This window comes from Schistocerca gregaria, chromosome 2 (genome assembly GCF_023897955.1).
Source record: "Schistocerca gregaria isolate iqSchGreg1 chromosome 2, iqSchGreg1.2, whole genome shotgun sequence".
NCBI classification, from domain to species: Eukaryota; Metazoa; Arthropoda; class Insecta; order Orthoptera; family Acrididae; genus Schistocerca; species Schistocerca gregaria.
Window position 1 is genome coordinate 693,494,979 of NC_064921.1, and position 72,089 is coordinate 693,567,067.

The 72,089-nt window shown below is 42.4% G+C and overlaps 1 protein-coding gene across 1 annotated transcript; it reads left to right on the plus strand.

The window, feature by feature from the left end:
• The first annotated feature begins 35,935 nt into the window (after window positions 1-35,935).
• Window positions 35,936-51,462, plus strand: LOC126336325 (defensin-like). Its single transcript, XM_049999887.1, has 2 exons — window positions 35,936-36,094; window positions 51,192-51,462. Exons 1-2 carry the CDS (start codon window positions 36,025-36,027, stop codon window positions 51,353-51,355), a joined length of 234 nt encoding a protein of 77 aa, XP_049855844.1. The 5' UTR covers window positions 35,936-36,024; the 3' UTR covers window positions 51,356-51,462.
• Window positions 51,463-72,089: the final 20,627 nt, after the last annotated feature.

The window sequence follows — 72,089 nt, forward strand, 5'->3', positions numbered from 1 at the left end:
TAGTAACATCTTTTCCGTATTCCATAATTATTCACAGATGCTACCTTTATTCTTAGGAGTTTTTGTTGTAATTTCTGTGTGACACTTGAAGACGTTCACTCCCTTCGTCTGATAAGTAGTGTGGCTCTTTTACTACCTTAGCTCATCCTTTGTCAGTATGTTATGCTTTTTTTGCCTCTTCCTGTCTCCCCTTTAATGACATTCCTTACTACCTTACTAGTATTCTCTGTATTGTATATCATTTTATCATTAAATGCATTTTTTGCAGCAATCAGTACCCCCATACAAATCTTTTCGTAGCTATGACTGAAACAAGAACTCTGGCTCATTATGATTCTTCTGTTATGGAAACGATGTATTTAAGGGGGCGGTAGAGTGTCCTGATACCTGCTACTATCTATTTGCTTTTGTGATGCACTGATATTGCTGCGGGTACTTTTGGGAATGTCTTTTCGAAGTTCAATTTAAATAATCTTGATAATAAAGAGTATTTATCATTTGCATTGATTTCACTATATATTTCATCCTAACAATGGATTCCCTGAGCAAGGTTGTATTTTAATTTTTGATATATGTTTTTTGAAGTCTGGCAGTTTAGGTATTTCTTCTATACCTGATTTTACTGTTACGAAAGGACTACAAAAACGTTTAATTGAATGCTCCACTTAGTTTCAAAGCGACATGGATACATGACGCTATCACAGTTGCCAAGTCTCTGATCACAACATTCTACAAATCGTTGAGTTCTTCGACGATAGAAATCTGCTCCTTGGATACGGAGTCAATCGAAAACCGCTGTGAAAAATCTCTTCCTCCTCAGATGTTCTTTCAGTTTGTCGAAAAGATGGAAGTCAAATGGTGTTAGATCTGGACTGTTTGGCGTAAGTTTCCATCGAAAACGGCGAAGCTTGTTTAGGGCGCATCGTCTGGGGTGTTTCATAGTCTTACAGGAAAAGAGCCCCTTTACCTAATTGTCCACGCCTCTTGTTCTTTACGATGTTGCGCAGCAATTTTATTGCATTAATGGCTCTGCCCTTTGCGATAAAGTCTGTGCACCTGTCCACGCAACTCCTTCACAAACGAAGACAATGGCAGCCACGACTTCACCTGCTGATTGAGCAACTGTACCTTTCTTCCGTGGAGGCGGGCGAGGTGATTATTCTCCATTCCATAGAGTCTGTGTTTGTTGCAGGCGGGAAATGATGGACCCAGGTCTCATCGCCCGTAATTACGTGGCTTAGGAAATCATTGCCTTCCACGGAGTAATGCTGAAGGAAAACCAGAGACGACATAAACCTCGAGCCTCTGTGTACATGTGATTGCTATGGTGGAACCCACCAGGAGTACAGTTCCTGATGACGCAGACGGTCTCGGACGACGATGTGAGCCCTGCCTACTGAAATGAACATCTGCTTATTAATGTCCGGAATAGTCACTCTACAGCTCCACCCATATCTGGGCGACCTTGCTCAAATTCTTGGGAGCATTTTACTACGGCTAGTTACGACATTGCATTGGTCCACATACCACCAGAATTTCACGGTGATTCTGTTTTCAATGTAAACTTTTGCCCACAAAAGTAGTAAGTAAGCGTATTACGTACTTTGGAGTACGTTTCCAGTCACCGCACTATTTACCTCCCACACTGCGAAGCAACTGTTACGCGTAATGCAGCAGAATTATGCTGTAGGAAACCCGGAGTATGTACTCTCATCTTGCAAGGCGCCACAATTCTTATGCTATGGTCTTTTTGGGGTGGCGTGTGTAACTTAATGTTTGAAGTCATTATGGATAGATTCGCAGAAATTATCTGAGAGACCAAGACCTATTACAGCCACATTCCATATTTCCCTGTCCATATTTTTGGCTGCATGATAGATTACTGATGAAGTCATTGCAGTAACTCTTGTTGCACTATTGACCAACAAGGACATGCCAGAACTCTGAAGGACATGAGGTTGCTACTAGTTACATTTATGACAGCTGTGTTTATGTTTATGACTGCATAGTAAATTACATTGTCCTTTGTGGATGAGACGTTATCTGGAACTTCTATTAATTTACTGGAAAAAACGTGCACATTACCACTGGGGTATCGCCTTTTTTTTGGATGTATTCCAATTTCTATCTTCCTCTGCAGTTTTTACCCTCTACAGCTCCCAGTAGTACAATGGAAGTTATCCTCTCTCTTAACAGTGTATGGTGGGCATGTCATTTTAATTTTTGTAGGTCATCGTTGTGCACGTCAGAGATAGAGCAAGTATGTTACTGTTAAACAATATTTGGTCTTGTAGCACAGTCTTTGCCTTTGCGCAGTCTGATACTTTCTTAGTTGAAGTGTGGTAGGTGATGGACGTATCCATTAGTGCTGTGTTGAGTTGTGACTGTATGTGTTAGATGAAGAGAGATTTCCTGTAAAGGACAGTAGGAATGAATACAGTGTATACTCGTATACTGGAGGGCGAAAAGTATATACATTTTGAATAACGTTATTATTTTTTAAGATATGGAGCTTAAGGTAAGACTGCAGCACTAGTCTAGTGAAGCAGAAGATAAAACCCATCGGCTTTGTCCAGTGACGTCATACATTAGTCATAGACAGTAATGTCTTCACTTCGAGCCATAGATAATAAAACAGTTCTGTGTTGTGGATAAGCGCCATCTTTGTACATGAATATAATTTAATGTGATTTTTAAAGAGATCGCAACGTATTGCTGAAAATATTCTTCGTGCGCATCTTTTAAATTAATTGGTTGTTTCTAATTCATTCGGTACTTAATTTCATTTTTAGTTATATTGGGGTAGTTTGGACTATTAGTTTCTTATTTTAGAACAATTTTTAATTATATCATTTTCATTTGTAGGTATGGAATTATCTGTTTCGATGAACATTGATGATTTACGAGAGGCTATGAGTGAAGACATGTTGGCCACGATTTTTTTTTTGCAAATGTGTGGTCTCATTGCTGAGCATGTTCGATGTCGCCTCGCAAGTGTATCTCGTCGCCGTACTCACGGACTTATTCGTATGGCGCTGCAGCAAAGATCGGTTTTGGCGGTCCATTAGACAAGCGACGTGGTTCGAAAAATCTAAGCTCACTTTGAGAGACATTACGAAATTCATTTACTGTTGGTGTTTGAGATATCCTGTGTGGTTGTGTGTCCATGAATGTCATCTGATTAAGAGTGCAGTTGTGGGTTGGTGCTCTTTTTGTAGGGAAGTTCGTGGGGAATACATGAAATATTGGGGGCCGTCGGTGGGGAGGGGGGTTGTTATGGTCGAAATTGACGAGTCTCATTTTGGCAAAAGGAAGTACTAAAGGGGGGAACTTACGGTGGGATTATGGGTTTGGGGGCCTGTAGTTTCAGGTCATGAATGTGACGATGTAATGTTTAAAGTAGTACCCAATCGAAGGAAGGAAGGTTTGATCAGCTTAATTGAACATCACGTTGCAGAGGGTTCCATTATACTAAAAGACGGGTTTTCTTCATATAGGGATTTATGGAAAGGGGTTATCAGCATCTCGTAGTAAATCACAATATTGAGTTCAGATCATTATCCACAGGGGCTTGCACAAACAGCATAGAGCGTTATTGGTCAGCTGTGGAATCTCTTGTATAGAGGGGAACACGCCATATTTCCACCCTTCAAAGTCACCTAGACGAATATTAATAGAGACATAGTATTTCCCATACATATTGCCCGTTCAAATGTTTTATTAAACATGTTGGGAAATCGTCCAAAATATGTTACGTAATTTCACATTAGGATGGGGGTGAACGTGTGTGTCTGGGCATGTCTGTGTGTCTGCGCGTGTATGTGTGTGTGCGTGCGTGTCTGCGCGCGTTCCTGCCTGCTCGCGTGTCTGCTTGGGCGCGCTCGTTTCTGTGTGTGTGTGTGTGTGTGTGTGTGTGTGTGTGTGTGTGTGTGTTTCGTAATGTTGTGTTTGTTGTTATGTGGGTATGTGATTTTTGTTGATGTCTTTCTAGGCGAGCTTCGGTTCTGTTAGGAAGTTCCCATAGGGTAAGTTCACGTTTCTCTTTTACTGCATTTGACTATTTTGACGTATTTCAGTGTTGCACTGCGCTACAATTCGCTTCCGCCGTTTTTTCTCAAAGTTCGATGCTTTACTGTGAGCATCTTACAAAAAATTTGCGTTTCAAAGTATTGGTCATCGGTGACCACTACTTTCTCCCATCTTTTGGACAGCATGCGAATCCTGCGGAGGAAGGACTGGGCGTCTTTCGAGAAGATCCATGCATCGATCCAATTTTGCAATTGTTGATATGACAGGAAGCACCGGGCAGCCAAGTCGTGTGCCATTGAACTAAAAAGTTGTTAGTCGAAGGGTACAATGTCTGGAGCAGACGGCGGATGGGGTAGGACGTCCCATTTCAACGTTTCCAGGTATGTTTTGGCTGGTTTTGTGGCGTGGAGTCGAGCACTGTCATGCTGCAGTATCACCTTTTCGTGTACATCGTTGTACTGTGGCCGTTTGTCTTTCAGTGCTCGGCTCAAACACATCAACTACTTTCGATAATGATCTCCTGTGATTGTTCTCGTCGGTTGCAGTAGCGTCGAAAGCTTTCACAACAATCCCGGTCTTCAACATCAAAGTCACCGTTCTTGAAGTATGGAAACCGTTTTCTGCAAAATTCTGTCACTATCAGTCGTCTCATCATAGGTCTTACGCAGCTTTTAATGAGTCTCAGCCGCAGATTTCTTCATACAAAGCAGAAAATTACAACGTTCCGCAGATTGGGCTACGACAAATTCAGCCGAGAATAACTTTAAGATGCAATCAAAAAACGACTAATATCCTGATGGCGTTATGTTCTCAAATGCCTAAGCTTACTGTATGACACTTACGACCTACGACTTGCACCACTACTTTCCGATAGTGCCGTCTACTGCAAAACGGGGAAGCAATGTTGTTGACCTAATATTACACCAATACGTATGCTTTCGTGTACTCACTCTGCAGCGGAGTGTGCGCTGATATGAAACTCCGCTGCAGAGTGAAAATCTCATTCTGGAAACTTCCCCCAGGCTGTGGCTAAGCCATGTCTCCGCAATATCCTTTCTTTCAGGAGTGCTAGTTCTGCAAGGTTCGCAGAAGAGCTTCTGTAAAGTTTGGAAGGTAGGAGACGGATACTGGCAGAAGTAAAGCTGTGAGTACCGGGCGTGAGTCGTGCTTCGGTAGCTCAGTTGGTAGAGCACTTGCCCGCGAAAGGCAAAGGTCCCGAGTTCGAGTCTCGGTCGGGCACACAGTTTTAATCTGCCAGGAAGTTTCATATCAGCGCACACTCCGCTGCAGAGTGAAAATCTCATTCTGGAAACATCCCCCAGGCTGTGGCTAAGCCATGTCTCCGCAATATCCTTTCTTTCAGGAGTGCTAGTTCTGCAAGGTTCGCAGAAGAGCTTCTGTAAAGTTTGGAAGGTAGGAGACGGATACTGGCAGAAGTAAAGCTGTGAGTACCGGGCGTGAGTCGTGCTTCGGTAGCTCAGTTGGTAGAGTACTTGCCCGCGAAAGGCAAAGGTCCCGAGTTCGAGTCTCGGTCGGGCACACAGTTTTAATCTGCCAGGAAGTTTCATATCAGCGCACACTCCGCTGCAGAGTGAAAATCTCATTCTGGAAACTTCCCCCAGGCTGTGGCTAAGCCATGTCTCCGCAATATCCTTTCTTTCAGGAGTGCTAGTTCTGCAAGGTTCGCAGAAGAGCTTCTGTAAAGTTTGGAAGGTAGGAGACGGATACTGGCAGAAGTAAAGCTGTGAGTACCGGGCGTGAGTCGTGCTTCGGTAGCTCAGTTGGTAGAGCACTTGCCCGCGAAAGGCAAAGGTCCCGAGTTCGAGTTTCGGTCGGGCACACAGTTTTAATCTGCCAGGAAGTTTCATATCAGCGCACACTCCGCTGCAGAGTGAAAATCTCATTCTGTAAAATGCATTTGCTAATGTGAACACTTTCTGTCAACAGATCTATTAAATAATAATTTTGTGATCCACATTCTTCAAAAAAGGAGCACTTGGAAAGGAAAGAACAAAAAGAAGGGACTAGTAACAGTAACAGCATACATAATTTTCTTTTCAAGTACATGGTAATATTTTTTTTTTTACAATAAGTTGTTGTGGTGCACCACTTTAATTACATAGACACTAAGATGTGACACAGGTATTAGACATGGCCATCTTTAGTGTACTATTTTTTCTCCTTGAGCTTTATCATGTTTAGGTATATGTTATTGCATTTGCTGCTGCTGTGTGCCAGGCATAGAGCTACTGAATTTCACTTTGTGTTACTCTGTTAAGCCAGTTTTACTACGGATTTATTTTTCTTGTTTGTTGCACACTGCCTTATATTAGTTATAATATTGCAATTGCTTTGCCAATTTCCATTTTTTTGGTCATTGTTGTTTGTGTTAATTGTTTTGTGCTGCTGCATTGCGTCGTCCCTTAGTTTAGCATCTGAGCTCAGTAGGCTTAAGTTAGCTAAAGAGTGGGTAGACTATATATGAAACTAACTATGATGAATTGGAAGAAAAGCATTGAGAAGCTATAAGAAAATGGTTTGGCAAAAAAGGAGTGTACAGTGGAGAAAAACTATTTTTGAAAGAGGATGTGAACAGAATACAGAAAGCATGCTTGGATAGGATTTTTTTTGGCTGGAACAAATGTTGAAATAAGAGGGACTATCTATGGAATGAAGTTTTGGGTTGGACTGCAGTACCAAATGTTACCCTGAAAACAAACCCTGTCCTCTCCTTTTGTGATATCCCACTATGTGTTTGTGTACCCATGTGTATTTATTTTCTTCCTGTCTCTGTGTACTGTTTCATAGAATTTTTTCTCTTCTAATACTAAGCTACATTCACTATGATGAGGAATACTGTTATCCTCAAATATAATTTGCATTAATAACATGTTATTTACGAGAATTTCATAAAGATGTTTACACATTATTTATTCTGTTTTGTTGTAATGCTCATGTGTGAAGTTGATGTTTCAAAAGTTATTCTGATCTTTTATATATGTACTTATATCGTAATTTTTGTAACACTGGTGTATTTGTTATTTCGATTCTTTTGTAAAGCCTGTATTACTGCAAATGTTATCTGTACTATTATGTTCTTCAATGATGTATGTTGTACCTTTCTTATTGTATACTCATGTTATAAAATTGTAATTGACACCAGTTCATCAAATTAAGTAACTTGTAAATTACATTTCACTGCACACGTTTCTGTTGGTCATAGTATATGGACAATATGTGAGAAGTAGGGACTGATAGTGTTTGAACATGTGTTAATAATTCAGCAAGGGACTGGATAACAGCATTGCTGGTTCTAAGGACATTTCAAACGAATTCTTTGTGAGTGGACAAGTGGTGGTTTATGGACTTGCTATATTGTCCACCAGACTCTTCAATGGTGATTGTGCACCTGCACAGTCGCAACAGTTGGGTACTAGCCGTCTCTACAAGGACTACAGTGGGTCTATACCTTTGATGACTCACCAATACCATTATTTCTACAAGGACTGCAGTGAGCCTGCACCTCTGGTGTCCCACCAATACTATAATCTCTACTAGGACTACAGTGCGTCTGCTTTGTGATGACCAACCTACCAATATTCTTCAAAACTTCGACTGACTCTGCTGTGGGTTTCCTCTGTTGTGGCTCATTACCTGTCAGCATGTCAAGAGTCAGCACTGTCTTTCCGTTGGAAGGACAACATCACTTCTTCAAGACTGCATGGAAATCCACAACTTCCGTGTGCATTTTCTTTTACTGCTCAGACATTGAGCAAAAACACTGCTATTTTACTGTGATGAACGATCAGGATTGTCTTCGTGGACTGTGAGAAAATTTTAGCTATTGACCAACATTGTATCAATAAGTGTGTTTATTTGATTTCTTTGTTATTGTAATTATGAAAATTTTTTTCATATCTGTATTGGCCAGTGCCCAAAACCATTTGTAAAATTTTTTGTGGGGAGCATGGGGGCTATGTAAGTAGGCTGTTTAGGATTTTTTTATTGGTAACGCCACATAGCGCTCTGTATGAAAATCACTGACTGTGCTGTGTGCAGTCTGTGGCTAGTTTGCATTGTTGTCTGCCATTGTAGTGTTGGCCAGATGGATGTGAACAGCGCGTAGCGTTGCGCAGTTGGAGGTGAGCCGCCAGCAGTGGTGGATGTGGGGAGAAAGATGGCGGAGTTTTGAAATTTGTAAGACTGGATGTCATGAACTGCTATATATATTATGACTATTAAGTTAAATACATTGTTTGTTCTCTATTAAAATCTTTCATTTGCTAACTGTGCCTATCAGTAGTAAGTGCCTTCCGTAGTTTTAATCTTTTATTTAGCTGGTAGTAGTGGCGCTCGCTGTATTGCAGTTGTTGGAGTAACCAAGATTTTTGTGAGGTAAGTGATATGTGAAACGTATAGGTTAATGTTAGTCAGGGCCATTCTTTTGTAGGGATTTTTGAAAGTCAGATTGCGTTGCGCTAAAAATATTGTGTGTCAGCTGAAGCACAGTCTTGTATAATTTTTCTAAGGGGACGTTTCAGTACGACTTTTTCGAATCGTTACTAGCAAAGCAAAATTTGTATCCCGTCCTTCAGTTGACCTTTATACTGACACTAAGTATTCGAAAAGAACGACATACGTAACATTGATGAGATTTACCGATATATGCCAACTGGAGAGCAGAAAACAAATGTTGTGTATAGCTATATAGCTCAAGTAAAGAATTGGATACTATTAGCATCGAAGGCGAAAAAAAAACTGTACCCCATAGTGAAGTACAGGACACAAATTGTATATGTGTCGTCTTATTGCCTCTTCGCGTTGTTCATCTGAGGTACAGGTTGCAAATGGACGTCCATTTCCACGTTTTCGTTAGCATTGCACATATATAGAGGTCAATGGAAGGATGGTGTACAAATATTATGTATTTAGCTCGTTCTGCCATCGGTAGTACTAATGTCTACGTAAGAACAGACTGTTAGTGATAGCGGAGGCGAAATAAGCAACACATGTAAAATTTGTATCTCGTGCTTCATTTAGGGTTTAGTGAAGCAAGGGATACATTGTCCAACTAAACAACAGGACACTAATGCTTGTGAAAATGAAGAAATCGACGTACGCCAAACTTACATCCCGTACTGCACTTAAGCAACACAGTTCGAACGAGGTTCGAGATACAGCTCGTAAATATTGGACGCGATGTCCATTCTTGCCTTTCATTTTCCAGAGAAATAATACGATACAAACACGCGATATTCTTAAGGTGAAAATACTACTGGCCTTCATATATGTCACCCACTATTTTCGTCTCTCGTATTCCTTTGTTTCTGAACAGTCTTGTCAGCTCTTTCATGTGTGTAATAAATGCTCTCCGGCCAATTCCGACGTTATTGGTCAAAGCCGATGGGTTATATCCCCTGCTTCACTAGACCCTACATTTTGAATAATGTTATTATTTTTGAAGATATGGAGCTTGCGATAAGACTGCAGCACTGCGCAGCTAAAAATGATTATTACCAGCTGGTTAACTTGCTCAGAACAGAGAAGACTATAGCACTTCTCCGAATAATCCATTAAGATATCAGCTGAATAAGCTGTTTGGTTTTCATAGAAATTGTCTGTTAACACTGTACTATTTTTAAATCATTTTTCACTTTCTTAAGCATAGTATTGTTCAGACCAGTGTTACGTGTGAAGATCACGCGAAGTTTTTCTGAAAACATATCTCATTCTAAAATCGTTGACTTCGAATATAATTTCATAAGGACAGTTACTCTCCTCATCCCGCTGTTTAAAGGTTTATGATTACGCATTATCGCATTGCACCACATGGTATGCAACAGTTTGAATATTGTTTGGAAATTTTATTTAAAACCAGAAAACAAGCTGAGCCGCTGCCTGCTTGCTGTTTGTTGTTGTGCTTTCGAGAAATCTACAACAATGTTGTCAAGACGTGATGTAAGTGGAAAATTTTATTAGATAATTGTTTTACTTCAATTGCGCATTTAATATAAAGACGAGTTGTATTTAGACCATATACAGCTCAGTTCAAACTAGGTTCTGTGTAATCAATGATTAGCATAGGACTTGAAGCTGGATAACAGTTTGCGGATACATAATTTTGGTTTTACGTAGACTTTTTATGAAGTGGGACGTAAAGTTGGGCTAAATTTAATACCGAAACATATGGTGGTAAGGTTACAACACATGTCATACCATCCTCTCTTTTCTTCTTGTCAGTGTTTTCCATGTATTCCTTTACTCACCGATTATCCTCAGAACCTCCTCATTCCCTAACTTAGCAGTCCACCTCATTTTCAAATGCTTCGATTCTCTTCTTTTCCGATTTTCTCACGGTCCCCGTTTCACTATCATACAATACTACGCTCTAAAGGTACATTCTCAGAAATTTCTTCCTCAAATTAAGGTATATGCTTGGTACTAGTAGACTTCTCTTGGCTAGGATTGCCCTTCTTGCTAGTGCTTGCCTGTTTTTTATATCCTCCTTGCTACTTCCGCCATGAGTTATTTTTCACCCTAGTAATAGAATTCTTTAACTTCACCTCAAATAGTTCAAATGGTTCTAATCACTATGGGGCTTAACATCTGAGGTCATCAGTCCCCTAGACTTAGAACTACTTAAACTTAACTAACCTAAGGACATCACACACATCCATACCCCAGGGAGGATTCGAACCTGCGACCGTAACAACACCGCGGTTCCGGACTGAAGCGCCTAGAACCGATCGGCTACAGCGGCCGGCTAACTTCATCTACTTTTTGACCACCAATCGTAATAAGTTCGTCGGAGTTCTCATTTCTGCTAATTCTCATTACTTTCGTATTCCTTCGATTTATTCTCAGTACATATTCTGTACACATTAGACAGTTCATTCAATTCAGCAGATCCTGTAATTCTTCTTTACTTTCGCTGAGTATAGCAAAATCACTTGTGAATCCTATCATTGATATACGTTCACCTTGGATTTCTTAGATGAGCAATGACGGATTGAGCAGAAGGGACGAAAGATTACATCCCTGTCTTACACCCTTTTTAATCCGAGCTCTTTGTTCTTGGTCTTTTACTATTCACTCATGAACATATTATACGTTCCTCGTCTCCTTCCTGTAGCTTGTCCCTATTTTTATATGAATTTCGAACATCTTACACCATTTGATACTGTCAAATGATTTTTTCGGGTTGACAGATGCTATGTTTCATGTGTCTTCAGTCGTTCTTCCAATACCAACCGCAGCGTTAAAATTGCCTCTGGTGTCTTTTGCTGTCCTAAAGCGAAACTGATAGGCATCTTAAACATTCTCAGTTTTCTGTTCCATTCTTCTGTATCTCATTCTTGTCAGCAACTTGTATGCATGAGCTGTTGAGCTGATTGTGCAATAATTCTCCTACTTGTCAGCTCTTGAAATCTTCGGAATTGTGTGGATGATGTTTCTCCAGAAATCAGATGGAATATCGCCAGATACATACATTCTACACACCAACGTGAATAGTCGTTTTGTTGCCAATTTCCCAAATGATTTTAGAAATTCTGGTGGAATGTTATCCATACCTCTGTCTTATCCGATCTTAACTCTTCCAGAACTCTTTTAAATTCTGATTCTAACGCTCGAGCCATTCAATATACTGTTTCCACCTGTCCGCCCTCTAGTCTGCATTTGACAGTGGATTTCCCATTGCACTCGTCATGTGACCACCTTTGCATTTCATTTCATTGACGGTTGTTTTGACATTACTGTATGTCGAGTCGATCGTTCTGACAGTCAGTTCTTTTTCGATTTCTTCACATTTCTCATGCAGTTACTTCTCCTTAACTTCCCTACACTTCCTATGTGTTCATTCCTGAGTATTTCTATATTTACTGAATATCCCTGAACATTTTTGTACTTCCTTCTTTCGTCGATCAACTGAAGTATTTCTTCTGTTACTCACTGTTTCTTCGCACTTACCTACTTTGTACCTATGTTTTTCTTTCCAGCTTCTGTGATCACCCTTTCTAGAGACGTCCACTCCTCTTCAACTGTACTGCTTACCGAGCTATTCCTTAACGCTTTATCTATAGTCTCAGGGAACTTCAAGCATATCTCTTCATTCCTTAGTACTTCCGTATACCACTTCTTTGCGCATTGATTCTTCCTGACTAGTCACTTAATCTTCAGCGAACTCTTCATCACTACTGCATTGTGATCTGAGTCTATTTTGGCTCCTGGGTACCCGTTATAATTGAGTATCTGATTTCGGAATATCTGCGTGACCTTGATGTATTGTTTGTTGTTGTGGTCTTTAGTCCTGAGACTGGTTTGATGCAGCTCTCCATGCTACTCTATCCTGTGCACCTTGATGCAATCGAGTTGAAATCTTTCCGTATCTCCCGGACTTTTTCAAGTATACCTCCTCGTCTCGTGATTCTTGAGGTGAAATTTGTTGCAGAAGTCAATTAGACTTTCTCCTCTCCCATTCCTAGTACCAAACCCATATTCTCCCGCAACCCTTTCTTCCACTCCTTCTCTTACAACCGCATTCCAGTCCCCCACGGCTATCAAATTTTCATCTCCGTTTACGTACTGCACCACTCGTTCAATATCCTGATATGCTTTCTCTTATCTCTTCATATTCGGCTTGCGACGTCGGCATGTATACCTGAACTAATCATTGTAGGCGATAGTTTGCTGTTGACTCTGATGAGAACAACCCTATCACTGAATTGTTCACAGTAACACATCCTCTGCTGTAGTTTTCTACTTATAATGATTCCTATTCCATTATACCAATTTATGCTGTTGCTGATATTACCCTACACCCATCTGACCATAAACCCTTGTCTTCTTTCCATGAGACTTCGCTGACCTACTTGTATCTAAATTAACCCAGATAACCCTGACGTCCTTCTGGAAGGACGACATCACTCATTGTTGAAATTATTTATTTTTGCGAATAACGCATTGTTATATGAAGTAGGCAGAGTCAGTTGCGCGCTGCGACAGTCAGTTTGACGGTGTCGTTCATAGTGAGTGAGAAACTGTGTCTTGAAGGTAGGGCCGATTTTACCATGGACGAACTGACTGACCTTGTCATCGATGGGTACGTGTATTTTGCCCTTATCTCGTGGTCGTGCGGTAGCGTTTTCGCTTCCCACGCCCAGGTTCCCGGGTTCGATTCCCGGCGGGGTCAGCCGTGATGGTTGGGTGTTGTGTGATGTCCTTAGGTTAGTTAGGTTTAAGTAGTTCTAAGTTCTAGGGGACTGATGGCCTTAGGTGTTAAGTCACATAGTGCTCAGAGCCATTTAGTTTAGCCATTTTTAGTATATTTTCTTTCATATTGCGTCAATAATTCTGAAACTTGTCATTTAATATCTTAAAGAATTACCCTATATTATTTATGGATTTATATTACGATTGAAAGTTTTCGTCAGTTGTAATTCAATACTGTTTTCAACCGTCCTTCCAGAAGTACGGCAGGGTAATATGTTGTCATTTTGTATTCACAGAAAACGATGTACTCTGATGGAACTTTTGGACATGTTAGAATCAAAAGATGAGGAAATACCTAATACTGGTGTGAATGTAACATTACACCCTGCTCTAAATTCAACTGATGACGTAACAGATTAAGATTCTGGTGCTGAAGGAAATCCAAGTGTATATAAATTACCAGCAAGTCAGCTCAGTGCTACTGCGCTTTGTGATTTGGCCATTTTTACCAATGGTAATGCTGTGAATGCAACAAGGAAACAATCATTCACCTCTGATGTTGTCCCAGGACCCTCCAGTAGTACAAAAACAGGAACAATAACAACAACAACCACAAACAAACCAGCAAGGCTATCGAAGAATAAAGTTCTAAACCTCAAGAAATATAACTGGAAAAGTGGTGAAATTGTTAATCCAACACCTGTGTGGCCTCTAATGTTCACAGTTGGAATGAAGAAAGGGCGAACACCGCTGAATATTTCCAAAAGTTTTTTGATAACGAAGTGCTTCTAATGATGGTCACATACACAAATCAGCACGCAGACAAGAGAAATAGACTAGGTGATTGTTCAGAAGATGAGATGTTGGTGTTTATTGCAATACTTCTGCTAAGTGGATATGTAACAGTGTCACGCAGAAAGATGTACTGGTAATCAGATAAAGACAGTCACAACGAGCTCGTAACAAATGCCATGTCCAGAGATCGATTTGTGTTAATCTTCTCTAATTTGCATGTATGCAACAATGACAATTTAGATAAATCAGACCGTTTTGGGAAAATCCGCCCATTACTGTGTATGCTGAATGATATATTCAAACAATTTGCGCCTCACGTGCTGCATCATTCTGTCGATGAATCGATGGTCCCATACTTCGGAAGTCGCGGGTGCAAACAATTCATAAAAGGGAAACCAATCCGATACGGATTCAAATTTTCGTGTGGAGGCACAAGTGGTGGATATATTATTTGGCTCGAACCCTACCAAGGAGCTGGCACGTGTAGTAAGGATTATGAAACGAAAGGTATGGGGTACGGTGTGGTAATGAGTTATGTCGACCAGTTACTTCCACATGTTCCATATAGAATATACTTTGATAACCTCTTAAACAGCGTTGAATTACTACATGACCTAAAAGAGAGGGGCGTGGAAGCAACAGGAACAATAAGAGGAAACAGAGTTAAGAATTGTACTCTATCACCTGTAGAAAAAAAGGATAAAAGAAAATACAGGATCATATGAAGTTTGTTCTGACTCAGCATCCGGGATTTCCATAGAACTTTGTAATGATAACAATGTTGTTACTGTAGCCACCAACTTTGACAGAGTGCAACCACTACGCTCTGTAGCAAGATTTTCCAGGGAACAAAAGAAAAGGATTAGCGTGCCTCAACCTAACTATCACACTCGTTCAATACTCATATGGGAGGCATAGATCGAGCTGACGAAAATGTATCCCTATATAGATGCTCTATAAGAGGCAAAAGTGGTATTTCCCGATAATTGCACATTTTATAGACATTGCAGAGCAAAATGCCTGCGATCTTTACAAGCACAACGAAGAACCCATAGATCATCTGACATATCGTCGTCGAATTGCCACTGCAATTCTTGAAAGTTACAAAAGAGTCACTAGTAGCAGAGGACGTCCTAGTAAGAGGGCAAAACTAGATTCTAGATTTGATGGAAGAGAACATTATGTTGCTGAATTACCAACGGATGAGGTAACAAAAAAGAAGAAGCAACTGAAATGTCGAAGTTGCCACAAAAAACTACTACTATGTGCATAAAATCTGATGAACCACTTCATGTTTGTTGCTTTATGTCTTATCATACTAGTGCATAAAATATGTGTATAGGTTATTTTCTTTGTTTTTTGTATTTATTAGCTGTTTTAGCCTGTAATTCAAATTTATTTATGTTTATTTGAAAGTATAAAAACGGAAACAAGTTAATTGTGCAATGTTATATACTTTAAAAATATGTTCCCTCATTGTCTTGACGTCCTTCTGGAAGGACGCCCATTCTTGGAAATATACAAAAAAAAATTATTCAAAATTGTTTTTACTTTCTTCCTTACGACCTTGTGAATTAATGTAGATAAGGTATAAATCAATGTTGAAAAAAAATTCAGGGCTATCTGGGTTAAGACTTAGGGTTTTCCTTTTCACATTTTCTAGTTTTCCAGTGACGTTCAAACTTCTGACATTCCACGCCCCGAATCGTAGAACCTTATCCTTTCGATTGACACACAAAATGATTAATTTATTATTTATGCCAAGCCCCGTTAATTCAATAGCTGAGCCCGCATCTCGTGGTCGTGCGGTATCGTTCTCGCTTCCTGCGCCCGGGTTCGATTCCCGGCGGGGTCAGGGATTTTCTCTGCCTCGTGATGGCTGGGTGTTGTGTGTTGTCCTTGGGTTAGTCCTCTGTTTAATTAGAGGACTTTTTATCAACCGTGTAACAGTACTAAAATTTTGTCAATGGGGTCTGTGCTCTGTTTCCTATATGCCTGCAGTTCTAATAAGTTGTAAATGTTACGATGATTGACGGTCACATTCAACACTTCCGCTTTATTTCCCTTTTCAGTGCGGAGAATGGTAATACCATCGTCTTCATTCAGGCCTTTTATGGCATTTTACAGTTAAATACTTCTGAGAGGCTTTGCTCTTACAGCTACTACGCAGACTTCTTCAGCTGTAACCATGTCCACGCTACGAATGCCTACTTCTACACGGGTTTTAATTTCCTCCGTGGGCACAACTTGAGGACTAATGACAAAATTTCCACCCTTGGCAAGCACAGACCTGTCACTGTCAGATAACGAACAACAGTACGGAAAGCACCTAAGCGGCAGGTCGTCAAATTAGGTTACAAATTATCAAATAACTTCCTTTGTCTACCAGAAGTTATCAACATACGCTTCCTAATAGTATCGTGCAATAGTATATGAAGTCTACCCCAGTCACCACTACACAGTTTATTACTGATAGTAATATGGAGGTCATCACCTATGTCATAGGCCCCTTACCTGTTTCCGTTGCATCCACTACCAACACGTGTTCTTCTTTTGAAAAATAGTTACATTAAGACTCTGAGTCCTCTAATGCAGTTGGCCGCTGTTTCACAAGCCAAAGATTAACTAACAGACTCCGGTAATAACTTAGGAGGTAGTAGATTCCTAACTGTGTTTCCCAGACAATCAGACAATGGCCTCCTATTAAAACTTATAAATAAGAGATGTGTTTCCCTTCCTCACAGTAACATTTATCGGAAGACAAGAGGATACGAAGTTTTACTTACATAATAATCTTTGGAATGGACTGAGTAATTACACTGATCCATCATACCAGACATACCGTGCACCTGCATAGTTCAGATTCAATTATCTTGATTACATGACATTCCATAGTAACTGTACTGATGTAGACAATGCGTGGTGCCATATTACCTCGGTAATGGCAATTTACTGCAGGAAAAAATTACAGTTAAAGTTAATACTGAATTACTTAATATATGCACATTTATTACCTCACTAGCATCAATCACAGAACTACATAAATGTCAGGAGCAATAAGTAAATGACATGTGCCAGGAAATCATCGTTAACGTCATCCATAGACTCTTGTTCTTGCCACTCCAAATGAACCTAATAACTATAAATATTGATTATATATTACAGGAAGTGGTACTCCAGGAGCGACACCAACGAAAATTGAAATCGATTTATAGATGTTTGAATCTGATTGTTAGGCAACAATAATGTTAGTCTAAACGCATTTTGGCTCATGAATTTCGACGTAGCCGGTGCTATTTTAAAATAAAGCCACTTCGGACATACGAGACAGTTCTTTCTGAGCTGTGTTTTGAACCGTAACCGTCTCTGTCATCAGCGACTCATAGGCGATTTTTTTCTTACTTACTTTATGTGTAAAAGTTCTTAGCTATGCAGTAGTTAGACATTTCTTTACAAAGTGAACACGTAAAATGCCACTGTATTTCTCTAGATTAATGAACTGACGTCTAACAAATCAGTATTTTATAACCAGTAAACCAGCAGACTTACAACTTCGGGGTACACAATTGCGAGTATCGCTAAAATTCAGCTGAACTATGCACTGGTGACAGCTAAAATTTGTCCAGGGCAGGTACTCGAATCCATATCTTCCGCCTGACGAGAGCGGCCGCCTTGGCCGCCTCTGCCACCCGAGCACGCTCCCTTGATCGACCCAAATTTCCGTATGTCATCATTTTCTTCTAAATCCTGCACTCCTCGTACAGATACTGTGAGTCCCGTACAGGATCAGACGTATGACTGGAGTCGAAACCCAGTAATTACCCATGAAATAGTAAATTGCAGTGTTGTGTTGTTCTAATGTACTGCACAATGTCCTTCGGGCATGCACGGAGGTGGTTTCTTCAGGGAACAAATGATCTGAGAATTTAAGTCCACTCACAAATACGTACCGTTCGAACACTACTCACTGGTTCTGCGGGATGTCCGAGACTTCTCCACTGGAAAGTGTTGGTCCTCTTTTGTTTCGATAGCCCAACAACAGGCAATTTGTTAGTCCCCAGGAAAAACAGAACGCTCATTGGAAGTTACCTCCGTAAATTTCTCGGAAATTCATTGTCCCTTGGGAGGTGCCAAGCACTTGCATTGAAAGTTTAGAAACATGCGACCCGTGTTTTTCTCTTGTAACCAAAATACAGAACAGGAACAAAAAAAATGTGCAAAAGAAATGTTTCAAACAAAGAAGCTCACGTCGTCACCGCTTAGCCAGCTATCTCGCAACAGAGATATTGCCACCAAACATCCTCATCACATGACTAGGATCATAATAAAATATACTCAGATTCATAAAAAAACGGAACACCTTGAGCGTCTAAAGATAAGACGTCCATATTGACAATACATATACGTTAGTATGTTCTACAGAAATTATTAGAATTTCAGTCACCTCGGTTCAGCATTTGTACTATTCTCTAGTAGGCACAGGATCCGCCATGGGCCGGCCGGGGTGGCCCAGCGGTTCTAGGCGCTACAGTCTGGAACCGCGCGATCACTACAGTCTCAGGTTCGAATCCTGCTTCGAGCATATATGTGTGTGATGTAATTAGGTTAGTTAGGTTTAAGCGGTTCTACGTTCTAGGGGACTGATGACCTCAGAAGTTAAGTCCCATAGTGCTCAGAGCCATTTGATCCGCCATGGACCCTAACAACTTGTTTGATGCGTGATGTAGTCGACGCGTACAAGGCGCCAATGGCGTCCTGTGGTATAGCCATCCATGCTGCACTGACCTGGTTCCATGGTTCGATTGTGGTGGTTGGCACTGGGTCAGAGAGCTGCACCTGTCTTTTCACTATATTCCATACATTTTCGACTGGCGACAGATCTAGCGATCTGACAGGCCCGGGCAAATGGTTGACATCCTGTGGCAACAAGAAGGCACTTCTTCGTGCAGCAACATGTAGTCGTTCATTGTCTTGTGGAAAAATCGCGTCTGAGGTGCTGTGCATAAATGGCACGGCTACAGACCGCAGGATGTCATTCGTGAAGGTCATACTGGTCACGGTGCCCTGGACACGCACAACTGTGATCTGTGGCTACATCCAGCAGCATAAGGCCTTGAGATGGCGCTGTATGTTTTGTGCGAATTCAGTCACGGCGATGCCGCTCCCTCTGTCTGCGGCGAACTAAATTGCGCCATCATTTTCAAACAAACAGAACCTGGATTCATCCGGAAACTCTATCTGATGCCATTCCTGTCCCCTGTGATGGCTATCCTTACATCATTGTCGTCTAGCATGTTTCTGCACATTCGTAAAAGGTTGGCACAGAAGTGATGACGCGATCATAAACCATGCAGAAATAAACGGCGACGGACTATCACCGCTGAAAGTCTACGATGTGTTTCACTGTTCCCCTATTGCGCCAGAGCCGAGGAGGACGCAGGTATGTCCTGCAACACCATCCGGATGAGCATCGGTTTCTCGCGAGGTGGTCTGCGGGACGCGTCCTGACACATTTTGTCGTGTTCTACGACCTTCCGTTCACCATTCTGCACACACCCGTTGCACTGCCGAAATACTTCGTCCCACATGAGCAGCAATTTCTCGGATGGTGGCATCAAGTTCTCTCTTGTCAATAATGAACCCTGTTTCAAACTCACTGATTTTACGGTATAGTTCGCGAATACGTCTACGAGGCATCGTGCACGTCTGCTCATGTCACACTGATCAATTACCTCCGGTTTATAGCTACAACGACGGCTGCAGACACATTTTACCAATGCGTGGCGTTGCGCCGCCTTATCGATGTTGACTTGAACTCACGTGCCGACGTGATTCAAATGCTAATCATTTCTGCAGGACGAACTAATGTACATGCTCTGTAAATATGAACGTCCTATCTTTAGTCCTTCAAGGTGTTCCATTTTTTCTCGACATGATTGTAATACGAGGGCTACTCGGAAAGTAAGGAACGATAGGTCATGAAATGGAAATCACAGTGAAAATCAAAACTGTTTTGTTTGCAACAGTTAGCTACAACTTCCAGCTACTTTTCTCCACAGTCGCCGATCCGACTAAGACTTTTGTCGTAGCTTTGTACCAACTTCCCAATACCCTCGTTATAGAAGGCAACTGTCAGTGCTTTCCGCCAATTCTCTACGCTGGCCTACAGCTAGTTGCCTGAGCTAAAATGTTGTCTTCATAGCCAGCGGTTCATGTGAGCCGAGATGAAACTCAGAGGGAGGCAATTACGGGTTGTATTGTGGGTAAATGAACACTGCCAATTGAAAACGATGCAGAAGCATGATTTTTTATTGGCCGCAACTAATGCTTTCATTTGTATTTCATAAGTCTTGCGCTTTGCTTATTAGACCTAAATATTAGTACATTACAAGTTAGATCAAAGGCAAAATCTCCATTTTTAGCACGTTATAGATCAGTGATCGTACTCTTTTGAAAGGAATCGTCGTTGCCCCTATACAGGGTGTTAGGACTATAAGTGTAGATATTGTGATCATTAGTACCTCAACATGTACCGGTTTCAGTCGGTTAGTCTTCCTGCAGACACGTCATATTATTTACTGTCAGATGTTTCTTGCACGGTCGTAACTGCATCACCAACTAAAGACCAACTGTTTTGCGTCCACACGTCCACACTTCGCACCTGACGTTTCCATCTTCGGAAATAGAAAAAGTCCGCAGGGACAGGTCTGCAGAGCATGGAGGATGAGACAGCGCAGTGATTTCGTGTTTTGTGCAATAATCACGCACCAACAGGGATGAATATGAGGGTACGTTACCGCGCTGCAAGATTCACATTTCAGGCCACTTTTTCTCACATTTTCTCGCAGACGTCGCAGCTCACTCCCGATAGGACCCTCGATTAACTGTTTGTCCCTGTAGCACGAATTCGTGATGAACTAATCCTTTGAAGTAAAAGAAAACTATCATCATGGCTTTGGCATTTGACCTGACCTGACGAACTTTCCTTGGTCTTGGAGAATCTTTGTGAAGATTGAACCTTGGTCTCAGCATCATGACCGCAGACCCACTACTCACTGTCAGTTATGATTGTCTTAGGGAACATCTCGTTTTCATTAGCGCAATCCAAAAGCTTTTCACAGATTGCGAGGCGGTCTTTCTGATCTTGACTCATGAGCCGTGGGACGAATCTGGCAGTAACACGATGCAGTCCAAGATGCTGTTTCAGCATTTCATGACATGATCCAACCGAAATGTTACATCCTTCTACAATCTCTCGGACAGTCGGTCTTCGAATGGCACGTACACGTCGTTGACGTTCCTGACATGAGCGTCGGAGACGACGAAGGGCGTCCTGAACGATAGCCATCTTTAACTTCCGTCTGGCCATATTTAAACAATTTTAACCGTTAGCAACAGCGAGTACGGCTTAAACACTCATCACCGTAGCCTTCCTGCATCACTCTGTGTGTCTCTGTAAAGGTTTTCTTGAGTTTCAAGCAAAATTTAATGCGGATGCGTTGGTTCTCTAACTCGGCCACTCGAAATTCGCAAACTGTGCGACACAAGGTTCTACTCAATACAGCACTGTACAATACGTAACGCACATACAACAATGAAATTTCCGGAAGTTATATATGAAAAACAGGCGTGTGCAGGGATGTCAACCGCATTTCTCTCCAGCACACCATTGGCCCGAAATTACGAATGCTCTGTAACTTTTTCAACAGAGCTTATACCGAAAACTAACTAAAGTTGGAGATAAGTTCCGCAGATAAATATTAAATTGACGTCTTCCTAAGGGACATCCTCCATTCCTTCTGAACTAACTATAAAAGTGTAGACAGATGTGTCTTACATTCAAAGAAGTAGTATCGACAGCAGTTGAGAGATTTATATCAAGTAAACTAATAAGAGATGTAAGTGATTCCTGATGGTACACGAAACAGGTCAGAACACTATCGCAGAAGCAATGAAAAAAAAACAGTGCCATGTTCAAAAGAACGTAAAGTGGCCAAAATTGGCTGTTTTACAGAAGCTCGAAATTTAGCTCGAACGTCAACGCGAGCTGCTTTTAATAGTTTCCACAACGAAATTTTGTACTTAAACCTGGCAGAAAATCCAGATAGATTTTGGTCGTTCGTGACGTACACCAATTGCAATACGCAATCAATACCTTCACTGCGCGATAACAATGGTTATATTAATGAAGACAGTGTCACTAATGCGGAGTTACTAAATACGGTGTTCCGATTTTTCACCAAAAGCACAAAGAAATTTTTCCATAATTCGAATCAAGAATCTCTGTGAACAGAAGTAACTTAGAAGAAGATGTCCTCGGTGTAGCCTAAATCGCTTAATAAACCCCAAGTCGGCCGGTTGAGATGTGACTATCCGCGCACGATTCAAGGCCACACTCAGACATCCATATGTCATCGTTCCTGCATCACAGACCCTATTCGTATACACTTTCTGTAATTCTCGTACAGGGGAGTACATTTTAATTGAAAGTCGCTGCCTGTTACCGGCAGATAATTACGATATTGCATGTGCGTGTCCAAAGGAACATTACATCATTCTTCTTAACAACACAGGTGATGAAATATCTGATTATGAATTACCTCGAGGAAAACCACCTGCTCACTGACAGTCAGCACGGATTCAGGAAATATCGTTCTCTTGAAACACGACTAACTGTTTATTCTCACGGTAATGAGTGTTATTGACAGTGGATCTCAAAAAGGCTTTTGATACCGTTCCTCACAAGCGGGTGGTAATTAAATTGTGTGCACGTGCATTATTGCCTCAGTAGTGAGAATGGATTTGTGATTTAATGTTTGGAAGGTCACAGTTGGTGTTAACTAACGGAAAATCATCGAGTTAAACGTAAGCGATATCTGGTGTTCCCCAAGGAGTTGTTATAGACCCTCTGCTATTCCTGATCTATATTAACGAATTAGGAGACAATCCAAATAGATTATTAGCGGGTGATGCTGTCATTTAGCGCCTAGTAAAGTCTTCGGAAGACTGAAAACAATTGCAAAATCATTTAGACAAGGTATCCGTATGCTGCGAAATGTGACTGTTGATCCTAAAAAATGAAAAATGTGAGGTCTTACTGTAACACGTCCGGGAGTACAAATGGGTGGGGGACCCCTATAATGTAACTGTTTGTCGTTTCGGACTGTTGTTGCTTGACCGTGCGCCCTGTCCACACCACGTACCTGATAATCCCGCGGCGGTCCTACTGTTCTGCTCCACACTGCTGCTGGCTTGCCTGGAATAATCTATCGAAATATGCAAGCGAGTTAGGGGAGCCACTCAACGTCAAAACACAACACTGTTCTACGTCGTATGAACAACGATATCCTGAGACGATTAAAGGAAAATCACAGGTTGTACTGCTTACACTATAAGTCGTAAATGTTTATCCCAACTGACAGTCTTGATGCTTATCTGTCTAGTTGGACGAGCGTACGTGTACCGAACACGGCGCGGGTGATTGATGGTGATGCGGAAGCCGAATGGCCGCACGAAATTTCTTACGCTCGTCACGCATACACAGATATTTGGTACCAGTCCTCCTTGACACTAGTAATAAATTTTACCACTGTTTGCAAAGTTAAATTTACAGTTCACAGTTCTCAGCTGTACGAGCGAGATCGTAACCGTCGCGGCGCGGTTGATTGTTGATAATGTGGAAGCGCGATGATCGAACGCGCGATCTCACGCTCGCTACAAAATACTGACACTTGAGTGCGCTCTTTTATGGTGAATAATTTCTACTGATTCACATCAGTTCATTCTGGGAAATTGATGATTGATACTGTACGGTACGACACGCAACCAGAGGATACACAAATCCGTTATCAGCAGGACGGCTCATTTTTAAATTACTTATTGACCCACTTTCCTCTGAATCATTTACTTATTTATCACTTTACTGTAATAACACTTGTAGCAACACTTCAACTTGCAAGCTAACAATGCCTCTAACGTGCAGAGCTGCACACTACACAACATAACAGTTCCGTGTCCCGCGCTCGACTCGACACACGCGGCTGCCCGCAAAGATACTCCACAACTAAACCAGCGATATGACAGCACGCTTACAGTACACATGAGTACTTCAAGGAATCCGTTAAATTTTGATTACACTATGAATCAGACTAATCTAAAGGCTGTCAGTTTAAATAAATATCTGGGAATTACAGCTACGAACAATTTTAACTGGAGCGATCACATAGATGAATCGGATGAAATAGCAGATGGGACCTTTTATGAAAATGTTTTACTATGAAACCATTTTTAAAACTAAATCTATGAAAATTTAAATTTGGCTTCCGGGTTAGAAATAAAAAAAATACGTGAATTACTGTTTCTGGAAATTCAACTCCTGTGAGGGTGAAACGGGGAATCAAAGTTTTTATGGAAATATTTCATTGTACAAGCATTTTTGAAACTAAACTTATGAAAATTTGCGTTTGGCTTTTCTGTTATAAATAAAACAAACGCATCTCACTGCTTTTGGAAATTCAACCCATAAGGGGGTTAAATAGGGGATGAAACGTTTTATGAAAATATTTCACAGCGAAACCATTTTTAAAGTTAGACCTTTGAAAATTGCTGTTTGGCTTCTCGGTTAGAGTTGAAAATATACAAGTGTCGCTGTTTATGGATGTTCAGCCCCTAAGGATATGAAATGGGGATAGACAGATTCACTAAATCACCATTGACCAGCCAAAACCGCTAAGGACAGAAACTTGAAGTTTGAAGAGGGTGTGGATCTTATTCTGTGTGCATAGCTTAAGGAAGGATTGTCCGAAATTCCGCTGTAAGGGGATGAAATAGTGGATGAGAGGCTTTTTGAAAGTAAGTCGCTATTAAGGAAATTTTGAAGCTATAACTACGAAAACTGGTATTTGGTTTCTCAGTCAGAAAAAAAATACATGTTTCAGCATATTTGAAAACTCAGCCACTAAGAGAGTAAAATAGTGGGTAAAGGTGTTTTGAAAATAAATGATTACTGTAAAGCTACTGAAGGATTTTTAAGGCTACAAGTATGACAAATAGTGTTACTATTCTCTGCTGGGAAAACAAAGAAAAAGAAACCAAGTGTTTTAGTGTTTCTGGGAACTCAGCCCCTAAGAGAGAGCAATAGAGAATGAAAATTTTTAATAAAATATTTCGTTACATTGAAAAAATATAAAGCTAAATTTATGAAAATTGTTATTACACTTCTCCGTTAGATATAAAGAAATATTTGTTAGGAGGTGAAAGTTGCTATGGAAATATCTCCAAAAGAAAGCAAAATGTATGATTAAGAAAGACTTCAGTAACCAGAATCGCTTTTTGCTCAGAAGTTCATTCGGAAAAGACCACCCTTATAAGTCCTTAATAGCGTGAAAAGCTTAGAAGGTGTTCCAATTTGTGAACAACGTGAAAATCCGATTAAATAAAAACAAACAAAAATATCTGTGCGGCCTATATAGTCTACACGAGCGAAGCAGCTGGCGCTAAACTAGTTGTAATATAATGAGAGAAATCAGAGCTCCCACGAAAGGATTTAAATGTTCGTTTCTTCCGCGCGCCGTTCGAGAGGTGGAGAAATAGTGTGGAAGTGGTTAGGTGAACCCTGTCCAATGCATTTAGGTGTGAATAGCAGAGTACTCATGTAGATGAAACATGGTGTTACTGAAACATGTGACTGTAAAGGGGTGTTTACGGTTTGTATATCGCTATGCCGCTGATCTTGTGATATAATTTGGCTAATAGATAAGTGTATGGCCGTCTTCAGGTAGGTAGCGGGTTGGAATCGGATCGTGATATCAAGGGGAAAAGAGTGAAACAGTGAAGTATGGGTGGGGGAGTCTGATGCTAGAGGTAGAGAGATGATGAAAAGAACTGTCAGATACCAATTTATAAGGATTGGGGCAGCAGAACAGATGTGACTATATCTGCGATGGAGATTGGGTGCAGTGGTTTTGAATGATGGTGTTCCTGACAAGGACGGATTGGGATTGAACGGGGAGGAGACGGAACGGGACGGTGAGTGGGGAGGGGGCGAAGAGAAAGAAATGATATATGAGCATTGGACAGCGAAATTGTTTGTTGAAAGCTATGAGGTCGCTAAAATGGATAGATGTCTGGAGAACAGCGGTGTGAGTGGGACGTAAGAATTTGAGCAGATAAGGTGGTGTGTCGATTTGCAGAATGTGAACTACATTTCGGTTTTTATGGGAAGGCAAGGATGGGTGGATGAGGTGTTACAGCCGTTACATAGTAATTTAGAATGCAAGATGGGATATTGTGTGTCAGTTTGGAGGAAGGGGATAACATTCCAGGTTTTGCTGGATGATGATAAAAGCAGGTGGATGTAATAAGTGAAGGCCATTATACAGAGTGAGTCGCGTAAGACGTAACACCCCCTTTACTCTGGGTGCGATTGCACGTATCGACAAGCGTTGTTCGGCTACTCAAAGCCGACTATGGGGCACGTACTTTGGTACATGCACAATAATCACAACATTCGTATTCACCGAGATAATGAGGCAAGTTCATGTTTTTTTTTAATGGCACGCTATACTGTTTTTACCATCATTCAGACGCTCTTTAAATGACGCGTATATTGATGTAACGCATGTTGCTATTGTGATTCAAACTTTGCTTAAAAGACGCTGGGAAATGAGGATTTACCTACGTAGCGTAGGCCGTGCATGCTGCATAGAGCACGGCAACTCGGCCTGCGCGTCGCGTGTTTACAGTCTACAGCCTTTTTCGACCGCCTCGACTTTCAATCGTACAATATTTCCCAGCGTCTTTTAAGCAAAGTTTGAATCATAATAGCAACATGCGTTACATCACGTACGCGTCTTTTCCAGAGCGTTCAAATGATGGTAAAAAAGTATAGCGTGCCATTAAAAAAACATGTACTTGCTTCATTATCTCGGTCAATATAAACGTGGTGATTATAGTGCATGTACCAACGTATGTGCCCCATAGTCCGCTATGATTCGTCGGAAACCGCTTGCCGATACGTGCAGTCGCCTCTGGAATAAAGGGGTGTTACGTCTTGCGCGACTCACCCTGTATAGGGGTGTGGATTGCAGTTAAGAATATTGTTTTAAAACGGATTGGATTTGTCAGGTTTTCTCGTTCGTGGGTTAGTTTGTCGTTGTATTGAGGTATTTTTGTCGCAGCGGAGTACTTTGCCTTGAGATCAGAAAGGTATTACATTCTTTCTGTGCTGGTAAATGTGAGCCAGTAGTCAAGAGGTTACTGGGACTCTGAAAATACTGCAAACTACTTTTCCTAGAAAACTATAGCGTGCAAGGTTTTCCTAGAAAACTAGTGCGGACCGCATCTGGAGCTGTGTATGAAAGATCTGCAGTGAAGGCAAGAAGTTGACGTTCGGTAAACAGGTTAACAGTCGCCGGTAACAAACGCCGTCTCTTGCTTCACCTGGATGGAGTATTTCGCGGCGGTACTTCTGGAATTCGACGCTGTGACCTCGTCCCGCGGGGCAGCCCCTGGCGGCAGGAGCTCGGAGCCTGACGTGTCTTGCCAAGCGTTGCCCGTAACTCCACTGCTTACGTCACAGCGCTGACACCTGGTGCCGTGGCCTTCAAACTAACGGGCAACAACACCGCAGCCTGTGCGCGTCTCTGCTGTTACGCTAACGCGCACGAGCAGTACTTACACGTAACAAGTTTGTCATCCCCTAGAAATAATGCAATATGCTGCTGATTATGATCATTAGCAGATAATCACGCATTTCTGTATGGATGCTTCTCGCAGACTTACTCACGTAATATGCTTTTAAGCCATGGATTCGCGTTTTACTCCTGGACGTTTTCTAATTTTGTCTTCTGAGCATCTTCCTTTTGGTTATTGCCTCATGCTTTTCTTAACTCTTAGAATCTATGAAAAACCTCTGAGGCCTCTCTATTTTTCGTTCATCTGACATCTGACTAGAAGTCCCGGCCACCTACAAATAATTTTCATTTCAGTCATAATAACATCATTAACCCCTGTCTCCTTACTGCTCTACCGGCTGAGCCATTCTAAGCACGACTCCGAATTCGAGTCCTAGTCCGACACACACTTTTAATCTGCAAAGAAGTTTCAGTATCTTCATTGTTAGCAGAAAAACCGTTAATTTTGAGCGACTTTGGCGTTAGAAATCCACATCTCTTCGGCTTTGGTCGAAACTAGTTCCAAGTAAATTCGAAAATAAGCTTTGAAAACATTATTTATTTCACCCAAAAGTACTTCAGGTAATTTTTGATGTTATATTTCTTTCTGTTACTGTCGAGCCAGTCGTTCTCCTCTGCTGCCCTAAATACACTCCTGGAAATGGAAAAAAGAACACATTGACACCGGTGTGTCAGACCCACCATACTTGCTCCGGACACTGCGAGAGGGCTGTACAAGCAATGATCACACGCGCGGCACAGGGGACACACCAGGAACCTCGGTGTTGGCCGTCGAATGGCGATAGCTGCGCAGCATTTGTGCACCGCCGCCGTCAGTGTCAGCCAGTTTGCCGTGGCATACGGAGCTCCATCGCAGTCTTTAACACTGGTAGCATGCCGCAACAGCGTGGACGTGCACCGTATGTGCAGTTGACGGACTTTGAGCGAGGGCGTATAGTGGGCATGCGGGAGGCTGGGTGGACGTACCGCCGAATTGCTCAACACGTGGGGCGTGAGGTCTCCACAGTACATCGATGTTGTCGCCAGTGGTCGGCGGAAGGTGCACGTGCCCGTCGACCTGGGACCGGACCGCAGCGACGCACGGATGCACGCCAAGACCGTAGGATCCTACGCAGTGCCGTAGGGGACCGCACCGCCACTTCCCAGCAAATTAGGGACACTGTTGCTCCTGGGATATCGGCGAGGACCATTCACAACCATCTCCATGAAGCTGGGCTACGGTCCCGCACACCGTTAGGCCGTCTTCCGCTCACGCCCCAACATCGTGCAGCCCGCCTCCAGTGGTGTCGCGACAGGTGTGAATGGAGGGACGAATGGAGACGTGTCGTCTTCAGCGATGAGAGTCGCTTCTGCCTTGGTGCCAATGATGGTCGTATGCGTGTTTGGTGCCGTGCAGGTGAGCGCCACAATCAGGACTGCATACGACCGAGGCACACAGGGCCAACACCCGGCATCATGATGTGGGGAGCGATCTCCTACACTGGCCGTACACCTGTGGTGATCGTCGACGGGACACTGAATAGTGCACGGTACATCCAAACCGTCATCGAACCCATCGTTCTACCATTCCTAGACCGGCAAGGGAACTTGCTGTTCCAACACCACAATGCACGTTCGCATGTATGCCGTGCCACCCAACGTGCTCTAGAAGGTGTAAGTCAACTACCCTGGCCAGCAAGATCTCCGGATCTGTCCCCCATTGAGCATGTTTGGGACTGGATGAAGCGTCGTCTCGCGCGGTCTGCACGTCCAGCACGAACGCTGGTCCAACTGAGGCGCCAGGTGGAAATGGCATGGCAAGCCGTTCCACAGGAGTACATCCAGCATCTCTACGATCGTCTCCATGGGAGAATAGCAGCCTGCATTGCTGAGAAAGGTGGATATACAGTGTACTAGTGCCGACATTGTGCATGCTCTGTTGCCTGTGTCTATGTGCCTGTGGTTCTGTCAGTGTGATCATGTGATGTATCTGACCCCAGGAATGTGTCAATAAAGTTTCCCCTTCCTGGGACAATGAATTCACGGTGTTCTTATTTCAATTTCCAGGAGTGTATAAGGACTCTACCAGCGTGTTGCAATTAGTGAACCATACGGATTTATAGTCCCCTGTTAATCCGCGTAGATTGTACAGTATCGAGTAAGGTAAATTGTGGTTTAGTGAACTGCCGAATTAGTGTGGTAACGACTACGTGAACTGTGAATATTTTATTCTAGGCAGTATTATTTTAATGCATTGATCTTTCCTGTATGTTCCTCTTCGTCTGTTATCAAGAAAGCTGAAAATATTCACAAACTGTTATTGGAATTTGTCGCCTTGTATAAAGAGAGTAACAATGTGGATTTTATAATAGAAAGTTTTATACATCGGATGTTTACCGTGGTCAGTCGATAGGGAGAGGTTCAAATGGTTCAAATGGCTCTGAGCACTATGGGACTCAACTGCTGTGGTTATCAGTCCCCTAAAACTTAGAACTACTTAAACCTAACTTACCTAAGGACATCACACACATCCGTGCCGGGGGCAGGATTCGAACCTGTGACCGTAGCAGTCGCACTGTTCCGGACTGCGCGCCTAGAACCGCGACACCACCGCGGCCGGCGACAGGGAGAGGAAAACCAGTTTCATAGCGTAGACGACCACGGCCTCATCAATCGGATTATAATCTGTGAGACACCTAAGGTGATGCAGTAAAATCTCCTTTATTTTCAAGCTGTATCATCTATATAAATGTAAATGTAAATGTTCGTTTGTTGAAAATCGCTGCGACTTCTTCACCGGTTCCTTTGACGTAATATATACCTTTAGTAGGACCTAATCCCGTCCAATAGGAAAAACATCTCCGAGAAAAATGAGTTAGATCGGCGCTGATAGGCGGTTTCGGACTACACTAGATGAGGCCTAATGTTGAGAGAGAGAGTACATAAATATGTATACATATATAATATATAAAGGAGATACATTGTTAGCAAACATCTATGTTGCACTCAGATTTGAACAAATTAACATGAGATGTTTGCTAACAATGTATCTCCCTTATATATTATATACGTATACATATTCATGTACTACATGACACTCCAGTAGGTATATAAAAGCACGCGCATATTCAAATGCAAGGTTGTGTCCAAATTTGAGAGCAATCGGAGAGGAACTTTCGGAGCTTTAAGATTAGAATTTGCCGGCCAGAGTGGCCAAGCGGCTCTAGGCGCTACAGTCTGGAACCGCGCGGCCGCTACGGTCGCAGGTTCGAGTCCTGCCTCGGGCATGGATGTGATGTGATGTCCTTAGGTTAGTTAAGTTTAAGTAGTTCTAAGTTCTAGGGGACTCATGACCTCAGAAGTTAAGTCCCATAGTGATCAGAGCCATCTGAACCATTTTTTGATTAGAATCAAAGGGATGAGCATATAATATCACGAAATGTGTTGCCAGATATTTTTGGGTGGTAAACGATTGCAACATGTATACCAATGGCTTAGAGACTGAAGCACTTGCTGAAATAAGGGCAGCGTACCAAGAGCATATGTTGTAGTCTTCCGAAAATTAAATGTAAGAACTTGTGGCCGTGGTGGCCATCCTACTGGTAGATAGTGCTACATATTTGCAGCAAAATGAACTAGACTTTTGTCGCTTTTAGGCACATCACCCGGCGGACCTTCAGTAGGACCTCATCCCGTTCAACAGGAAAAACATCTCCGAGAAAAATGAGGTAGATCTGCGCAGATAGTCGGTTTTGGACTAGATAAGTCCCATTGTTCCGGTCACAAATTATCCCAGAAGATATGTGTTTTGGTTACTTCTAGTCTGTTCTGCACGTTAAATTTTACAGAGAGAAATACGAATGTTGTTAGAAGTCACAACACATTCTCGAATGAACTTGGTGAACTGCGCCGACATCGGAATTTATATCTGGAGTGTGCAGTGCTTTAAATAGTATTGTACAGACTATGTAAGCCCACACGTTAAACGCTAATCTTCCCTTCCTATGTAAGATCCCCTACTATTTTATTGCTGTGACTAGCAAATATAGTGAATTAATACAAGCTGCAGACGGCATAGTTAGGAAAATTAGGCATCGTACATTAATAAGCAGCTTGTTTCTTCCAACGTACATGCTCCGATGAACTTCAGTTAGACCTACGACGCATTCCCTACCTGTTCTCCCCTGCTATCCTATGATTCTGATTCAAATTATTCCACTAATAAAAAAAGGTCTTAATATGTGAACACTTTTGTAGAGTAGTGTTAATTTTACTCCATTTTAAATTCATATGACACGTCCCTACTACTTCTGATTGCACTCGGGCCACACACGCTCTCACTCATTTATCACGAGCCTGTATGAGTTCACCATTCCCGGTTCATTACTGTACTGTCGCCTTTTCATTGCGTGACAGTTCCCTCGATACGAAATTCAGAGCTTCAAAATCTGACATTGTTCAACGACACAAGAGTTCCACTCCCGTTTTAACTCTGAGGCGACCTCCTCTCCACAAAATACTTCAATTTTCCTTGTGTTGTACGGAACAAGAGCTCCGGGGACAAACCCCGCAGGCTTGCTCACGCTCGACTCACTCTTTCGCGTCGTAAGATCTCCAGGCGCCAATCTCTCCATTGCCGAACGAGGGGGCATCCCCGTTAGCGATTCCGCTGCGTTGTAGCAAAGAAGCGTATGGGTAGATTCGATCATCGCAGTAAAGGAAGTGATCGTGTTGTATAGTCCTCCACTTTCATTCCCTGGATATGTAAAGGTTAAACCTGAATTTCACCGACCAAAAGATAATTCGGGAGTATTTTGTGAATGTTTTCTTATAAGGGACCGTTGTTTTTGGTGACCCATTACAGAATAAATGCGTGTCCATTGATTACTCATTCTGATTGATTTTTTAATCTGTATTGCACCGAACATATCTTTGCAAACAGCGCCAATGTTGACAGTAAGCACTTGTTTCATCTCCGAAAAAAAACCATTGTTCATTTAGGTCGCTTTGTTTGCTGTTGACAAAAGTAATGCCCAGTTCACTCTTCGCCCTCAAGTATACACTCAGCGTTGCTGACTTCTGTCTCGAGTTTGCTTTCCTGGCAATGTTAGTTGTACGGTAACAATGATACCCAGTTGTATGGACACGTTTACTAATGAAAAGTTATTGATATGTATCTAGTGTATGTTTTAGGAGATAGCTAAGCAGCCCTTTGATTAGATTGACAGCAGCTGATGCTGTCGTTAACCCTCCAGTAAAGTCATAAGAAGACCAAACGAACTGCAAAGTGATTTATACAAGGTGTCTGCTCTGTGTGAAAAGTGGCAGTTTACCCTAAACAATAAAGAGTGTTAGGTCTTTTATGTGAATTCTAAATGAATTCCATTAAATTTCGGTTATTCGATTTCTCAGATTTAAAGGTTGTAGATGTAATTTAACTCGTAATGGTTACAGTTATAAACAATTTAATTTGAAGCCATCGTACAGAAAATGTTGTGGCGGAGGTGAGCCAAGGTTTCTTTTTTTTTTTTTTTTTTATTCTGTCAGAACAAGCAGGAAAAAATCTACTAAAGAGACTGCTAAGACTCCACTTGTCTCCACTTGTCTGTTCTCTTATAGAGCATTGCTGCCCGGCATGGTATTCTTACCAGATAGGATTGAAGGAGAACATTCAAAAAGTTGAAAGATGGACAGCTCTGTTAGCGTTATCAGGAAATAGTGGAGAAAATTTCACGGATACTGATAGTCTAATTTGAGTGGCAATCATCAAAACATCCCCCGACTGTCATAATCTTTTGTTGACTGCCTGATATACAGGAAGAGATGACTTTCGTAATAAAACAAGAGAAATCACAGTTCTCATGGAAATATTTAGGTGTTAATTTTTCTGTGTGCTATTCCAGAGCGGGAAGGCCGAGAAACAGTATGAAAAAGATTGTATGAATCCTGTTCCGAACACTTAAGTGTAAATTGCAGAGTAATCATGCAAAAAAATGGTTTCACGAATTAAATTCAGTATCTCATCTGTTGCCCAAGGACTTATACTAGTCCTCGCCTTTTTACCAACTTGATCCTCGACTGGCTCCACTATTTCATCTCTCAAAGCTACTACTCATTCTTCTTCTACTGTATTTCTTTCCTCCATTATTGTCAATCGTTCCCTTATGCTCTCTCTGAAACTCTCAATGATCTCCAGTTCTTTCAGCTAATCCAGGTCCCATCTCCTTAAATTGCCATCTTTTTGCAGTTTCTTCAGTTTTAATTTACAGTTTATAACCAATAGAGTGTGGTGAGACTTCACATCTGCCCCTGGAAATGTCTTAAAATTTAAAACATCTGCCTTACCATTACATAATTTATCTGAACCTTTCCCATGCCTCCAGGCCTCTTGCATGTATACAACCTTCTTTCATGATTCTTAAACCAAGTGTTACCTATGAGTAAGTTACCAGGCGGCTTCCTCTTTTATTCCTTACCCCTATTCCAAATTCATCTACTACCTTTCCTTCTCTTCCTTTTCCTGCTATCGAATTCCAGTCCCCCCTTCACTATCAGAATAGTTTCTTTTATCGGATTGTACATTTCTTCTCTCTTGATCATCTGCGGAGCTAGTTGGCATATAAACTTGTTCTATTGTGGTAGGCGTGGGCTTCGCGACTATCTTGGCTACAATAATGCGCTCACCATGCTGTTCGTAGTAGCTTACCCGCAGTCATATTTTTTGATGCATTATTAAACCTACTTTTGCATTACCCCTGATTGATTTTGTATTTATAACCCTCTTTCACCTGACCAGATGTCTTGTTCCTCGTGCCACCGAATTTCAGTAATTCCCACTATATCTAACTTTAACCTATCCATTTCCATTTTTAAATTTTCTAACCTACCTACCCGATGAAGGGATCTGACACTCCACCTTCGATCCGTAGAACGACATCCTCCTGAGTAGTCCCCGCCATGAGATGCGAATGGGGGACTATTTTACCTAAAAATATTTTATCCAAGTGGACGCAATCGTCAATTAACCACACAGTAAATCTGCTTGCCCTCAGGAAAAATTACGGCCGTAGTTTCCCCTTGCTTTCAGCTGTTCGCAGTACCAGCACAGGAAGGCCGTTTTGGTTAGTGTTGCAAGTCCAGATCAGTCAGTCATCCAGATTGTTGACCCTTCAACTACAGAAAAGGCTGCTGCCCCTCTTCAGGAACCACACGTTTGTGTGGGCTTTCAACAGATACCCCTCCGTTGTGGTTGCACCTACAGTACTGCTATCTGTAAGCTGAGGCATGCTAGCCTTCCCATCAACGGCAAGGTCCATGGTTCATGGGGTGAGGGTTATGTAGGTTACGATATAATAATAAAATTGTTGTGTATGCAGCCCAAGATGCCGCCCCACAATATTGGCTCTTGAGCAAAAAAGTTTGACGATCACTATACTAAGGGGACTAGACTAGAAGAGATGCGGACACCTAATACAAACAGATGCAACTGTTAGGAAACTGAGAATGGTCTAAGGGTCGAAACTGGTTTAGCCGTTAAACAACATTTGTGAACAATGACTAATCTGTACTTAATTTCACTGTGCTCACTGAAGTTTTACGACAACAACATGGCGAATATGAATTCCGTTATGGGCCGACACCAGTGTAGCTTTACGTTCTGACGGTAGATACCACTCATAACTTTCTTCACTAAAGTAACTGAAGTTCTGCACAGCATATGAGAATACTAACCTGAAATCGTTTTGTGCAGAGTGACTACTATATGCAAAACAAATACTTTCTTAAACGTCCAGCACTGTTTCGGAATAACACAATTGTAAACGTCTTCCTGGAACGCATAAACCTCTTCAGATTTGCCTGGGCCCACAGTAAGAGCCCTGGCCACAGAACATTCTGTCAATTCTTTTATATCAATACATATTTGCATTGATCTATATTTCTATTTGTGATGGCCAGTAATATTGTACGTCATAACTATTACAGCTTCTGAGAACAAGCGTAACGCAACCAATGTCTGCTAGCATCCACACGCGCACCTACTTAGAATTGCACTAGCGTGCCACACCGATGCGCGCTGAGTGTTTGATGCACTCCAAGGTCACTCTGGCGACACGGGAGATCCCCTTCTGTGTTTTACGGCACATCTAATGATGAAACCAGTTTGGTGAAGCAGGACTGCTGGAAGTGCCGGAGCAATCCTCTCAGTCTCCGTATATAAAGACGCTGCCGTCGGAGGGATACTGCAGACACCACTATTGTTGGGAACATCACCTGCAGTTTACTTGCTTTGACTCGTCTTAAACTTCTCTCTGCTGCAATGAGAACCTGCGTCGCCGCTGTTCTTCTCGCTCTTGTCACCTTCGCAATCCTCACTTCCGCTGCTCCAGGTAAGTGCTGTTTCAGTAGCACGTGTGTGGTAGCCCAGTGGAAAATGGTCCTATTTTAGCACAAGAAAGGTGAATAGGCTCTTGGCGTGCGTAGATATTCGTCATCTTTTTAACATGCAACTTACCTCTCACTCCGACAAGCTGTCTTAATTCTAACTCTCTCACACCCACTAGTCCACCACTGCACTTGCACTTCCCATTGTCACTCACTCATCCAACCTAACTCATTATCATTATCTCTCTGTGTCTATCTGTCACTGTGCCCTGTCTAACAGCCACAGGCTCCTTCATTCTGTCCTACTACTGCTGCGTGCCTCTTGCTCTCTCTTACTGCTACTATCTCTTTCCTTCCTTCCCACTGCTGCTGTCTCTTCTCAGTGTCATTATCTCTCTCTTCCTCGTTGACACTGTCGTAGACTTCGTCTTTAATTATTACTGGCTTTCACCCACCTCCAGCTTGCCCTTCCCTTTTTTTCTCTTCCACTGGCACTGTCTCCTTCACTCTCTTCCTAGCACTGTTCTGTCACTGTCGACAATGTTCCACTCCCACTGTTCCCAGTCTGGTCTCTTTACTCCCACAAACCAACCCACTGTTCCCTCTTTTTCTCTCATACAGCCATTGTCTCCTCCGTTCTTTCTATACCGCAACCAAACTACTAACTGCTAATATTTGTCACTTTTTCGTCTCTTTCCTAACTGCGAATGTATCCTTCTCTCTCAGCATAAAAATTCTGCTTGGAAAATTTTTTAATGGTGCTGAGGAAGCTAGTTTAAGGCATCTGGTACCCCAGTTTTCAGTCAGAGACTTTTTGTGGCAGTTGGTACCACAGTTTTCAGTCAGAGCCCTTTTGTGCTTTGACAGAAGCATTTTTCCGCTGTTTCCTTCCTCTACCCCGCCACAGCAGCATGGCGTTTATACGAAAAGAGATTTCTGGGTCATTAAAATTTTGATAAGTTACGTAAAATTGAAATAATGCAAAACCATATAATGTTTCACCTCAGGCACGGTGTACAAATATTTTCCATGTGCTTCTCAGAACCCTTCTGACAATGTCGAAGATATTTTACAGCTCATTTCTCCGTGCTACGTCACTCTATAAAGTACATTTTCGCCTGATACCGGATTTTACCTGCGTATTTTACATGTACAAGTAGGGTAACTTTGAACCTCTGTACCTCCAGACGGATGAAGATGTCAAGAAAAGTTTCAAAATTCTTCGTGATCAGAACCTCGGAGTAATATGCTAAAAATTTTAGTCATTTGCTACGCATAGCCATCTTCGGATCGCTTGAGGCAGTCAAAAACCATTTTTTCGGGGTTTCTTAGGAAGCGCCCATGAACTACACGGTGCCTCCATTGGCCCATTAAGAAGCGTCCAAGACCACATCTAACGCAATAACAACTAACCGATTTGTTCCATTTGCCTAAGCTGGAGGAACTTTGACCCTGTTCTATGGGATAGTAACAGTACGACGATCCTTCTGTTGGGTAAATGAATGGTCCATACCCCAAGGGCTATCCAGAAGTCTTGACCCTATCTTTGTATTAGTCCCCGAGGTATGAGCCCCCGAAAAATCCCGTTTTCATGCCAGGCGTTTTGGGACGTACCTAGTATTGCGTGTTGTAGCACGCATATCAGTAGTAAATTTTGAATAATGTATCATTACCAAAAAAGTGCATTCCATTCTGCAGTTGAGGGTATGCTGTTATGGATTTTTTTGACACTTTAAGGCTGTTTTCAAGACCAGAACTCGAACCTGGTCCCCTTCCTTCCGCAGGAAATGCTCTGCTCCGATTTTCTTCACAAATTTCATGTGATAGTGCCTCTCTGCTTTCTTCCAAGAAGTTCTTCTGGGCTCCATGTTGCAATAGGTCTAGTCAAAGGAATAATATTACGCAGAAATGTTTTTCCGTTGCATCCTTTCTCGGAGCAGTGCTATTACAGCTAGATATAGAGGACAGCTTCTGAGAAGTTTGTAAGATGGCAAGGAGGTAGTGGTTGATGGAGTCTGTGAGGCGAATCGCTAGTCGTGCATGGTTAGTGCCGTTAATTGAGCGCTGCCGAAGGAAAGACAAGCGTCCAGGGTTCGACACCACGTCCGGCGTACAGTTTCATTCTTTCTGGAGATTTCGTCATTGTTATGATGTAGCTACTGGTGTGAAACTGCGGCAGTGGCTCTTCACACACACTGCGCCTCCCTGACGGACAGTGAACGTGTCCATGTGAAGTTCTGCACTGAGTCGTTATGTAATTGAATATTTTGTACCAGAGAGACAAGTCATCGTGTAGCAAGTAACGTCTGCTTGTAATAGTGACGAACTCGTCGTTGTTGTCTTAAACTCGTACCTGATATTAAGCTGTTCCAGAGCTGCCACAGCTAAAATACATCGAGATGGCTCTTAAGGTGCTGAACAAACAAACCGCCAGGTCAACTAATAGGAGGGGGGAAAAGTTACAGTGAAGGCAAACGCCACATTTGATGACTGATGGAAAACGTATAGTCGAGAATAAATTCCTGGCAGTTTTACGTTTGTGCACGCAGAAGGTCCACTTTGTCACAGACGGCAGTAACTGTCGTGTGAAAACTGCAAATAACATATATTTAGGGCATGTTTGGACATGCGCAAACATCTAATTAGCTGTATTTTCTTTAAGTATGTAAAATTTTTCTTACAATGGTTATAGTCTTGGAGGTGCATAAAATTTTATTAATTATGTGGTGTCACTGCCAGACCCCACACTTGCTAGGTGGTAGCCTTTAAATCGGCCGCGGTCCGGTAGTATACGTCGGACTCGCGTGTCGCCACTATCAGTGATTGCAGACCGAGCGCCGCCACACGGCAGGTCTAGTCTAGAGACTCCCTAACACTCGCCCCAGTTGTACAGCCGACTTTGCTAGCGATGGTTCACTGTCTACATAAGCTCTCATTTGCAGAGACGACAGTTTAGCATAGCCTTCAGCTACGTCATTTGCTACGACCTAGCAAGGAGCCGTTTTCAGTTACTGTAAGTACTATATTCAAGAATGTCTTCAGAAAAGATAATAATGACTCATGTACCGTCAAGAGCGACGTTCATCATTAATGGATTAATGGATTAATGGATGAATTCTCATTCCTTGTCAGGTTCCAGACCTCACGTCAGTATAGTTCTTCCCTCCTCACGCCAGACTGTGTGAGCTAAAACGCGTGCAATTCGGCCTCCACTCGTAACACGGTGTTGGCTCCTCTGCCAACACAAAAAATTACAATATAACCTTTTATAAAGTAAAATAATGTATTAGTTTTATCTTAGTTGAGAGTTTCGCTTTCTCATGAGAAAAACTGAAGAGCCCTGTTCTCCATCTAACTTGAATTATCCGAAGTTGGTCTTTTCATGGGTGTGGGTGGATATTTTCAATGTTTTGAGATCATAACAAATTTTTGAAAGCGTGGTTTATTCATAACAAAAGAAGGTAGTGTCCCTTACCTTCAAAATATTTATATGAGCCAACAAGCTGTGATCTGCATGCTGGTCATTATCAAAAAAGTTCCTACTGCATCAAAAATTATTGAACTATGGGATATTTGTAACATTTGTTTGTACATATCTGTACAATTCACCATTCTCTTCCTGTCTTATTGTCCATTTGTCTTTTCATTTCACGTAATTCATTTTCAATGAATGTGGAAAGATCTATGAATGAAGCATACAACAACTACTACCGTCACACCTTAGCGAAAGACCTGGCAGAGAACCCGAGAAAATTCTAGTCGTATGTAAAATCGCTTAGTGCGTCTAAGGATTCCATTCAGTCTCTTGTTGACCAGTCTGGTGTGGCAGTTGGAAGATAGCAAAACGAAAGCCGAAGTTTTAGATTTCGCGCTCAGGAGCTTGTTCACGTAGGATAATCGTGCAAACATATCTTCATTTGATAATCGGACAGACTCCCATATGGACGGCATAATAATAAGCATCCCTGGCGTAAAGAAACAACTGAAAGATGGTTCAAATGGCTCTGAGCACTATGGGACTCAACTGCTTGGTCATCAGTCCCCTAGAACTTAGAACTAATTAAACCTAACTAACCTAAGGACATCACACACATCCATGCCCGATGCAGGATTCGAACCTGCGACCGTAGCAGTAGCACGGTCCCGGACTGCGCGCCTAGAACCGCGAGACCACCGCGGCCGGCAACTGAAAGATTTGAAAGCAAATAAATGACCAGGTCCGGATGGAATTCCAGTTCGATTTTACACTGAGTACTCTACGGCACTGGCCCCTTACCTAGCTTGCATTTATCGTAAATCTCTCGCCCAGCACAAAGTCCCAAGCGATTGGAAAAAAAAATCGCAGGTGACTCCAGTATATAAGAGGCCAAAAGAACGGGCCAGCAAAATTACAGACCAATATCCCCAATTTCTGTTTGTTGCAGAATCATTGAACGTATTCTCAGTTCGAATAGAATAAACTTTCTTGAGACTGAGAAGCTTATATCCACGAATCAGCAATAATGGTTTTAGAAAAACATCGCTCGTGTGAAACTCAGCTTGCCGTTTTCTCACATGATATACTGGGGACTATGGATGAACAGCAACAGACAGATTCCATATTTATATGCTATTTTGTATAAAACTGACATGGTGAGACCGTGGCTGTGTACAATTAATGTAGGTTGATTCTTGCAAAGAAGAATACAGCAACCAGCCACTATTAATACTTCTATTAATTTAAGTAAATAGCGCCGTAACATGTTTCGAACTGAGAAATTCATCATCAGACGGCTGTTCACCAGATTTAGAATATGCACTTTACATGATCCCCAGTTCTCGATTTTTATTCTTCCGCTGTAGTTAAATACTGTTGGTGTGTTGGTGCCCTACGGTAGAAAACAGTGTTAGAAGCGCACTATGTGAAAATAACTAACCTCCAAACGATGAAATACAGACTAAACAAATATATGAGGTTAAGTGGTTACAGTACTTACATCGAAAATTCCGCGCAATTTTGTTGAAAAGTTGCAGGAATGTATTTTTGAAATAATGCATGATAAATGCAGTACTTACATGATTTGCATATCACAATATTGTGCAAAGCACCACACACCGTATTTACAGATTTCCGAAAATCATTTGACACTGTGCCTCACTGCAGGCTGTTAACGAAGGTACGAGCATACGGAACAAGTTCACAGGTATGTGAGTCATTAGAAGACTTCTTAAACAATATAACCAAATACGTAATCCTCGGCGAGTGTTCATCAGAGACAAGGGTATCGTCGGGAGTGCCCCAGGGAAGTGTGATAGGTCCGTTGTTGTTCTCTGTATACATAAATGATTTGGCGGACAGAACAGGCAGCAATCTGCGGTTGTTTGCTCATATTGCAGGGATGTACGGTAAGGTGTCACCGTTGGGTGCCTAGGAAAATGCAAGACGACTTATACAAATGTATGGTTAGTGTGATGAATGACTGCTAGCTCTAAATGTGGAAAAATGTGAGTTACCCTAGGACGCCCAAGCCTTTTTTTTTTCTATCTTGGATGCCTAAGGAGGGAGTTCGGCGAGCCCACAGGTATTAAATAAGTTTACTGACAAAAAATTACAACTTTCAAAATGGTTTATGTGTTTTAACTAAGGTATCAGTTTATAAATGTTGTTAATTGTTATAAATATTGGTTTGAGTGAATAAAAAATTGACATATTACAATACAAAATATAGATATGTTCATATAAAATAGATTTCCGAAAATCTTCAAGGCAAGAGACACACTTCACAATTTTTTCTGAATGTGTGTTACACACATGTTTATGACACTGTCCACGATAATGTTTTGGTTTACTTGGATTGTTGTGCTTCTACTTCTTTGTTTTAGCTTTTCTTACACAAATATGGCACCGACCTTTTCCTGCAGGAGGCTGACGTGCTTCTATAATCACTTCTTTGATTTTATTTTGTAGAATAGTTTCCATTTATTTAACAATTTGGTTAGATAAACCTCTTGCATTGGCACTTCTTTTTTCTACCTGCAATTTTATTAGTTCCATCCCAGCTTGCAGAAGATAAAGTTTGCGTTTGTTGTTTCTTTTCATTATATCTTGGATGTTGCTGGATGAATATGGTGGTTGCATTGATAGCACAAATGTCGTTGAGAGAGTAAAATACAGATAGAGGCCATCTCTTTGTTCCCAATCTTGCAGGTTTACATACGCGCCATCTGATCAATGGTATCAATTCCACCTTTAGTGGAATTATAATATGCATTTATCTCGGTTTTATTCTTCTCCCCTCAAACAGTGCCTTTATCTTGGTGCATTGTCGATAACACCAGTAGGTTTTTACTTGGTTTCGTTTTTGGTGTGTAGGACACGAAAGTTGCTGGAGGCCTGCTTGTTGGGAACTGCACTAACTCACTGCAAGTTTAGAAGATAAATAACGGCTGACTGACATCAACAACCGCTTCCTCTGAAAGTAAACAGATTGTTGTGAATACCAAGAATACCAACCGACAAGAAACTAACTTGCATTGTTGTAGAGATGAGAAATACGAAATCCTACTAAGGGAAATTTTCTATGGAAGCCTAACAGTGGGGGGTTATTGGACCCATAATAAGTTTATTTATATTTTCTTTCAAAGCAGGAATTTTCTATGAAATATATTGACACTAACGTCTTATAAAATAGCCAACAAATAATAGCTCAAATGGAATATGTAGTATGAAAGTTACTTGGCCAAAAGCAGGGGACATAAAAAAATTGTGGGTTCAACTAACCCCCCACCCTTAGGCGTCCTAGGGTTAAAGCGAATGAGTAAGAATATCGAATCCATAGTGTTCGGATACAGTACTACTAGTGGTCTGTTTGACACAGTCAAGTCGTTTAAATATTTGGGCGTACCGTTTCAAAGCGATATGAGGTGGAATGGGCATTTGAGAATCTTGGTACGGAAGGCGAACGGTCGACATTTAGGAGAGAGTGGTTCACCTGTAAAGGAGACCGGATATAGGAGGCTGCTGCAACCTATTCTTGAGTACTGCTCGAATGTTTGGAATCCGTAACAGGTAGAATTAAAGAAAGACATCGAAGCAATTCAGAGCCGGTCTGCTAGATTTGTTACCGATAGGTTCGTACAACACAAGTGTAACGGAGATGTTTCAGGGGCTCAAATGGGAGTGCATGGAGAAAAGGCGACGTTCTTTACGAGAAACACTACTGAGAAAATTTAGAGAACCAGTATTTGAAGGTGACTGCTGAATGATTCTACTGCTACTAACACACTTTGCGATTAAGGACCACGAAGATAAGATATGAAGAATTAGGGCTCCTACGGAGGTGTAGAGACAGCCGGTTTTCCCTAGCTCTATTTGCTAGTGGAACAGAAAAGGAAATAACGAGTAGTGGTGCAGGGCACACTACGCCACACACCGTACAGCTGCTCGTGGAGTATTTATGTAGATGTAGATTATAGAATGAAGTTTTCACTCTGCAGCGGAGTGTGCGCTGATATGAAACTTTCTGGCAGAGTAAAACTGTGTGCCGGACCGAGACTCGAACTCGGGACCTTTGACTTTCGCGGGCAAATGCTCTACCATATGAGCAACCTAAGCTCGACTCACGCTCCGTCTTCACCACTTCACTTCCGACAGTACCTCGTCTCCTACTTTCCAAGTACGAGTCTCGGTCCGGGACACAGTTTTAATCTGCCAGGAAGTTTCGCATCAGAGAACACTCCGCTGCAGAGTGAAAATGTCATGCTATAATCTACATCTACATAAATACTCCACGAGCAACTGTACGGTGTGTGGCATAGTGTGCCCTGCACCAATAGCCGTCATTTCCTTTTCTGTTCCACTAGCAAATAGAGCTAGGGAAAAACGGCTGTCTCTACACCTCAGTATGAGCTCCAATTCCTCGTATCTTATCTTCGTGGTCTTTAAGCGCAAAGTGTGTTAGCTACAAAGTGCACCGAGACCGACGGACGGACTACATATGCCTGACAGTGCGAGCCGAATCATGACGTTACTTTACGAAAGAGATGCTCATAGCGGCTGAGTCGTTCCCACTTACAGGACATATCATTTCCCTGTGCTCTCTATCCCTCTCTCTTTTTCTCTTATGGGCGCTGTTTGCTTTCGACGGCTTTGCAAACTGAGCGCACAGGCGCACACACCGCGTTTGTCAATTTAAACTCACTTCTGAAGCACACTGTGTGGTCCAAATGGTTCAAATGTCTCCGAGGACTGCGGGACTTACCCTCTGAGGTCATCAGTCTCCTAGACTTAGAACTACCGAAACCTAACTAACCTAAGGACATCACACACATCCACGCCCGAGAAAGGATTCCAACCTGTGACCGTATCAGCAGGGCTGTTCCGGACTCTACACCTCAGTATGAGCTCTAATTCCTCGTATCTTATCTTCGTGGTCTTTAAGCGCAAAGTGTGTTAGCTACAAAGTGCACCGAGACCGACGGACGGACTACATATGCCTGACAGTGCGAGCCGAATCATGACGTTACTTTACGAAAGAGATGCTCATAGCGGCTGAGCCGTTCCCACTTACAGGACATATCATTTCCCTGTGCTCCCTATCCCTCTCTCTTTTTCTCTTATGGGCGCTGTTTGCTTTCGACGGCTTTGCAAACTGAGCGCAAAGGCGCACACACCGAGTTTGTCAATTTAACCTCACTTCTGAAGCACACTGTGTGGTCCAAATGGTTCAAATGTCTCCGAGGACTGCGGGACTTACCCTCTGAGGTCATCAGTCTCCTAGACTTAGAACTACCGAAACCTAACTAACCTAAGGACATCACACACATCCACGCCCGAGAAAGGATTCGAACCTGTGACCGTAGCAGCAGGGCTGTTCCGGACTGAAGCGCCTAGAACCGCTCGGCCACAGCGGCCGGCTGCACACTGTGTGGATCAAAACGCAAAGTCTTATGACACCAGAGGAATGGCCGCCAATGCAGACAAAACTTTTCTTGCACTGTCTCTACCACTGTGCACTCGTATAAAGAAGAAAACATACACTTGTTGAAACTGAGAGTTAATACCGGGTGTTTCAAAATGAACATACCGGTTTAAGGCGTTGTAGCAGTTATTACGTTCAACTTACAATTGTAAATAATACAACAAATGAAAGACCAACTCAGAGAGTTTTGTTTTTATACCTGTGTGCAATGGGAAGAGTATGGAATGACAGAGAGTGACAGAAAAACGTCTTTCACGCTGAGCTTCAAGAAATATCCTCGCGGAAAGTTTATGGGCCTTTCTTTTTCGGTGAATCAACTATGATGTTTCTTATCTTGATGTGCTACAGCTATGGCCGATGCGTCAACGGGAAGAAGCTGAACAAAACCTCTTTATTTGGGAGCAAGATGGTGCGCCATCTCACTGGCATAACTCAGAAAGCGACTGGTTAAGCGACATTGTACTCGACCGGTGGACAGGGCGCAGGGTGCCGGCTGACACAGCATTTTACGCATGACCTCCACGTTCACACACGATCTGACGCGATCATATGTATGTGCCTCCGATATCAGCTGATCTATCCGACATTAGAAACACTGTTGTTGCAACAGTTACTCCTGACACATTGATCAAGGTTTCGGAACAACTCTCCTATCGACTCGATATGTGGTCGGTGTTCACACAGAATAATAGTAAGAAAAATTGTTTGTGTTTCTCTTTCATTTGGTGTATTATTTATAATTTTAAGGCGAACGTAATACGTGCTACAAATCCTTAAAATCCGTATATTCATTTTGAAACACCCTGTGTTGCTCGAAGACCTGATGATAACGCTACTTTGTTTCCATAAGAACAGTCCAACTTCTATTACCTTGTTCGATTACTTCAGCCACCCACTGAAGAAAAAGACAAAGTTATGTGAATGACTATTCCTGTGTGCAGAATACTGACTTTTTCACTTTACGCCCCTCTGTGCACATTTTGGATATGAAAGACGAAGGCCTCTACCGTTTTAGTAATGACACGTGATCTTTCGTTTTTTCTTTAGAATCCTTGATGTTAAATTCCAAAATTATGGGAACTCGCGACAGAAAGAGATAAACTGCAATAAAAGGTTTTTTTTTACTCACAGTGCCGTAGAAACATTAACATTCTTCGTACGGTGAGTCATTTTCGAAATTGACAGGTTTCTGGCTTCTATTCGACAAACGCAATCGTAAACCAAGTAGCTATCTCTTCACACCAAGTAATGACTGATTTCGTCAAAGGGACCTAAAATTGCTTTCTTGTTTCTAGATTTTCCCGAAGTTCTTGATAACGTTACTCTCAACCGAGTTTTAATTAAATTGCATGCCTACAGAGTATCGTCTCAGATGTGCAACAGGATTCGTGTTTTCCTGTCATAAAGGTCACATTTCGTAGTAACTTACGGAAAGTCATCGAATAAAACAGAAGTTATATCAGATCTTCCCCAAGGAAGCATCAAAGGCCCCTTGCTTTTTCTAATCTATATAAACGACTTCAGAAACCACCTGAACAGCCCTTTTTCCAAATAATGCTGTCTATTACCGTTTCTTAAACTCATAAAAAGATCAAAATATCAAAACCAATCGCAAAATGATGTAGAGGAGACATCTGTATGGTGAAGAGAGTAGCAATTAGCACTAAGCAATGATTAGTGTGAGCTCATCCACGTGAGTACTAAATCCGTTAAATTTTGGTTCCCTGGTAAATCAAACAAATATAAAGGTTAACAACTGAACTAAATATTTAACGGTTTACAGTTTCGAATAACTTAAAGATGAACGATAACATAGACAATGTTGTGGAGAAAGCGAACTAAAGAGAGCTTGTTATTGGCAGAACTCTTAGAAGATGCAACAAGTCCACTAAAGAGACTGCCTACACAAGTTTTCTTCGTATTCTTTACGAGTATTGCTGCACAGTGTGGGACCCTTACCAGATAGAACTGACTGAGAATATCGAATAAATTCAAAGAAGAGCAGTTCGTTCTGCATTACTCCGAAACAGGAGCGAGGGCGTCACGGATTTATTTATTTATTTTTTACTCATCAGTCTTGTAATTGGTTTGATGCTGCCATCACGAATATCTCTCCTTTGCCAACCTTTTCATCTCTGATGCCAACTGCACCCTACTACCTGAATTACTTGCTTGATGTATTCCAGTCTCTGCCTACCTCTCCAGTTTTTACCCTCTACAGTTCTCTCTAATACCATGGATGTTATTCTCTGATGCCCTAACGAATATCCTGTCATCCTGTACCTTTTTCTTGTCAGTATTTTCCATATGTTCCTTTTATCGACGATTCAGCGAAGTACGACCTAATTCTTCACCTTTTTAGCTCACCTAATTTTCAACATTCTTCTGTAGCAAAACATCTCAACGACACCGATTCTCTTCTATTCTGGTTTTGCCACAGTCCATGTCTCGCTACCATACAATGCTATGCTTCAAACTTACATTCTAAGAGATTATTTCCTAAAGTTAAGATCAACGTTTGACACTAACAGACTTCGCTTCGCCAGGAACGCCATTTTCGCCAGTGCCAGTCTGCTTTTTGTATCCTGCTTCCTCCGTCCGTCGTAGGTTATTGTTCGGACTAGATAGCAGAATTTCTCAACTTTGACTACTTCGAGATTCCCCAATTCTATTGTTAAGTTTCTTGCTGTTCTCATTTCTGCTACTTCCCATTACTTTCTTCGATTTACTCTCAATCCATTTTCTATACTAATTAAACTGTTCATTCCATTCCATTATTTCCGTCACTGCTTTTCGATGTACAGACTGAAAATTAGGTGCGAAATACTACATTTTGGCCTGTCACGGATACGAAAGCGGGTGGTAATCGTTAAAGTAAACGGGTTTTGCATTGCGGCGAGATATTTTAAAAGAATTTCAGCCACCAGATGTCTCGTCGAATGCGAAATTATTTTACTGCCGAAAGAAATGGCCATCGTAATAAACTAAGAGAAACCATAGTTAGCTCGGAAAGATTTAACTATTTGTTTTTCTAGTATGGTATTCGACACTGGAACGGTAGGGAAATGGTCTGAAGGTGTTGCATGTAGATGAAGATGTAGAAACGGTCAAATTTGGCACTACAATAAAACTGGACAGTAGCTGACTGTAGTTGTGTGATGTGTACCATGTGCTGGGACTTTTCCCTTCTTCTAGTGATGCAAGACGTCGAGTGCATCGAACGAGGCGATTGACGCACAGTGTTTATACACTCCTGGAAATGGAAAAAAGAACACATTGACACCGGTGTGTCAGACCCACCATACTTGCTCCGGACACTGCGAGAGGGCTGTACAAGCAATGATCACACGCACGGCACAGCGGACACACCAGGAACCGCGGTGTTGGCCGTCGAATGGCGCTAGCTGCGCAGCATTTGTGCACCGCTGCCGTCAGTGTCAGCCAGTTTGCCATGGCATACGGAGCTCCATCGCAGTCTTTAACACTGGTAGCATGCCGCGACAGCGTGGACGTGAACCGTATGTGCAGCTGACGGCCTTTGAGAGAGGGCGTAAAGTGGGCATGCGGGAGGCCGGGTGGACGTACCGCCGAATTGCTCAACACGTGGGGCGTGAGGTCTCCACAGTACATCGATGTTGTCGCCAGTGGTCGGCGGAAGGTGCACGTGCCCGTCGACCTGGGACCGGACCGCAGCGACGCACGGATGCACGCCAAGACCGTAGGATCCTACGCAGTGCCGTAGGGGACCGCACCGCCACTTCCCAGCAAATTAGGGACACTGTTGCTCATGGGGTATCGGCGAGGACCATTCGCAACCGTCTCCATGAAGCTGGGCTACGGTCCCGCACACCGTTAGGCCGTCTTCCGCTCACGCCCCAACATCGTGCAGCCCGCCTCCAGTGGTGTCGCGACAGGCGTGAATGGAGAGACGAATAGAGACGTGTCGTCTTCAGCGATGAGAGTCGCTTCTGCCTTGGTGCCAATGATGGTCGTATGCGTGTTTGGCGCCGTGCTGGTGAGCGCCACAATCAGGACTGCATACGACCGAGGCACACAGGGCCAACACCCGGCATCATGGTGTGGGGAGCGATCTCCTACACTGGCTGTACACCTCTGGTGATCGTCGAGGGGACACTGAATAGTGCACGGTACATCCAAACCGTCATCGAACCCATCGTTCTACCATTCCTAGACCGGCAAGGGAACCTGCTGTTCCAACAGGACAATGCACGTCCGCATGTATCCCGTGCCACCCAACGTGCTCTAGAAGGTGTAAGTCAACTATCCTGGCCAGCAAGATCTCCGGATCTGTCCCCCATTGAGCATGTTTGGGACTGGATGAAGCGTCGTCTCACGCGGTCTGCACTTCCAGCACGAACGCTGGTCCTACTGAGGCGCCAGGTGGAAATGGCATGGCAAGCCGTTCCACAGGACTACATCCAGCATCTCTACGATCGTCTCCATGGGAGAATAGCAGCCTGCATTGCTGCGAAAGGTGGATATACACTGTACTAGTGCCGACATTGTGCATGCTCTGTTGCCTGTGTCTATGTGCCTGTGGTTCTGTCAGTGTGATCATGTGATGTATCTGACCCCAGGAATGTGTCAATAAAGTTTCCCCTTCCTGGGACAATGAATTCACGGTGTTCTTATTTCAATTTCCAGGAGTGTAGATGGTAATCATGGCCGAAGAGGACTATATTGTGTTACTAGGGCGTTTTTCGTGCCATGAATTGGACCGCTCATTCTGATTACCGTCAACATCAACCAGGATGCTGCTTTCAACACAGTCAGTGCTCACTTCTTACCGTTTCGTTTTCATGATGACTATAGTCTGGATACTCCCGCCTTCCGTGGTAACGTAAGATACGGGCAATCACAGGGCTGTATCCATATATTCCTATAATTTCACTCAAGCAGCCTACGAAATCTCGACTGTCCCGCCACATCACTTTATCTTAATTCCAAAGAATGTATCAGGGACTATTGGGAATAGCAGGTGAAATCTAGCGGTGACCATCTTCCCAAATGGACAATTTTCAATGGTTCAAATTACTCTAAGCACTATGGGACTTAACATAGGAGGTCATCACTCCCCTAGACTTAGAACTACTGAAGACCTAACTAACCTAACCGGATTGCGTGGCCGAGCGGTTCTAGGCGCTACACTGTGGAACCGCGCGACCGCTGCGGTCGCAGGTTCGAATCCTGCCTCGGGCTTGGATGTTTGTGATGTCTTTAGGTTAGTTAGGTTTAAGTAGTTCTAAGTTCTAGGGGACTGATGACCTCAGAAGTTAAGTCCCATAGTGCTTAGAGCCATTTGAACTATAACTAACCTAAGGACATCATACACATTCATGCCCGAGGCAGTATTCAAACCTACGACCGTAGCAGCAGCTCGGTTCTGGACTGAAGCGCAAAGAACCGCACGACCACAGCGACCGGCGGGTTATTTTACTGTAACGAAACATAAATGAGCGGTTTGAGATTGAAGTGACATTACTGAAGAAATTTGTAAGGTATTTTTCGTCGAACTGACATCACTATGAGGGAGAAGCGGTGTTACATCGTATTAGCTTATGTCTCTTGAGGATGACTGATTTTTTTCGCCGGTGTGCTTATTCTGTGACATGTAATAGCTGTGAAGTTTCGTTATGAAAAAATATGTCTGTCAATTTTTTGTTTGTCCGATGTTTTGAGAGTCGCTCAGCAGTTTACCGCACATTATGAAAAGAGGCATCGATGTAACCAGTTTAAGAAACTTCCTGGCAGATTAAAACTGTGTATCGGACCGAGACTCGAACTCGGAACCTTTGCCTTTCTCCGGCAAGTGTTCTACCATCTGAGCAACCCAAGCACGACTCACGCTCCATCCTCACACCTTTTCTTCCGCCAGTACCTCGTCTCCTACTTTCCAAACTTCCAGAGCTCGAGTTTCGGTCCGGCACACAGTTTTAATCTGCCAAGAAGTTTCATATCAGCACACTCTCCGCTACAGAGTGAAAATCTCATTCTGGAAACATCCACTAACCAGTTTAACATTTTTTTCTTCAGTGAAGTTGCTGACTGTATCACAACGAATGTCTAAGTCTGTTAAATTTCCACTTAATTAAAAAGTGGATGTTTATTCTGTTAATTGCAGCGGGAGGAGAGGATGAGCACGGCGACCGGCACGTGCGAGTCACGTGCGACCTGCTGAGCGCCTTCGGCGTGGAGGACTCTGCGTGCGCCGCGCGCTGCATCGCCATGAACAAAGGCTACAAGGGCGGCCACTGCGAGGACGGCGTCTGCCACTGCCGCAAGTAGCGGCGGACCGCGACTCTCCCGTCTCCAGCGACACGGCGGCACGCCCTCACTGCCGTCCAGTGTACATACACGTTCTCAATAAAGTTCCCTATCCAATTAAGCATAAACAGCACGTGTCGTTATTCCATCCGCAACCTTCTACCGATTAAATGGCGTAATTTTTTTAAGTGACATTATTTTCCACGTTTGACCGTACCTGTTTTTATTTTGCTATTGCAGCTTCCGCTTATGTGCCATTGCCAAGCATCTACAAAGATATAACACAAAGTACTAATATCAGCGTAATAGGAGAACAACAATGTGTATAACATATTTACAGTCTGTCAACATTTACGTGTTTACAAGTTTCACATTATGGTATAGAAACAGCTTAAAAATAACTACACGCCTGTGCCACTTCTGATGGTAGAAGAGTGCACGGCTGTTATCAATGAAACGACTGATACGATACTTGGATTCGTGCAGATTCAACGTGGGATATATATGTGTATCAACGTAAGGCCTTTGTACATCAAAAAGTAACTAGTCATCAGTATATTATTGATCATGATGCTCCGTTTAATACAGGGTGATTCCGTGATGATGTTTCAGCCATCGTGCTGTTAAAAACAACAAGTTTTTCGTCAGAGTACCTCAGCTAGTAAATAAAAAATAAATAAAAAAAATGTTTCAAGGAATCTGTTCTCTGTTTTATTTGCGAAAATACCTGCCCATAGCGACAACATCGGTTGTTAATATTTCACGTACTTCGACTTAAAAGAATTGACGGACAACATTAACTACAGTATCTCGATAATTTAAATCATTTGGGTATATACCTAATTTTTAATGTTTAAGCAACTTACTTTGTTCTGATGTCAGTTCTGTTATGGACAAATTAGTGAATAGAGCGACTCTATAGCATCAAAGGAGCTTTTCTTTCATAGGTGTGGAGACGTCTTTAATTTTGATATTTACGTCAATGGCTGATGGTTGAACTCTTCGGCTAATAGTTTACAAGCTTACAGTTCCAAGTAGGTAACAGCTTCCAGGAAAGCGCTATTTATCAGGCTGTCACATACAATGAAACGAGTGAAATCGTTTGCTTTACTGTACTACTTCCTTAATTGATGGACACTTTGTTGGATTCCTTCGGTCCTGAGTCTTTTCTCATGCTATTCACAGTCGCTTTGAAACAAAATGTTCCACCACAAATATCACACTGCAGAATTATGTTTTTTTGTCATTTACAGAAAAATGTCGCCACAAATAATTAGGTTTATGTCTTTATAGAAGTAGAGGGGCAGCCATATAACTGTCTAGTGCTCAGATCGAAAGCTAGTACTAAGCAAAGAAGTAAAAGCTGGAAGGTGGAAGGAGTATATAGAGGGTCTATACGAGGGAGGTGAATGCAGTATTATAGAAATGGAAGAGGACGTAGATGGAGATGAGATATGAGATGCTATACTGCCCGAGGCATTTGACAGAACAGTGATAGATCCAAGTCGAAGCAAGGCCCATGGAGTAGGCGTCGTACCGTCAGAACTACTGACAGCTTCGAGAGAGTCGGCCATGACAAAAGTATTCCATCTGCTGCAACATGTATGAGATAGGCGAAATGCTTTCAGATTTCCAAGAGGACTGCAATAATTCCAATTCCAAAGGAAGCAGTTACTGACAGGTCTGAATATTACCGAACGGTCAGTTTAATAAGTCATGGATGCTAAATGCTTATACGAGTTCTTTACAGAAGAATGGAAAAGCTGGTAGAAGCCGGTCTTGGGGAAGATCAGTTTCGATTCCGGAGAAATGTAGGAACACGCGAGGCAATAATGATCCTACGTCTTACCTTAGAAGATAGGTTAAGGGTAGCCAAACCTACGTTTATAGCATTTGTAGACTTAAAGAAAGATTTTGGCAATGTTGACTGGAATATTCACTCTGATATTTTGAAGGTAGCAGGAGTAAAATACAGGGAGCTTAAGGCTATGTGCAACTTGTACAGAAACTAGACGGCTATTGCAAGATTCGAGAAGAATAAAAGGGAAGCAATCGTTGAGAAGGATCAGATTAGCCTATCCTCATGTTATTCAACCTGTACATTGAGTAAGAAGTAAAAGACACCAAAGAAAAATTTGGAGTAGGAATAAAAGTTCAGGGAGAAGAAATAAAAACTTTGAGAGCTGCCGATGACTTCGTAATTCTGTGTGAGACAGCAAATTACTTGGAAGAGTAGTTTGACGGAATGGATAGTGCCTTGAAAGGAGGAAATAAGATGAACATCAACAAAAACAAAATATGGGTAATGGGAATCTTGTCGAATTAATTCAGTTGATGCTGAGATATTAGGTTAGGAAACGAAACAATGTAGTAAATGAGTTTTGGTATTTGATCAGCAAAATAACTGATGATGGTGGAAGTAGAGCGGATATAAAATGTAGAATGGTAGTGTCAAGATAAATGTTTCTTATGCAAATGAAGTGACACAATTTCAGAGGCTCTGCTAGTCTCAAACAAATATCATTTTACGGATTTTAAGTGTATAGACCGAAGCATATACAGGGTGTTACAAAAAGGTACGGCCAAACTTTCAGGAAACATTCGTCACACATTAAGAAAGAAAATATGTTATATGGACATTTGTCCGGAAACGCTTACTTTCCATTTTAGAGCTCATTTATTACTTTTCTTCAAATCACATTAATCATGGAATGAAAACACACAGCAACAGAACGTACCAGAGTGACTTCAAACACTTTGTTACAGGAAATGTTCAAAATGTCCTCCGTTAGCGATAATACATGCATCCACCCTCCGTCGCATGCAATCCCTGATGCGCTGATGCAGCCTTGGAGAATGGCGTATTGTATCACAGCCGTCCACAATACGAGCACGAAGAGTCTCTACATTTGGTACCGGGGTTGCGTAGACAAGAGCTTTCAAATGCCCCCATAAATGAAAGTCAAGAGGGTTGAGGTCAGGAGAGCGTGGAGGCCATGGTATTGGTCCGCCTCTGCCAATCCATCAGTCACCGAATCTGTTGTTGAGAAGCGTACGAACACTTCGACTGAAATGTGCAGGAGCTCCATCGTGCATGAACCACATGTTGTGTCGTACTTGTAAAGGCACATGTTCTAGCAGCACAGGTAGAGTATCCCGTATGAAATCATAATAACGTGCTCCATTGAGCGTAGGTGGAAGAACATGGGGCCCAATCAAGACATCACCAACAATGCCTGCCCAATCGTTCACAGAAAATCTGTGTTGATGACGTGATTGCACAACTGCGTGCGGATTCTCGTCAGCCCACACATGTTGATCGTGAAAATTTACAATTTGATCACGTTGGAATGAAGCCTCAGCCGTAAAGAGAACATTTGCACTGAAATGAGGATTGACACATTGTTGGATGAACCATTCGCAGAAGTGTACCCGTGGAGGCCAATCAGCTGCTGATAGTGTCCTCACACGCTGTACATGGTAAGGAAACAACTGGTTCTCCCGTAGCACACTCCATACAGTGACGTGGTCAGCGTTACCTTGTACAGCAGCAACTTCTCTGACGCTGACATTAGGGTTATCGTCAACTGCACGAAGAATTGCCTTGTCCATTGCAGGTGTCCTCATCGTTCTAGGTCTTTCCCAGTCACGAGTCATAGGCTGGAATGTTACGTGTTCCGATCAATTGCTTCGAACGTCTTCCTGTCGGGACACTATCGTTCTGGAAATCTCTCTCGATACAAACGTACCGGGCCATGGCTATTGCCCCGTGCTAATCCATACATCAAAGGGGCATCTGCCAACCCCGCATTTGTAAACATTGCACTGACTGCAAAATCATGTTCGTGATGAACAGTAACCTGTTGATGCTACGAACTGATGTGCTTGATGCTAGTACCGTAGAGCAATGAGTCGCATGTCAACACAAGCACCGAAGTCAACATTACCTTCCTTCAATTGGGCCAACTGGCGGTGAATCGAGGAAGTACAGTACATACTGACGAAACTAAAATGAGCTCTGCCACGGAAATTAAGCGTATCCGGACACATGTCCACATAACATCTTTATATATATATATATATATATATATATATATATATATATATATATATATATATATATATATATGTTAGTGTGAGTCACCTAACATTACCGCCTGATATATTTCGTAAACCACATCAAATACTGACGAATCGATTCCACAGACCGAACGTGAGGAGAGGGGGTTAATACAAACCATTAAAAAAAATGCACGGAAGTATGTTTTTTAACACAAACCTACGTTTTTTTAAATGGAACCCCGTTAGTTTTGCTAGCACATCTGAACATATAAACAAATACGTAATCAGTGCCGTTTGTTGCATTGTAAAATGTTAATTACATCCGGAGATATTGTAACCTAAAGTTGACGCTCTAGTACCACTCCTCCGCTGCTCGATCGTGTGTGTCGGAGAGCACCGAATTACGTAGGAATCCAAAGGTAACGGTGATGGACCTTAGGTACAGAAGAGACTGGAACAGCACATTACGTCCACATGCTAACACCTTTTCATTGGTCTTCTTCACTGACGCACATGTACATTACAGTGAGGGGTGAGGTACACGTACACACGTGGTTTCCATTTTCAATTAAGGAGTGGAATAGAGTGTCTCCCGACAAGTAAGGCCAATAGATGTTCAATGTGGTGGCCATCATTTGCTGCACACAGTTGCAATCCCTGGTTTAATGAATGTCGTACACGCCACAGCACATCTGGTGTAATGTCGCCGCAGGCTGCCACAATACGTTGTTTTATATCCTCTGGGGTAGCAGGCGCATCACGGTACACATTCTCCTTTAACGTACCCCACAGAAAGAAGTCCAGAGGTGTAAGATCAGGAGAACGGGCTGGCCAATTTATGCGTCCTCCACGTCCTATGAAACGCCCGTCGAACATCCTGTCAAGGGTCAGCCTAGTGTTAATTGCGGAATGTGCAGGTGCACCATCATGCTGATACCACATACGTTTCCAGTGGGATATTTTCGAGCAACGTTGGCAGATCATTCTGTAGAAACGCGATGTATGTTGCAGCTGTTTGGGCCCCTGCAATGAAGTGAGGACCTATGAAGTGGTCGCCAATGATTCCGCACCATACATTTACAGTCCACGCTCGCTGTCGCTCTGCCTGTCTGAGCCAGCGAGGATTGTCCACGGACCAGTAATGCATGTTCTGTAGATCCACTGCCCCGTGGTTTGTGAAACCCGCTTTATTGGTAAACAGGTAGAACTGCTACGCATTCTCTTTTATGCCCATTGACAGAATTGCACTCGGTGATTAAAGACATCACCATGTAATTGCTGATGTAGCGACACATGAAACGGGTGAAAGCGGTGACGATGCAGTATGCGCATGGCACTAATTTGACTCAGTCCACCGGTTCTCGCAATGTCCCGTGTACTCATGTGCGGTTTCATGGCAACAGCAGCTAACACACCAACTGCACCCGCTTCTCCTGTGACGAGCCTGTTACTGGCCCGTTTGCGTGCTACGACCATACCTGTTGCATACAGTTGTCCGTAGATGTTTTGCAATGTGAGGCACGTTAGATGCTCTCTGTACGGGTACCGTTCTGCATACACCCTGCAGGCTTCAGCTGCATTTCGTCGACACTCGCCATAGACGAGTATAATCTCCCCCTTTTCAGAGTTCGAAGACACCATGGTCACAGTTCCTACAACACTACTCTATGACAGACGTCTGGTAACACGGTGTATTACAGTTGGTCTGCGTGCGGAGACGAATGCAGAATAACAATAGCAGCAAGATCTACATGCGGACACTGCGACAGCTAGACCAAATCACAACAGTGCACTACAGCCACACTCGTAAACACGGTCGTCATCGTAAACATGTCCCTGCAGATGCTGCTCACCGACCGTGGCCCGTGTTTGTTACAACACGCAACTGAACGTCGGAGGTTTCAAGCGTCAACTTTAGGTTACAATATCTCGGGATGTAATTAACATTTTACAATGCGACAAACGGCACTGATTACGTATTTGTTTATATGTTCAGATGTGCTAACAAAACTAACGTGGTTCCATTGAAAAAGACCTAGGTTTATATATATATATATATATATATATATATATATATATATATATATATATACTGTACGACAACAGTCGCGTCTCTGAAATTGTGTCATTTTATTTGTATAAGTAACTGCACCTCGGTTTCCGGCTGGATCCCCCACTTACGTTCGACGCTGGCGAGCCTCGGCAATTCTGTTCGTATGTTAGAGGGAATTTAAAGTAGACTAGGGCGGCAGTGAGAATTTGGATCGAGGAGGAAGGCACAGCAGTGTAATCCGTGTAGTTGTTTAAAACGGTATGCCAAGCCAAGGTGGCAATGCTGGCATAGCCGCCGGCGTGTGCGGAGTTCGCCGCGACTCGGGCTCGTCGTCGGCCGGCTGTCGCTGTAGCTGGTGAGTACAACACAGCCATCCTGTTGTGGAAGCTCAGGTTCGGAAGTCTACGTTGAAATTTTCGTTCCCGTTTGGATATGACGTGTCGAAAGTGTATGAAATCGACAACTGGTTGTTCGAAAATATAGATTTACAAGATGGTGATGTTTACCGTTTGGCATTTGATTTACTTGGTAATGCAGTGTATGTTAAAGTGCGAGACCTTGAAACATGTACCAGGATTACAATAAAAACAGGCGGTGTGGCGAACTGTCTTCATTCCAATGGTGAATCTAGTTCAGTTACGATCTTTGCGAATATTGAACCTCTACATCTACATCTACATCTACATCCGTACTCCGCAAGCCACCTGACGGTGTGTGGCGGAGGGTACCCTGAGTACCTCTATCGGTTCTCCCTTCTATTCCAGTCTCGTATTGTACGTGGAAAGAAGGATTGTCGGTATGCTTCTGTGTGGGCTCTAATCTCTCTGATTTTATCCTCATGGTCTCTTCGCGAGATATACGTAGGAGGGAGCAATATACTGCTTGACTCTTCGGTGAAGGTATGTTCTCGAAACTTTAACAAAAGCCCGTACCGAGCTACTGAGCGTCTCTCCTGCAGAGTCTTCCACTGGAGTTTATCTATCATCTCCGTAACGCTTTCGCAATTACTAAATGATCCTGTAACGAAGCGCGCTGCTCTCCGTTGGATCTTCTCTATCTCTTCTATCAACCCTACCTGGTGCGGATCCCACACTGCTGAGCAGTATTCAAGCATTGGGCGAACAAGCGTACTCGTAACCTACTTCCTTTGTTGTCGGATTGCATTTCCTTAGGATTCTTCCAATGAATCTCAGTCTGGCATCTGCTTTACCGACGATCAACTTCATATGATCATTCCATTTTAAATCACTCCTAATGCGTACTCCCAGATAATTTATGGAATTAACTGCTTCCAGTTGCTGACCTGCTATTTTGTAGCTAAATGATAAGGGACCTATCTTTCTATGCATTCGCATCACATTACACTTCGCTACATTGAGATTCAATTGCCATTCCGTGCACCATGCGTCAATTCGGTGCAGATCCTCCTGCATTTCAGTACAATTTTCCATTGTTGCAACCTCTCGATCATCTGCAAAAAGCCTCAGTGAACTTCCGATGTCATCCACCAGGTCATTTATGTATATTGTGAATAGCAACGGTCCTATGACACTCCCCTGCGGCACACCTGAAATCACTCTTACTTCGGAAGACTTCTCTCCATTGAGAATGACGTGCTGCGTTCTGTTATCTAGGAACTCCTCAATCCAATCACACAATTGATCTGATAGTCCGTATGCTCTTACTTTGTTCATTAAACGACTGTGGGGAACTGTGTCAAACGCCTTGCGGAAGTCAAGTAACACGGCATCTACCTGTGAACCCGTGTCTAAGGCCCTCTGAGTCTCGTGGACGAATAGCGCGAGTTGGGTTTCACACGATCGTCTTTTTCGAAACCCATGCTGATTCCTACAGAGTAGATTTCTAGTCTCCAGAAAAGACATTATACTCGAACATAATACGTGTTCCAAAATTCTACAACTGATCGACGTTAGAGATATATGTCTATAGTTCTGCACATCTGTTCGACGTCCCTTCTTGAGAACGGGGATGACCTGTGCCATTTTCCAATCCTTTGGAACGCTTCGCTCTTCTAGAGACCTACGGTACACCGCTGCAAGAAGGGGGGCAAGTTCCTTCGCGTACTCTGTGTAAAATCGAACTGGTATCCCATCAGGACCAGCGGGCTTTCCTGTTTTGAGCGATTTTAATTGTTTCTCTATCCCTCTGTCGTCTACTTCGATATCTACCATTTTGTCAACTGTGCGACAATCTAGAGAAGGAAGCACAGTGCAGTCTTCCTCTGTGAAACAGCTTTGGAAGAAGACATTTAGTAATTCGGCCTTTAGTCTGTCATCCTCTGTTTCAGTACCATTTTGGTCACAGAGTGTCTGGACATTTTGTTTTGATCCACCTACCGCTTTGACATAGGACCAAAATTTCTTAGGATTTTCTGCCAAGTCAGTACATAGAACTTTACTTTCGAATTCATTGAAAGCCTCTCGCATAGCCCTCCTCACACTACATTTCGCTTCGCGTAATTTTTGTTTGTCTGCAAGGCTTTGGCTATGTTTATGTTTGCTGTGAAGTTCCCTTTGCTTCCGCAGCAGTTTTCTAACTCGGTTGTTGTACCACGGTGGCTCTTTTCCATCTCTTACGATCTTGCTTGGCACATACTCATCTAACGCATATTGTACCATGGTTTTGAACTTTGTCCACTGATCCTCAACACTATCTGCACTTGAGACAAAACTTTTGTGTTGAGCCGTCAGGTACTCTGTAATCTGCTTTTTGTCACTTTTGCTAAACAGAAAAATCTTCCTACCTTTTTTAATATTTCTATTTACGGCTGAAATCATCGACGCAGTAACCGCTTTATGGTCGCTGATTCCCTGTTCTGCATTAACTGATTCAAATAGTTCGGGTCTGTTTGTCACCAGAAGGTCTAATATATTATCGCCACGAGTCGGTTTTCTGTTTAACTGCTCAAGGTAGTTTTCAGATAAAGCACTTAAAAATATTTCACTGGATTCTTTGTCCCTGCCACCCGTTATGAACGTTTGAGTCTCCCAGTCTATATCCGGCAAATTAAAATCTCCACCCAGAACTATAACATGGTGGGGAAATCTACTCGAAATATTTTCCAAATTATTCTTCAGGTGCTGAGCCACAACAGCTGCTGAGCCCGGGGGCCTATAGAGACATCCAATTACCATGTCTGAGCCTGCTTTAACCGTGACCTTCACCCAAATCATTTCACAATTCGAATCTCCGTCATTTGAACTGAAGTTAGATCTCATTAAACAAGCGTTAACGCTTTATGGAACAGTTTCGCAGGTTACTGGTGGGAAATGGACAGGCAACAAACATTTTAATGTTGACAATGGTGTGGGAAATGTTGGAATTGATCTTCATAAGCATATCACGTCGAATATTATGGTTCAAGGCTTCAAAGCCTTAGGTGTTTATGATGGCCAACCAAGGACCTAAGTGGTATGTGGATCCACGGATCATCTTAAGGCAACCTGTCCCCGAGTCAAATCTTTATGGAGCAAAAACCAGGCACTCACCTCCGCGGGCGATGTGCGACATCAACAAAAACTGTCGTATGCGGAGACCTTGTCTGCCCCATCACAGTAAACTAGGAATGGGCAGGGCCCTTACATATTACGTGATGGAGAAAATGAAGGAAATCCGGATTCAACTGCACCTAGCGTATTGACAAATAATCATAGTTCAACGGTTGACCTGCCAAAATGTTCGAATTAGGTTTCTCCAAGAGAGACTAATACTCAGACCTTAGACGGTAGCAAGACACCTGTAAACGAATTTACTAAGCCTGTTAACCATCCCCAGGTACTACCTGGTTCCAGTTCCGATAATGTTCCTGTGTCATCAGTAGGTAGTGACATGCTAGTTGACGAGTACGCAAATCCAAACAAACCAACATCAGCAACCGATCTGAGGTAAGGGAAATTCAAAAAAGTTGTCTAAACAAAAGAATACCAAGTCAGGAAGAGACATTGGAATTAGAAAAGAAAAGAACGCGTACAAGAGAGATCCTTAAGAAATCTCAGACAGGGGAAACGGCAGTGGCTGAAGCAATTAGGGTAATGGCGCCTATTCGGAATGACGGCATACAGATGGAATTAGACAATCACGTGAACACAACCGTGTTAGCATCTTCAGAGGCTCACCTGGTTCCGAGCACGCTTTGGTCGGAAGATACTGAGCGGTAGTAAACAGTTACATGCTGACTTGCAAGTTGGCTACAGTCTCTCAGATAAGTTCGGAGGTAAAATTACAATGTTTGAAAGATTGTCTTCATACCGCTGACATATATGTTGCATTGTTACGAGAGGTTGCCACAACTAAAGTAGCGGACATAACAGGTTATGAAGCTATCATCAACATCGGAAATTGAGGAACAGCGGTATCGCGTGTCGATCTCAATCTATTTTAGAGACTGGTCGGGCTATAACAGTCCAACTTCCTGACATTTTAATATATATATATATATATATATATATATATATATATATATATATATATATATATGCTCCACCTGGGACTAATGAAAGACGTCACGGAAGTAATATATATATATATATATATATATATATATATATATATATATATATATATATATATGCTCCACCTGGCACTAATGAAAGACGTCACGGAAGTAACTTTTATAGGAATGGGATAGTTGAACTGTTAAAGAACGTTGGAGCCGTTGCCATGATTGCCGGAGATTTTAACTGTGTGTTTCGCCATGAAGACCAGACGCCCATTTTTAATACTTATCAAGAGTTACAGTGGTTACTGAGTTAGAACTGCAAAACAGCTGGACGTACTTGAATCCCCACCATACCGGATGTACTTACGTCAGTATGAAGTCAGCAAGCAGGTTAGATAGAATCTATGTTACAAAGAATTAATGAACAATATTGATGATTGTGAGATATGATCTATGAACGTCTCCGATCATTGTGCATACCATATTTCATTCAGGTACATCCAACAAAAATGTGGGTATGGCAATTACACGCTTCATTGTTACAGGATGCTGAACTTAAGCAATATATCACACAGACTTGGCACAAATGCTTATGCTGCCAAACGAGGTATCGGGAGCGGATCATTTGGTGGACCGAATCTGCAAAACCCCTACTTCGTAAATGCATTATTCAGTACGCAAAATCCCAAGCATATTGGCGCAAACAAACGACGGAATATTATTTCCTCCTGTTTGCGAGACCTTTATCAACAACCAGACGGCCTTTCGGCTAACATACTCAAACTGAAACGCTTTAAGTCGAAAATAGCCGCCATAGTCCGGCAACGTCTGAATGTGGTGCGTACGCGAGTTCGAGGCAAGGACGATCTTATGCAGGAAAGTACGTCGTTATACCATATAATAAGAGAGACACGTACAGGGAAACAGAGAATAATAACCGCGGTGGCAGACGATGACGGAGGAGAGTACAATACTCAGACCGCCATATAACAATATGAGGCGAAGTATTATAGCAGTATAACTGCGTAGGCTTCCGCGGCCAGAGTCAGTCGACATAAAAGTTTTCTGGGTGTGGTGCCGCTTCATAATATATAAAACTACTGCTGCTAGAGAAAATCCAACGTTTCGGTAGACCCAGAAGAAGGCCGCTGCAACCGTGACCGAAACGTTGGTTTTCCTCCAGCAGCAGTAGTTTTATACATTATGACGCGGTACCACACCGAGAAAACTTTTATGTCGATGTTATCGGAGTCTCTACGCTGGGAGAGTGAAGAACTTTTAGCAAACGTTACGACAGGAATACGGGGGCAGGATAATGCTGTCTAATCGAACATACAACTCAGGACGAAATAAAAACCATAATTAATGACGCTCCGAGGAACAAGTCAGCTGGTTCCGATGGGCTCTCGGTCGAATTTTATGTACGCATGTATGATATAATAGGGAATGAGCTCACAGATATGTATAATGAGGTATTAACTAACAAGGCGTTCCATCCTATATTTACGGAGGGAATGATTGTACTCATTCCTAAAAAACCAAGCAACAATATGATTCACGATTTAAGACCATTCACCTTACTCAATGCTGACTTTACGATTTTTACTCGCATCCTGAACAGAAGGATGAAGCCCCTCAAATTTCATAGGTCTTTAACAAACGAGTGCAATGAAGGGTAGACGAATGCTAGATTCCTTATTTGAGTATACGGATGTCATAAAACTTACTTGGTGAAGTGACAATAGTCTTTCCTTATTGTTTTTAGATTTTAATAAAGCCTTTGATAGGGTCAATCATGGCTTCTTATACAGCACCATTCAGACAATAGGTTTCGACCACTACTTCATAACTGCCATACGTAAATGTATCAGTAGTGTTTTTCCAAGGATTAAAAGTAATCGACAACTGACTGAAACATTTACGGTTCAACAGTCAGTACAGCAAGTGTCCACTGTCTGTGGCATTATTTGCGATTGCGGTGGAACATTTGCTTTCGACAATGCACCAGAAATTGAGAGGACTACAGGTCTTCAATATTAAGACAGTTTGTCACGGTTACGCTGTCGACACAAGTGCTGTTGTAAATTCGAATAGTGGAGTTGAAGAAGTGCGACATTTGGTACACCAACACTCACGATCCTCTGGTGGAAAACTGAATCTTCAAAAATCCGAAATTATGTATCTGTTGTTACAATAGTGCAATAGGTGCACACTGGTTGGATGTAACTGAAGAGAGACTCCAACTCGGATTATGGATAAGGGCGTATCCCAAACTCATGACTATGAACTATTGGGAGCGGAAACTTAATGTCATCAGAGCCTTGCCGAAGGATCATAAGATGCGTTCGTTAGACCGATTGCAGAAAGTTCAGTTTATAAATACATACATACTTAGCAAAGTATATCATTTCGCAACAACCTTACAGATACCGCACATCACCGCACGAAAAATACTAGCCGCAGCGTCTTAGTATGTGTGGGAACAAAATATCATTAAGGTATCCTTCCACGCGGCGTCTTTGCAGAGGCACAAGGGGGGACTTGGAACTAAAGACGTTAAATGTATATGTGGCTCACTGATTCTAATTCGTGTTTCTAAACTAATACATGCCACTAAGACAGGCATTACGAAACTTTTGTTCCTCTCGTTAGATCCTGGGAACAAGAACGCTCCTGTTAATGTAGCACATATAGATGCCAGCCTAGACTACGTCCCCGGGAGAGCGGTGTGCTGACCACACGCACCTCCTATCCGCATCTTCAGCTGAGGATGACGTGGCTGTCGGATGGTCCCGATGGGCCACTTGTGGCCTGAAGACGGAGTACTCGATTACGTCCGAAATTACTATGTCGATTGGAGTTATATAAGACTTCCACCAGCACAAACCAACACTAGGACCGTCTATGACTATATTACCAGAAGTCGTCTTCACAACCCAATTAGGTAAATTATCCTGCTAAAAGCTGGACGAAAATTTGCAAGAATATCAACAGTAAAATTCTACCAACAACAGTCAGTGACGTATGGTATGACGTCGTAAACGAAACCATACCCACAGCGGAACGATTATTGTAAATCAGGTTGAGGACAACTCCATATTGCGACAAATGTTGGCTTGTAGAAACTGTAACGCAAATATTCTTATGTGGAAATAAAATCAGAATTTTATAATAATCGTCTTCACAACCCAATTCAGGTAAAATATTATGCTAAAAACTGGACGAACATTTGGAGAAATATCAACAATAAAATTCTCCTAACTTGACTAGGAAGAAATTAGCACTTATCAACAGAACCTCAGAAAGTCATATACCGATAACTGAAGCTTTGCAACCCGACTGGAAATGTTACCCGTCCGCAAAGAATAACAGTTATTCGTGGCTTCTGGCACAGTTTGTGTTTTAGGTGTTAACAAACAAAACTTCGAACTTAGAAGAGTACACGTTTTATATTGCACAAGAACATTTTAAGTTGAAGATGAATAACAAATATAAGGAGAGGTTTCAAAAATTTTTGTCTATTGCTTTATGTCAGTTGTAAAGAGAAGGACAGTTTTATTGATTAGAAACAGGATCTTATTCTTTCATTTCTATTATTCCTGGAATCCTTTTTATGTTGGTTCTAAAATGAGAACTGTTCTAATTTCAAAAAATGGTTCAAATGGTTCTGAGCACTATGGGACTTAACATCTGTGGTCATCAGTCCCCTAGAAGTTAGAACTACTTAAACCTAGCTAACCTAAGGACATCACACACATCCATGCCCGAGGCAGGATTCGAACCTGCGATCGTAGCAGTCCCGCGGTTCCGGACTGCGCGCCTAGAACCAATAGATCACCGCGGCCGGCTGTTCTAATTTGGCAAAACCCCTGCGGCTCCCAATTTTCTTTAATTTGTTGAAAAATATATGGCTTTCTTAAAGACATCATATGTCTCCAGAGCATAATAACTTCAATTGTCAACGTGTTTTTGAATGGATGTTTGTTATGAATTTTTCCATTATCTTTCTGCCTGTTATGAGTTTTATCCTACATGGTGCTCACGCCATTGGAAGTGGCGATCTGTTATTTGCTTTAACTTAATTACTACTTCAGTTTTGTTCTACCGTTAAAGGCATATATGGGAATACATGGGAATAATGGAGCTACTGAATGACAGGCATGGGGGAGGCATTGTGGCCAGGTCTAGTTTCCGCGACCCTGCCCTCTTTGCCTCCACCTGCCTGGTGCTGAAAGTCTTCTCAATAAAAAAAAAGAGAAAAAAAAGAAAAGAAATAGCGCAATGATAAAACAAGTGGCTGAGCTTATAACGCAGCTGCCTCGCAGGCAGGAGACCTGGGTTCGATTCCCTGCCTTGGTACAAATTTTCACTTGTCCCTTCAGTTTATACACATAAAATAAAGGTTCCTGTAGAAGAGAAATTGATGACATCGTATATAGATGTAAGTCTTAGGAAGTATTTTATGAAAATATGTGTGTGGAGTATAGCCATGTCTGGAAGTGAAACATGGGCGTAAACAGTTTAGACGAGAAGGGAAAAGAATTATTTGAAATGTGTTGTTACTGAGGAATGCTGAAGATTAAATGGATTCATCACGTAAGTAATGAGGAAGTACTGAACAAAACTGGAGAGAAAGAAATTTATGACACAACTTGGCTGAAAGAAAGGATCGGTTGACAGGACACATTCTAAGACAACAAGGGGTCACCATTTTTATGTTGGAAGGACGTAGGGGGGGGGGGGTGTTAAAATTGTAGAGGAAGATCAAGAGATGAATACAGTAAGCAGATTCTTCAGGGGTGGGTTGGAGTAGTTATTTGGCTTTGAAGAGGATTGCGCAGGATAGAGTAGCGTGGAGAGCTGCATCAAACTAGTCTTCTGACGGAAGACCACGACACCAACAGATATTTTTGACAGCTACATGCAACTACACACGAAAACGAATGTAAAATTTCTGTATTCCACTTTCGTTTAGAATATCAGGTTCGTGTAATCCACTACTGAAGGACTACAATGAAGATCGTACAACATACTAGGAGCTACATAAATGTTTCCTGGATTGCGCGTCGGAACGGTTGCGCAGTGAACTATTCTGCACTCAGCAGCTCGCCACCCTTACCGAAGCAACAAATACTTTCTAACAGCTATGTAGTCATGATTCCAGCTGAACGTTGAGAAATGATTAAGTTGCAGGCGGGCGAATAACACCTTGACACTCGGAGCTGTGTGTCCGTATTAGGTTGCAAGAGTCAAAGGCATGAATGATTCTGATTTGCCTCACGTCCCTGTCATTTTAAGTACAAGAAGAAATGCAATGTGTTAACAACTCGATAGTCTTTTCATTACTGTCATGAAACGGGGTGAATGACGAAAGCTCGGTTTTCTGTAGACTAATCCACTCTGCTAAACATTTTTTATGCTCAACGTGGAATGTATGATTTGCTTAATAGATACCTCTCAGTAACCTTGTCATTTTAATAGCTGCGTCAAATATCGCACATCCCTACAACCTTCAATTTAATTTCAAGTTCCAAAACTATTTCTTTGAGGATGGTCCTACTACAGTTACTCACTTCATCGTCGCATAGAGACCAAAATATAGATGCTGAAATAACTTACGGCACAGTATAAACTACAGTTAGTCAATAAAGGATATGCGACTGGATCTGACAGGGTTACTATACGATTTCACACAAAGTATGCGAAAGAACTTACCCCTATTGTAGCAGCAGTCCATAGGAGTTTGCTGGAGGAACGAATTGGGCCAAGTGATTGAGAGAATACGCAGATCATTCCCATTTTCAAGAAGGACCGCCGAACAGATGCACATACTATAGGCCTGTCTCATTACCAAATATCTTAAAGAATTTTGAAACATGTTTAACGATTTTATAATGGAGAGGGGGAGGGGACCAAACCTGATTACGCTAACAAAAATCTTATCAAACGAAATTTCTTGAGTATTACTTCACTGTCTGGGATTCCTAAAGACAGAACAGATAGAAGAAAAAAAGAAAGGAAGGAAGATTTGGTTTTAACGCCCCGACGACATCGAGGTCATTAGAGATCGAGCACAGTTTCAAAATGTTACAAGGATGGGGAAGAAAATCAGCTGTGCCCATTCAAGGGAACCATCCCGTCATTTCTCCCGAGTGATTCAGAAAAATCACGGAAAATCTAACTTTGGGTGGCCGGAAACGGGTTTGAACCCTTGTTTTCCCGAATATGACGCCGATGTGTTAAGTACCGCGCCACTTCCTCGGTGGAGGAAACAGAGGCGATCCAGAGAGAACTATGCCACTCGTCATTGGCTTATTCAGTAAGAAAGACAGCCCATGGGCATTCTCGTCTACCTTCAGTAACAACCGCTACAAAAGAGAACTATACACAGAACGTAGCTAAAAGAAAACAAAACAACGACGAAAGTGGCGAGGAGTTGCGTAAAGAGTACAGCAAGCTTGATAAAGTTAAAAATTAAAATTAGGAAAGGCGGATTATAGGAAGTTAACAAATTCTGTTAGCTAGAATTCATACATACTTGATGGTCGGTGCAAAGGCACCAGCCAAGGTAACTTTCATCAGCAAAATTAGTATATTAGAATCTAACGAAAGTTACCTTGGGATCGACAAAGGCGTTTCTGAAGTTGCTCATTTGGTTCAAGAAATTATATACAAGAAAAGTGTGAACTATTGGAAAATAGGAGAAATATCAAGAAACATTTGAATATACAACAAAGATTTCAAAAAATTAAATTGACAGAAATATATAGGCATCAGATGGAAAAGACTATTAATGAATCTTAATCAGAAACAGGGACACGTTAGTGGAGTGTGTTCTAAGACTTTCACTACCTGCTGACGTGGCACTGCAACGAACAGCAGAAGTGAGGGTGGGGGTTGTGAGGTGAAACGTGCGATAGGCGACCAAGGGTAGAATATGTTGAGGTAAGAGCTATGGAGGACGGTATACACTACCGGCCATTAGAATTGCTACACCACGAAGATGACGTGCTACAGACGCGAAGTTTAACCGACAGGAAGAAGATGCTGTGATATGCAAATGATTAACATTTCAGAGCAGTCACACAAGGTCGGCGCCGGTGGCAACATCTACAACGTGCTGGCATGAGGAAAGATTTCTCATACACAGCCGGCCGGGGTGACCGAGCGGTTCTAGGCGATACAGTCTGGAACCGTGCGACCGCTACGGTCGCAGGTTCGAATCCTGCCTCGGGCATGGATGAGTGTGATGATCTTAGATTAGTTAGGTTTAAGTAGTTCTAAGTTCTAGGGGAATGATGACATCAGAAGTTAAGTTCCATTGTTCTCTGAGCCATTTGAACCACTTGAACTCTCATCCACAAACAGCAGTTGACCGGCGTTGCCTGGTGAAACGTTGTTGTGATGCCTCGTGTAAGGAGGAGAAATGCGTACCATCACGTTTCCGACTTTGATAAAGGCCGCATTGTAGCCTATCACGATTGCGGTTTATCGCATCGCAACATTGCTGCTGACGTTGGTCGAGATCCAATGACTGTTAGCAGAATATGGAATCAGTGGGTTCAGGAGGGTATTAAGGAACACCGTGCTGGATCCCAACGGCCTCGTATCACTAGCAGTCGAGATGACAGGCATCTTATCCGCATGTCTATAACGGATCGTGCAGCCACGTCTAGATCCCTGAGTCAACAGATGGGGACGTTTGCAAGACAACAACCATCTGCACGAACAGTTCGACGACGTTTGCAGCAGCAGGGACTATCAGCTCGGAGACCATGGCTGCGGTTACCCTTGACGCTGCATCATAGACAAGAGCGCCTGCGATGGTGTACTCACCGACGAACCTGGGTGCACGAATGGCAAAGCGTCATTTATTTTCGGATGAATCAAGGTTCTCTTTACAGTATCATGGTCGTCGCATCCCTGTTTGGCGACATCGCAGTAAACGCACATTGGAAGACTGTATTCGTCATCGCCATACTGGCGTATCACCCGGCGTGATGGTATGGGGTGCCTTGGTTACACGTCTCGGTCACCCCTTGTTCGCATTGTCGGCACTTTGAGCAGTGGACGTTACGTTTCAGGTGTGTTACGACCCGTGGCTCTACCCTTCATTCGATCCCTGCGAAACCCTACATTTCAGCAGGATAATGCACGATCTCTGGATACAGAAAATGTTCGACTGATGCCCTGGCTAGCACATTCTCCAGATCTCTCACCAACTGAAAACGTCTGGTCAGTGGTGGCCGAGCAACGGGCTCGTCTCAATATGCCAGTCGCTATTCTTGATGAACTGAGGTATCGTGTTGAAGCTGCATGGGCAGCTGTACCTGTACACGCGATCCAAGCTCTGTTTGACTCAATGCCCAGGCGTATGAAGGCCGTTATTACGGTCACAGGTGGTTGTTCTGGCTACTGATTTCTCAGGATCTATGCACCCAAACTGCGTGAAAATGTAATCACATGTCAGTTCTAGTATAACAATATATTTGTCCAATGAATACCCGTTTATCATCTGCATTTCTTCTTGGTGTAGCAATTTTAATGGCCAGTAGTGTAAAATCTGTTTAAAGGTCGCAGGCCATTGCTCCTTTTGTTACTGAGTGTAGTATTCACTAATATAATTCACTAATTATGGATTGTTTACGCACTACAAACTACGTTACCTTAATTCGTTTTGAACAGCCAAATCATCAGACGTATGTACTGACACAGTGTGAGACACGTCACTGAGGTTGGTGATGGAACAGAGGTAATTCTTTAGAGAAATCCTTCTTATGTTAGGCGCTTTATGCAGTTCAAAATATCATGTGGCCATGAAAGATTTATCGCGGATGCCCTATTATATATCAGCTATGCAACTAGTTTGCTGGTGTTCGTTTAAGAGGTCTGGAAGTTCCATGACAGCTTGTAACATTGATGTCAGACTGACATTTGTAATGGCCCAAAGAACGAAACAATCTGCCTCCTCGAGGTGTCTGATTTATCCCAGAAAGCTGTGTGGATGTTTCACATGTTCGAATTGCTTTACCTACAATATTTTTGTTGTTTACATCCTTACACTGTCAACTTTGTGGTGTACGGTACGACAACTAGTCGTCTCCGACACACTATTGATAATTGACATATTTTCATTCGTGGATATCCGAATAGTTATCTTACTTGCTCTAAAATCAACCGATAACTCTCGATAGTTTAAAGATTGATAATAGACTGGAGGTCAGGGTGTTTCGTTGGTTAAACCACGTCTCAACAGTGCTAGCTGCGGAATGGGTCAGTATGATTGTTGCTGTGGATACCTTTGCTGACGTACAACGGTTTCATAATCCTGAATCACAATGCGTTAGCAAGGATAAATACAGGATCAACTAAGTATGAAGAATATTATAAACCAACAGTACCAGAACAATGTTGAGATTTGAAGATGATTTTATGGATATCACAGCCCATTAACAATTTTCAGAGAGTGCAGGCTAAAATAGATCATATGTTATTTTACAAATAAACCTTACTTACTAATTACAGGCTAAGTATTTACTCAGTACGCTATAATAAAAAAAAATTGAAAATATGGAAGTTAACTGTGAGGGAGAGAGATATAACTGGGAAGTACACAGACACCAAATTACAGTACCTGTTTAACTTGTTCTGTAGCAGATTAAACCGGTATATTTAGAGGCACTTTGAGTTATGCCTGTCGTATTAAGTATTTCCATTGATTTACTTTCTCATAAATTAAAATTTATAGAGCAGTTTCATATATTTTCATTTAACTCATTCCGGATACAGTTGCTCGTATTTCCTTCCTAGACCGCACTTATATCGCATTTGAAATGCTGAAGTAATTCTTCTTGCCATAGTCTAGATTAAAGCGAGGCAATACAAAAAATGAAATCCACAGAAAAGCAGACAACAGTAGCCTGCGTTCGTGTTCACCGGTCGAACATTATCGAGTTTACCGGGTGTGTTTACCGAGCAGCCTGAAGCCTTAAGCCCCTTCCCTGCTACGCTTTTTCATACTCCGAAGTAATCCGAGCATTAGCTAAAATAATTTATATTATGAACAGTCGCCGAAACCTATTTGTCTGAATTAAATTGACATTTTTTCGCTGTGTTTTTGCGGAAGGAAACGTAGAAGGCACAATGCGAGAGGATTTCACGTTAGCCTTTTTAAATAGGTA

Coding starts and splice junctions, on each gene's coding strand:
- LOC126336325 (XM_049999887.1), top strand. CDS start 36,025: ATGAGAACCTGCGTCGCCGCTGTTCTTCTCGCTCTTGTCACCTTCGCA. Junction 36,095..51,191: donor CCTCACTTCCGCTGCTCCAG/GTAAGTGCTGTT, acceptor TGTTAATTGCAG/CGGGAGGAGAGGATGAGCAC.